The sequence below is a fragment of the Neomonachus schauinslandi genome, chromosome 6 (assembly GCF_002201575.2).
Source record: "Neomonachus schauinslandi chromosome 6, ASM220157v2, whole genome shotgun sequence".
Lineage (NCBI taxonomy): Eukaryota > Metazoa > Chordata > Mammalia > Carnivora > Phocidae > Neomonachus > Neomonachus schauinslandi.
In genome coordinates, this window is record NC_058408.1 from 99186249 (window position 1) to 99252411 (window position 66163).

The window sequence follows — 66163 nt, forward strand, 5'->3', positions numbered from 1 at the left end:
GGGGGGGGGGGGGGGGGGGGGGGGGGGGGGGGGGGGGGGGGTGTAGAAATAAAAATAAAGCTATTCTTTTCTTTTGTTTAACACTGTTTTTGAGGAAAATAGAAAACTGTCTGGGTCACATACAAGTGGCGGAGAGAACTATGGACCTACTTCTGACGGAGCGCAAAAGCCCCTACGCAGGGCAGCCTCCTAGGGCGTGAGGGCCCCTGTCCCTATAAACAACGTGAGTCAACCAAAATCATCCTGCGAGGGAGCCTTCCTGGAACCGGAACCCAACTACAGAACCCCAGGAGAACCCCACAGGCTCAAGCTCTGGGCTCCTTGGGGCATCTGGCCAAACCCACAGGCAGAGTCGATAGTAGAAGAAAGTCAGAGTGTCCCCAAGGGACTGCAGGGAAGCCTTAGCTAATTTCAAGGCCAAGTGCTCCAAATCCTGGAGACTCTTCAGCACAGGCTCCAAAGCCACACTCATACAGCTGCTGCCCCCAGCCACACATCCCTTTCCCTGCATCCCCAATTCCTCGTTCCTGGGAGTGGGCATCATAGCCTCAGGAAATGTTTAAATCCAACAAACATCTCCTGGGCACCTTCTAAAAGGGCCACACAGGGGACTAAAGTTATAGAGATGGGGCATGGGCCAGAATGAGCTTCCCTCATCTAGGAGAGACTGAGTGACAGGAGGAAGAATGAGCTAGATGCTAGTAGGGCTGTGACGCCAGGCCCAAGGAACATGTGTGCCCCCTGCACGAAGGGAAGAGAGACATGGTCTGAGCAGAGGGACCCAACGAGATGAGAGAAAGAGGGAGACAGGTAGCCAATCTGTCCCCAGACCACTGGGGCAGGAGGCCGTAGGCCCTCCCGTAACTCTGTGCTGTTTCTCTGCAGAGTGAGGCAAAGTTTTCTGAGGACAGCTGCCTAAGACCAGAGTTTGGAAAGTTACCAGGGTTTGTGAGCAGTTGGAAATGCCACCTCCCTCACTCGGTTGTTTAGAAAAGTAAATGATAAAGAACTTTTGAGAAAGGTCTTTGCCAACGTTAAGCACTTCCCACATTAACGCATTACCTGTAGGTAATTTAACAGGTAGAGACAGTAAGTTAGGATACAAGAAACTGAATGCCAGAAAAGTTGTCTTCCTTTGTGGGAGTTGGCAACAGGCCCTTCTGGATCTATGACCTAGTTTCACCGGGATACAAGGCTGGAGTTGGGGTGATTTTTGCTTAACCCCTGACTGCAGCCCCCTGCTGGCGCTCCTGTTCTCCCCAGTGACAACTCTACCTATCTGGAGCCGGGAGATCTCTGCAAAGGAGCTGCTGCGACACCCCGTCCGCACCAGCTGCTCCTATATTTAGTTACTGGTGTGGTCACTTGGGAACTTTAGAGCCTGGCAGCCGCTCCGAAGGGCAACTCGAGCCTCCTGAGCCATGTGCGCAAGCTCCCGCATCGCTGGCTCCGGCGGGTCCTAAGGGCCACGCCAGGTGGGGGAGCAGGTGGGAAGGTGAGAGGCGGAGGGCTGGATGGTATCCAAGTAGCCCCGGAAGCCTTGAGACCTGGACAGAGTTGACCCACTTTTCCACCCCAGAGAAAGCAGCCCGCTGGGGCGTGAGCGGGACGGGCTGGCGCCTGGTTTTGAGCCTCGGGGTTCGCAGCGCCGCACGAGCGCTCCGCTCCAGGCACCTAGGCATCCGCCCGCAGCGCCTCCCAGGAATGTGCTCCAGGCCAGGGTCCCCGCGCCTCGCGCAAGGGGCCCGCCTCACCCGTCTACCCCACCCCCCGGAACCCGCAGCCAATGGCTCCTCGTCGCCGGCCCTCGGCTCGCGCGGCAGGCGGGGACTGGGGAGAATGAAGCAGGGAGAAGGGCGAAAACTGGCGGTCGCAGAGGGTCCGGACTCCCGCGCTCCCAGGAGGCCGGGAGGCAGGCTCTGGGGCAGGCGTCTGCAGCTCCCAGAACGGAAGCGTATCCCGAGAGCGCTGCTTCAGGAACGAAATACACCACAGCTTCCCCCGGCCTGGGCGCCTCCCGCGGGGACGGAGGCCCGGCGCCGCTTCCCCGGGCTCCCTACTCCCTGCCGTCGCTGCGCCCACTCCCGCGGGCCAGCCGGGGTCCAGCCGCAGTTTGCAAGCAGAAGCCGGCGCGGAGCCGGGCCCCCGGGCACTGCAGAAGCCGCAGCTGATGCACCGCTGCCCTTTCCACCCGGTGACCTGGGGGAGGGGAGGGGAGGGGACGCTGCAGAACCGGGGGCACTTCTCTCCCTCTCGCCCCCAGCCCTCCAGCGCTCAGCCTCAGACTGCATTTACTTTGCGCGGCACGAAGCGTGGGGCCCCGTTCTGGGCCGCTTTCTGCTCCACTTACAGCGACAATGCCTCCTAGCGCCCTGCGCAGCGCAGTCACGCTCCCTCGGCCGCCGGCGGCGCCCCATGCAACAGAAGCGCGCGGGAGCGGGAGGGGCGGGGCGCGCGGGACCGCGGTCTCTGCGCGCACGGCCGCTCGGCCAATCGCCGCGCCAGGATAGGTGCCGGGGCGGGAGCAGGCCGCGGGCCCGGGCCGCGCGCAGCCAATCAGCGCGCCGGTCCCCACGCCGCGCACGGGAGCGGCGCGCGCGGAAAAGCGGCCCGCGCGCTCTCGTGCGCAGGGTGGATCCGCTTTGTGTGCGGCTTCTGGAGGGAAAACGCTAGGGAGGGCGGGCGCGTAGAGTCGAACGTGCTACACAGAGCCCGGGATCGGTAGGACTGAGGCTGCAGGTTCTTCTCAAGGGAATGGAGTTGAATTAGCTAGATCAGGGGTACTTTGAGAAATGTGAAGATAGGGGATAGAGAACTTTTCATGGGATGCCCTCAGGTGCCCATTCGGGTTTTTAGAGACGATAATTCTGGCTACCCTAAGTTATCTCACCTCTCTAAATCCCAACATTCTCCACTATAAAATAGGAGTTAAGGTACATAAATACTTTACAGGGGTCATTGCGAGGACTAATGTATGACATGTTTCGTGCAGTGCTGAGCATGACAGCTCAGGGAGCTTCACAGGCCTCCATTTATGGAGGACTCACCATATACCCTTTACAAGGCACTATGGAAACCACAAAAGAAGCGAGGCCCCTGACTCAGCCCGTGACAATGATCAACATGTCAAATGCTCTCGTAAACAGAAGCATGTACTAAATATGTAGAAGTCCTGAAGAAAGACCATTTAATTCTGCCTCTGGGGTTTGGGGCAGTCACATAAGGCGCACACATTCCCCTGGGTCTTGATGGATGTTTTGGGTTGAATTGTCTCCCCAAAAAGAGGTATTTTGAAGTCTTAACCCCCAGTACCTCAGAATGTGACCTTATTTGGAAATAGGGTCATTGCAGAGATTAGTTAAGGTAAGGTCATACTGGAGTAGGGTGTGTATGGTGTTCTGATGAGAAGAGAAGAGACACACACACAGGGAGAAGGGCATGTGAAGACAGAGGCAGAGATGGCAGTGATGTGCCTATAAGCCAAGGAATCCCAAGGACTGTGTGGGCAAGGACCTGAAGCTAGGAAGGGGCAAGAAAGGAAACAACTCTGAAGATACCTCGATTTTGGACTTCCAGCCTCCAGAACTATGAGAAAATACAATTGTTTTTTTGTTTTTTAAAGATTTTATTTATTTATTCATGAGAGACAGAGAGAGAGAGGCAGAGGGAGAAGTAGGCTCCCAAGGAGCAGGGAGCCCAATGCGGGACTCGATCCCAGGACCCTGGGATCATGACCTGAGCTGAAGGCAGACGCTTAACGACTGAGCCACCCAGGCATCCCGAAAATACAATTGTTTTAAGTCACATGGTTTGTGGCAATTTGTTACAACAGCCCTTAGAAACTAATACAATGGGCGAGTAGGAATACAGGGAAGGGGATGAGAAACGTCTCCAAAGAAAGTCTTTAAACCTGAATGCCTAGTGTATGCAAGGTCCTATGTCTCGGGGTATGCCAAGATCAGTGAGACACAGACCCTGCCCTCAAGGGGTTACCACTCAGGGGGATGCCTGAGCAGCCATGTGTTCTGACTCCTTCCCAGGAGGACTATCTATGGAAACCTTTCCCCAACCTCATCACCACTCTATCCCTGCCACATATATACCAGGTACTGGATATTAATAACAAATGGATCAAATCCTGTTCTGCCCAAGCCAAGATCCTTATCACTCTGGACAAAGAGGACCCTGTCACTTGTTTCACTTAAAACCACCCTTCCAGGGTGCCTGGCTGGCTCAGTCTGTAGAGCATATGACTCTTAATCTCTGGGCTGTGAGTTCTAGCCCCATGCTGGGCGTAGAGCTTACTTTAAAAAAAGGGGGCGGGGGCGCCTGGGTGGCTCAGTCGTTAAGCGTCTGCCTTCGGCTCAGGTCATGATCCCAGGGTCCTGGGATCGAGCCCCGCATCGGGCTCCCTGCTCGGCAGGAAGCCTGCTTCTCCCTCTCCCACTCCCTCTGCTTGTGTTCCCTCTCTCGCTATGTCTCTCTCTGGCAGATAAATAAATAAAATCTTTAAAAAAATAAAAAGAAGAAAGAAAAAAGAAAAAAAAGGAAAAAGAAAACAGCCTTATATCTCTGGCCAATTTCCACACATGGATGTCTTCTCTTCTCCAGGCCATACACAGACCTGAGATCGCCAGGCTCGTGCTTTTGTGCACATAGTAAGGGCTCAGTAAATCCCACGGACTGATGGCCCCCGCCTGAGGCATCCCACATTTGTTCCTTATATTCAGTCCTCTCTCCCAAGGATTTCATCCTGGACCCTCTAACTCCACAGGGAGAAGACTCCTGTCCAGCTCAAAGGCCACATCTTCTGTGGCTCATGTGTTTGCTTCTCCAGAGTACTTACTGCACCATTCCCATTACTATGCCATCTCTGCACGTGTCTTTCTCCCAAGACTCTGCCTGATTTTAGATCAACCAGAGCTTGGCACGTAGTAAGTACTTGTATCAGTCAGCACTTTCTATTCCTGCATCATAAAACACCCCAAAGTGCAGAAGTGTCTTTTTTTTGAGGGAGGGAAGAGGCAGAGGGAGAGAGAGAATCTTTTCTTTTTTTTTTTTTAAGATTTTATTTATTTATTTGACAGAGAGAGACAGAGTGAGAGAGGGAACACAAGCAGGGGGAGTGGGAGAGGGAGAAGCAGGCTTCCCGCCAAGCAGGGAGCCCAGTGCGGGGCTCCATCCCGGGACTCTGGGATCATGACCTGAGCCGAAGGCAGACACTTAACGACTGAGCCACCCAAGCGCCCCGAGAGAGAGAATCTTAAGCAGGCTCCACGCCCAGCACAGAGCCCAATGCGGGGCTCCATCTCACAACTCTGAGATCATGACCTGAACCAAAATCAAGAGACAGACTCTTAACCAAATGAACCACCCAGGCACCCCAGAAGTGTCTAAAATAATAAATATTTAGTTTACAATTTTATGGGTCAGCCTTTTAGGTTGGGCTCAGCTGGGCAGCTCTTCTGGGCCTCAGCTGGACTCCCTCATGCATTTGGGGTTGGTATCTGGGAAACCAAAGGCTTCTGCTTCTGGGAAGATGGCTTGCTGTCAACTGAGGTAACTGGGCCACACGTCTCTCATCCATCAGCAGGCTAGCCCACGTTCACAAAGAACTGTGCAGTTCTAAGAGCAAGAATGGACTCATGCAAGGTCTCGGCTCAAAACTGGCACTACATGACTTCCATAGTTGTATTGACTAAACCAAGTCACAAGTCCAACCCAGGTTCAAGGGTGGGGAAATAGGGTCCATTTTCTGATGGCAGGAGTAGCCAGGTCACATTGCAAGGAATGTGGATACAGGGATGGGTAGAGAATCAAAGCTAGTTTTGCAATCTACTGCAGTGCTTAATAAATATTCCCATGACACCCAGCACATAGTGGGTGCTCAGTCAGTATTTATCATGGTGTTAAGGATGCTAAGATTTTCTTTCTTTTTTTTTTTTTGTACTAAGATTTTCAATCGTGATGTTTACTGATCTCTTTCAACACAGTCAATTGGCAAAATGTTATCTCTCACTTGCAAGCTATTTATTGCCACTTTCAGTTCCAGAATAACAATTGGAGGATCAGGAAGACAGGGCTGTGCAAGAGAAAGCCCCACTGAGGCTTCTCAGTGAAGAAGCTCAGTGGGCCCCAAATAGGCTCCTGCTCCCAAACAGAGCATCTTTGGAGGTCTGGTCACATGAGATGGAAGCCATACAACTTCACCTATAAACAGAGAGAGGCTGGTTTGCCAGAGCTTAAACACAGCCCCTGTTGATTTCCTGAAAGCCTTATATCCTTACTAGAAATGAAAAGTAGTATCATTTGCCATAGATAGAATGTAACCTGAAAAATAAATACTGTAAGTCAATTATACCCCAATAGAACTGGAAAAACTTGTTAAATATAATTAAGTGAATAAAATGAGACATTACTGTTGCCTGCTAAAGGCCTGCACCTGAGGCTGTTCTCTTTGTTCTAAAAGGAGGCTTGCAAGTGCTAGGGAGATAGTAAAGACATGGCAGTGCCTTGGTTAACTCAAAATGCTTGGAAGAAATTTAAAAAGGGAATCACTCTCTCAAAGCAGTGGTCCTGGACCTCCAAGAATATAGGTCCCACCTTGGGAAAGACTGTCCCACAACAACAGAGAACTAGGAGTTCAGCAATACCAAGTAAAGAGTTTCAAGGGTGGGCTGCTCCCAACTGGCCCACCAACCACAGGAAAATAGACCTCTTGAAGACGTCTTCAAGGATCCGTTGAATTGTAATAGACACAGAAGACTAAGAAGGACATGAGACAGGGAAAGGAATAGGGAAGGGAAGAGTACTCCCAGAGTGGGGCTCAGCCTGAGCATAGGTTTAGAAGCCAGAAAGCATCAAGCATTCCTGGGAACACCCAAGTGCTCACCTCTGGCTGAGGTTGGGGGGATAAGGAGCCGTGGGATTGGTACACCAAGATACACCAAGTTACACTGAGCCATCATGAGGGCCTTTGCTCCCGGGATGACAAGGTGGTACTTGATTTCCTGTGTGTTTCAGTTACCTTTGCTTTGCAATACACCACCCGGAAATTTAGCAGCTTACAGCAACAAGCGTGTGTCATTTCTCACAATTCTGTAGGTCAGCTGGGCGGTTCTGGTCTGAACTGGCTGGGCTGATCTCTGCAGTCAGCTGGCACCCGGCTGGGGCCAGATGGTCTAGAACAGCCTCATTCCTGCATCTGGCAGTCAGCAGGCTGTTGGTGGAGGGGCCTCGGTGGGGACAGACCGAGGCCTCTGCTCTACATGGTCACTTACCAGGGGACCAGCCCGGTCTAAAAGGCAAGTCCATAGTGAAAGTACTTTTCAAGCCTCAGCTAGTGGCACAAACTTTCTGTTAGCTCATTAGCCAAAACATGGCCGAGCCCAGAGACAATATGGAAGGTCCACTGAGGGGGTAGATACAGGGAGGAGTAAACATATTGGTCAAGAGAGTGACCTGATTAGAGAAGCGGTCTGGAAGGAAGGAACAGAGCACAGGACGATCTGAAATAATGCCAATAATAGCAGCGATAATAGTTCATACCTAAAATGTCACTTTTTCTATCACATACTTTGTGTTATTTATTCCATCTTTACACACACACACACACACACACACCCCTGCTAGCAGCCCCATTTTAAAGATGAGGAAACAAAGGCGCACAGAAGTTAAGGAGTTTGTCAAAGGTCTACTGAGTGGTACAATTAGAATTCGACCACAGCCTGCGAGTATAGTGGCCAAACTCTAGAAGGGCCCCTGCAAGGCCCTGTGGGGAAGACAAGGACCTGACTTAAGGTAGCTGTAGAGAGAACAGACGAGGGACAGATGCAAAGAGATACTTCAAGATAGACAGGGCAGCGCTTGAAAATGATGTGGGGATGAAGGAGAAAAATGTGTGGGAGAGGGGTCAGGTGCAGGGGACTGGGCTGTGCCCTGTACAGAACAAAGGACATGCGGGTCTAGGGCTGACTAAAGAGCAGGAGGATTTAGGGTATGTTCAGAAGACCGGTAAGGGCACATCCACTGGGAGCTGTCCAACAAGTTCTCGGAAGTAGGTAGAGTCAGGAGGTCCAGAGATAGACCAGGGCTGGAGCTCAGGGGGCAGTGTCACTGGTCCCAGGCCCGGGTCGAAAGCACGTGACAGGAGAAGGCCCCCCCCCCCCCGCCTCCGAGACAAAGAGGGTGGCCACGACGAAGCTATGGCTTCTGGCAATCCCAGACTAGGGAGTGGTCCCCAAGGCTCCCAGGGGCACAACAGTTAAGGAGCCACTCACTCTCAGCTGCCAATCCCACCCTGGCACAGCCTGAAAGTTCCTCTTGAGGGCTTGCCTCGCCCTAGCCCCGCCCCTAGCTCCGGGGTCCTGGTGAGAAACAGAAAGCCAGAGACAGGCCTGTGTTGGGACTTGGAAACAAAGCACATGGAGGCAATGTCACCGTGGAGAGTATTCCCTGCCCCGCCCACCCCACCCCCCAGCATTAGAGGTCACTATGTCCGTAAGTACACATGGGACACCCCTACTCTATTCTCAGGGACTATCTCAACTAGTGGACAGGTAGGCTGCTGTAAAATAAGACCCCAAAATACTTCAACATAAATAAAAGAATGTGGGGACGCCTGGGTGGCTCAGTCGGTTGGGCAACTGCCTTCGCCTCAGGTCATGATCTCAGGGTCCTGGGATCAAGCTCCGCATCGGGCTCCCTGCTCCTTGGGAAGCCTGCTTCTCCCTCTCCCACTCCTCTCTCGCTGTCTCTCTCTCTGTCAAATAAATAAATAAAATCTTTAAATAAATAAATAAATAAATGTGTTGCCCTCTCTCCTGAGACAGGTGATCTGGGGAAGGTTGACAGCTCTGTTCCAAACAAGTCATCTAAAAACCAGGACGGCCAGTTACTGTGTCATCTTCAATATGCCCCTCCCACCTCTGGGTCCCAGGCTGCTGCTACAGTTACACCCTTTCGGAGTTGGCAGGAAGGAGAAAAGAAAGCATCCAGAGCAAGCCAGGTTGCCTTTAAGGAGATGACCCGAATTTTTTTTTTTTAAAGATTTTATTTATTTATTTGACAGAGAGAGACACAGCGAGAGAGGGAACACAAGCAGGGGGAGTGGGAGAGGGAAAAGCAGGCTCCCGGCAGAGCAGGGAGCCTGATGCGGGGCTCGATCCCAGGACCCTGGGATCATGACCTGAGCCGAAGGCAGACGCTTAACGACTGAGCCACCCAGGCGCCCCGGATGACCCGAATATTGCCAGCAACACTCTCCTTCACTCCCCATGGCCCTGACTTGGTCATGTGACCACATCTAACTTGGAGGGAGGCTGGGAATACAGTGTATGGCTGAGTGATCATGTGCTCAGTTAAAACTTGTGAATTTTATTATGAAAAAGAGGAAGGGGAAGATGGATACTAGGGAACAATTAGGATCTCTGCCAGAGGGAGGGATTTGGGGTAGGGGGTCTTACAATTCAGTAGGTGGGGGCCAAGCCAAAGAAATAAACCTTGTTTTTCATGCTCAGACTACTGGGGCCCAGAGAAACATGGCTCATAAATGTAGATCTTGTGTCAGCAGTCTACTTATGAGCTGCTCGAGGGAAAGGCAGAGATTGATGATGGAAATAACCTCTACCTGGCATGGGGCTGGAGACCTTAGGGAGTGCTTATTAACCATCTGTTTGTTTATCAATGGGCCAGGAAATTATTAATGCATCCATTCTCTTCACCCTTTCTTGTAGATCAGTTTTTCTTGTCCCCTGACTCCGCAGGATATTGGCAGATGCTATTGGTGCCCATTCCAACATCCACTGCCTTCTTTTTCCTCGTCTACAGAATCCCATTTTGTTTGGGGCAGCACCATGTCAATGAAGTCCTTGCCTTCCCTGCCTCTCTTGAAACCAGAGGAAGCCATGTGTCACGGTCTGCTCGACTGTGTCCGTTTCCTATGGCTGCCATGACAAGGTGCCATAGACTGGGTAGCTTGAACAATGGGCATTTATTGTCACACAGTTCTGCCGAGCATCACAGGACTGGTTCCTCCTGAGGACTGTGAGGGGAGGCTCTGCTCCAGGCCTCTTTCCTTGGCCTGTAGATGGCCACCTTCTTCCATTATTCCTTTACATCGCCTTCCGTCTGTGCTGGTCTCTGTCCACATTTCCCTGTTTTATATGGACACCAGTCATATGGGGTTAGAACCCAGCCTAACGACCTCTTTTTACCTTCACTGTCTCTTTCAAGATGCAATCTCCAAATAAGGTCACATTCTGAGGTCCTGGTGCTCAGGATTCCAACCAATCTTTTTTGGAAGGACACCCATCACAGCAGTGCAATAAAAACAGAAATCAGCTGGAGGTATTTGGGCAAGTGTTTGCTTTCCTGATAAAGTGAGCCCGCTTTCTTCCTGCCTTGAGTGTGACTATGATAGTTGCAGCCTCAGCTGCCATCTCTGACAGTGACAGAGGCCCTGAACCCGCTCCAGCAACCTCGGATCTCTGGACATCTTGTCACATGGCTTTGATTCAGGATTTTGAGCTGCTTCTCTTATCTGCTGCTGAAAGCATTCCTAACCAGTCCAGCATCTCCCTGGACGGTCGTTCATTCCCCTGCATCTGTTATCGGACATTCAGAACCTTGTATAAGAACATCCCCACTCATCTATCTTCCGATGTCTCATTGTTCGAGTCATGTAACTTCCAAAGCAATGGTGAGACAGGGGCACACATCCTCTACCGAAATGCCTGAGGAGGCTGGGCTTTGAAGAGATGCAATATTGGAGCTGAGTGGACCACAGAGAACTGAAGACCCCAGCCAGAAGAGTATTCGGAACAGGAAGACAAATGGGGTGGACAGGAAAGGGAAGTGGGGGATAGAGGCAAAAAGCAGACAGATCCAGTAATGCTTCTTACTGCAGAGACAAGGGAAGGGGGATTTTCTAGGATTAGTGACATGGCGGAGCCTCGAGGAAATCCCAGGGGAACCTCCTCCATTGCTAAAATACGATAGTGTAAAATCACGGGCTGGATAGAAACTGGGGAATATCTAGTTCAGGTTTAGCAAACTTAGATGCTTCCAGGGTCCAGGCAATAGCTCGAGTGAGCAAAGCCCCAAGTGGACACCATGGAGAATAGTCCACCAGATGCAGCATCTGTAAGTCAGCTCCCAGTCTTGATCCTGTGCTCTGGGCCCAGAATTGCTAATTCTAATTTTTCCAGAAAAGCTAAAAATTCATTTTCTTATGTTGAAATCTCCAGGTTTTTTTAAAAAAAATTTAAAGCAAACTGTTTTATTGATTTTTTAAAAGATTTTATTTATTTATTTGAAAAAGAGAGAGAGAGAAAGAGAGAGAGAGAAGACGAGTGGGGGGAGGGGCAGACGGAGAAGCAGACTCCCTGTGGACCAGGGAGCCTGATGCAGGGCTCGATCTAGGATCCTGGGAATCATGACCTGAGCCGAAGACAGACACTTACCCAACTGAGCCACCCAGGTGCCCCAAAATCTCCAGTTTTTTAATGTTGGAAACTCATTAAATAATTTTGAACCATATATGAACCAAATAGAATGCATCTGTGAGCTAGATGTGGTCACCTGAATGCCATCTTGGGTCCAGCCCCACATCACACCCAAAGCAGTAGACCACACTATAGTAGCCTCTCCTTGAGTGCCTCCAATGACAGAGTTCATTAAAAATCCACTAAACCCTGCACCTCCAGACAGCAATCCACTTCTCTCCTATAGCTTTAGAAAGAGCAAAAGATCATTTCCTTGGTGCATCCATTGTAGCTTTCCCTTTGCCTGTTAAAATCATGCCATACAGCAGCAACAGATACATCAGAGTCTTTCAGGCTCTCTGTATGGGACTAAGAGGCAGCAGAGATAGGAATGGATGGGTGCACATAAATATTTAGGAGGCCGAGATGGCAGGTCACTGTGACTGACTAGAGCTGAGCAGTGAGGAAAAGAGGAATGGAGGTTGACCTGTAGTCTCTGACTGGAGTGATCAGAGGATGATGATGCCATGTTCCAGGAAAGGGCATGTGGGAGGGGAGAGGACTTGGAGCTAGGGGGAGGGGGGAGGGGAACAGTAGGATTGACTTACAGGATGTACAGTTAGATGTGCCTGAGGGACATCCAGGCAGCCTCAAGGAATCTGGGCGGAAGCTATAGGTTTACGGGAGCCCTCAGTAGACGCAGGAGCAAAAGGAGTGGGACGGCTTACCGGACAGAGGTATGGGGTGAGAAAGGAAGGGGACCAAGGGCAAAACCCGGAGAACATCAACATTTCCATGAGGGGCAGTAGGGTAGCAGAGGGCAGATGAAGACACAAAGGAGATGCCAGGAAGAGACTAAGGGAAGCAGAAGAGACCAGTGTCCTGAAACTCAAAGAAGGAGGAAGGGCTGAGAAAAAGAGCAGAGTCAGATGAGGACCAAAAAGAGTCTGCTGGATGTAACACCAAAGCAGCTTCTAAGCTATTGCGGGGTGGAGGCCCAGCTAAAGGGCCTGAAGAGTGAAGCATCTGCCTTAGGCTCAGGTCATGATCCCAGGACCCTGGGAATGAGCCCCGCATTGGGCTCCCTGCTCTGCGGGAAGCCTGTTTCTCCCTCTCCTACTCCCCCTGCTTGTGTTCCCTCTCTCGCTGTGTCTCTCTCTGTCAAATAAATAAAATCTTTAAAAAAAAAATGAAGAGTGAATAAATGGAAATGAGAGCGTGCTAAACCAGCAAGTGTAGACAACGCCAGAACCTTGGCTGGAAGGTAGGGAGGAAAACATGGTCATCGCTAGGAAGGGCGTTGGGACCCAGAGAGGGATGTTTAAAGCTATAGAGACAAAAAAAAAAATCAGAAGAGAGAGGAGAAGTCCAGTTGGAGATACAGGAGAGCACAAACCTAAACTCTGAGGCTCCTCAATCTTATTTTTATAGCATAAACTGCCTCTTGGATAACCCCATGTCTTAATCTTTTCAGGCTTCCATAACAAAAATACCATAGATTGGGTGACTTAAACAACAGAAATGTATTGTCTTACAGTCCTGGAGGTTGGGAAGTTCGAGAGCAAGATGCCAGTTGATTTAGTTTCTTGTGAGGTCTCTCCTCCTGGCAGTAGACGGCTACCTTCGCACTACATCCTCACGTGGCAGAGAGAGAGAGTTCTGGCACCAGCCCTATGGATCAAAGCCTTACCCTTATGACCTCCTTTAACCTTAATTACCTCCTTACAGGTCCCATCTCCAAATACAATACTGTATCTGAGGTTAGAACTTCAACACATGGATTGGGGGAGAGCGGACACAATCCAATCCCCGGCACCATGTACTCACCTACCTATCTATTATGGGGGCAAGCTATTTGGCGTTTTGTGGAACTTCCTAGAACTGCCAAGCTGAAGTCCCCTTCACCCTACCTACCCCTCCTTTCTCCCCTTGCATTTCCCATCCTCAAAGTAGAAACTCAAAGGACGGACATTGTTAAGAGAGTTGCCTGGTGATCAAAATACAAGATGTTCTTCTGAAAGGGGAAGGAGTCTGGAGCTTCCAAGAGAAACACACTCATGTCAAGCCCTGGGGCTGGCTCAGTGGGACTGCTGTTTGGACATATTCCCACCAAGGATGTCCGCAAATACACTCATAGTTTCAGTTGTCCAGATATGTCATGATAAAAGTGAGGTTTGGGGACTATAGTACCCATTTTCTCTCAAGTCTAACTACTGAACAATCCCTGTCTCTGACTGCACTTGTCCTGACTCCTGGTAAATTATTTATTCCCCAGAGAGTTACTAAACATGCTCATGTGCCAGGCACTGTGGTAGTCCCTGGGGAAAAGCAGAGACCATGATAGGCTGTTTTCTTGGACCTTACCATCTAATGAAGGGGCAGATAGTAATTAATCACACAACTGTAACTGGACAGGTCATACAGGTGAGGCACACAGTGACACGAGAGCCTCTAACAGGAGACTGGGCCCTGGCAGAGAGGGAAGGGAAGGCTGCCCTGAGAAAATGCATCTGAGTGGGATGGGGAGGATAAGGAATGAGTAGAAGTCAACTAGGTGAATATTAGAGAATATATTGGTTTTCTATGCTGCACATAGAAAATAGTAACACACTTACACAGCTTTCTTTTTTTAAACAAAAAAAAGTTTAGTGACTTAAAACAATACATTTATTTTCTCACAGTTTCTGTGGGTCAGGAGTCCTGGCATAGCAGGGCTGGATCCTCTGCAAAGCTGCAATCAGGTGTGATGCAGGGCTGCATTCTCACATGGAGGCTTGACTGTGGAAGGTTCCACTTCCGAGCTCATTCAGGCTTTGGCGGAACTCGTTTTCTTGTGGCAGCAGGATTCATGGCAGCTTGCCTCTTCAAAGCCAGTGAGAGCAAGAGTAAGAGAGGTGAGGGTTGGAGGGGGGGAATTTAAAGTGAGTCCGCTAGCAAGATGGAGTCTTATATAACTTAACATAATCACAGCAGTGACATTCCATCGCCTTTGCCACATTCTCTTGGTTAGAAACAAGTCACAGGTCCCCGCACACTCAAGGGTGTGAATGCCAGGAGGTGAGCATCATGGTGGTCACCTTAAAATCTGTTCACCACAGAGAACAACCAGGCAAAGGGAAGGGCACATGCAAAGGCCCTGTGATGGGAGGGAGTGTGGTCTATGTGAGGAACAGGAGCACAGAAAACGAGAGGGAGAAATGTAGGGGCTGAGGCCAGACCATGCAGGGCCTTCCTCAAGATTCCAAGAATAATGGGAAGCCATGGAAGAGAGGGTGGTGACGTAATCCAATGTGCACTTCCAGTCAGTGCTACCCCAGGGCTTCTGAGCTGAATTCAGAGTGGATGAATAACCCCATCTGAATCCAGCCAGAAGACCCGGATACAAGGAGTTGTCACCAAGGCAGGTAAGTCCCATACCTAGATGGAAGCTCCATGAGGTCTGTTCTTGTTCACCCCTGAACCCAGAGTTGGGGCCATATCAGCATCTGAGCAGATATTTCTGAATGAATTAGTTGATGGAGAGATGGAAGCCAGGTATCTTGTTCAGAACCTGCATGGAGAATCAGATCCCTGGAGTCAAAGTCTTTCACCCTGAATCTGACAGCACCTACTTAGTCATCATAATTCCCATTGAGTCCTGGATGGCTCAAATCAGTTGAGTGTCCGACTCTCCGTTTCCCCTCAGGTCATGATCTTGAGGTTGTGGGAACAAGTCCCACATAGGGCTCCGTGCCCAGTGGGAAGTCTGCTTCGTATTCTCTCTCTCAAATAAATAAATAAAATCTTTTAAAAAGAGAAAAGAGGGCGCCTGGGTGGCTCAGTTGGTTAAGTGACTGCCTTATGCTCAGGTCATGATCCTGGGGTCCCGGGATCGAGTCCCGCATCGGGCTCCCTGCTCGGCAAGCAGTCTGCTTCTCCCTCTGACCCTCCTCCCTCTCATGTTCTCTGTCTCTCATTCTCTCTCTCTCAAATAAATAATCTTTAAAATAAATAAATAAATAAATAAATAAATAAATAAATAAATAAATAAATAAGAGAAAAGAAAAAAAAAAGAAAACCCTGGGCTCTACCCAAAAGAGAGCAGAAGCTCCCTGGGGCAGAGCACCTCTTGCTTCAACATGGCAAGCACCCACTCTTGGCTCCCGGCTCTCAGGCTCCATACACTGTGTGCTTTGCCTTTGGGCGGTGGCTGGCCCCGGGCATGGCACATCATTCACTGTTTGGATGACAGTACATTTCCATGTCAAAAGTGCTCTCTCTCGTTGCAGCGCTCGAGCTATCAGAACCAGAGCATACCACTGGATGTGGTGTGGCATTAAGCACACTGCCCGCTTCTCCCTGAAGGCCTGGGGTAATACAGGGAGGACTGTACCATGAAGAATCTTCTATTTAATATTGGGATGAAGAGGGAGAAAGACAGGCACGACAGGTGTTGAATTGTAGTAAACAGGCAGGTAATAAACTGGCTGCGATGGAGGACTTTCTTATGCCGAGGTAACCTTGAACAAACCGAACCTCATTTTCTGAAGTCTACGGCTACAGACTTCTGTTGGCATCAGCCGACAAAACCTCCCCAAGAGGAAATGCTGAGGCACAGCCCCTCTGGCATAGCCAATGGTCACCATGCTGCTACACCACCTGCACCCCTTCTCCCAGCCTCATGGCCCTCGCACCTTCTCGGCTCTGGACTCGTGCCTAATCGCCATGCTCGTTGGCCAAACCTTGGCTGGGCCCGACATGTAGTCCTTAGAAGAGCACTCCAGGTATGAGGGGTTCGCCCTCCCATTTTTCAGAGGACAGAAGAGCTTCGAAGCTCACGGTCATACAACAAGCAGGTGGGAAAGCCGGCACTGGAACCAAGGCACGTCAAAGCCTATGCACGGTAGACTGTTCCCAACCACAGCAAGAGGCTAGAGAATTTCTAGAGATACAGCAGGTGACCTTGGGCAAGCTAGCTTCACTAAGGCTGCTCCCCCGTCTGTAAAACGCGCATAATAATACCTACCTTGTCTGGCAGTGGGAATAGAGAGATAAAAGCTCTAGAAGGCCTAGTATAGCACCCGACTCAGCCTGGATGCCTATAAAGGTTATCTATGATTGTTATCACCTTTTTTTTTTTTTTAAGATTTTAATTTATTTATCTGACAGAGAGAGACAGTGAGAGAGGGAACACAAGCAGGGGGAGTGGGAGAGGGAGAAGCAGGCTTCCCGCGGAGCAGGGAGCCTGATGCGGGGCTCAATCCCAAGACCGTGGGAACATGACCTGAGCCGAAGGCAGATGCTTAATGACTGAGCCACCCAGGCGCCCCTTGTTATCACCTTCTGAACACGGTCTCTTATATTTCAAGAGCTCAGGAAATGGATGCTGTTCATTGCCCAGTGCATTCAGAAATGTGATGATAAAGAATGGGTAGCCAAGGGGCACCTTCCCCCAAGGTGAAGGAGCAGATGCACAGGATGGCCAGCCAGAAGCAGGAACACTCGTCCTAGATGCATGGGTCTTGGCTGCATGGCTTCAGTGAAGTCATAACCTCTTTGAGCCTCAGTCTCTTTATCTGTAAAATGTAGGATAATAATAAGAAGAAGAAGAAGAAGAAGAAGAATAAGCAGCCTGTCTCCATCATAAGGCTGTGGCTCAGCTTACATGAGGTGATGGTCCGAAAGTGCTTTGTAAAGTGAAAAGTGTTATCCAAAGGTAAGGGGTGATTATCCTTATGATGATACAGATCTTGAGTGGATGGCCTCATTACAGAGGGTGGGGCCAGCCTTCCTCGGCCCCCAGGGAAGACAGAACCAGAGGGAACACAGTCACCAGATAAATGCAGGGAGAAGGAATGAGTTTTGGAAAGCCTGGGTGGCTAACCATTGAAATAATAGACTCTAGGAAGGACATCCCTGGGTCGGGGATATCCAGGCCACTTTCGTTTTTTGCAAGTCCAATTATATCAATACATATTAAGCATTCCAAGAAAGGGCTGCCCATATGTGGTGTATTTTGCATGTTCAATCAATAATTTGCATGTTCAATGGCAGGACTTCAGGTATGGATCTCGGGGTACTCTGTCTGTGGGGGTCACAATTGCCCTGGCAGCTTCTCAATCCCCAACTATCTAGATAACCTCATTCTGAGATAATACCCAACTAGTATATTTGAGGCCACATGAGACCCTCCTAGTCCCCCATGGTAGGCTCTAGGGGAGGAGGCAGAGATATCTTTAAATTCTCATCTGACAGGGGCACCTGGGTGGCTCAGTCGTTAAGCGTCTGCCTTCGGCTCAGGTCATGATCCCAGGGTCCTGGGATGGAGCCTTGCGTCGGGCTCCCTGCTCAGCAGGAAGCCTGCTTCTCCCTCTCCCACTCCCCTTGCTTGTGTTCCCTCTCTCACTGTGTCTCTATCAAATAACTAAAATCTTTAAAAAAAATAAATTCTCATCTGACAAATAGACTGCGGTATATCCATAAGAGGACTACTACTCAGTCATAAAAAGGAATGGACTACTCATACAAGCAAAACGTTATGCTGCATGAAGAAGTGACATCTTAAACAATACATATGGTATGATTCCGTTTATACAAAGTTTTAGAACAGACAAAGTGAATCAGTTGTGATAGGAAGCAAATCAGTGATTCTTGCATGGGGTTTGGGCTTTGATGCGGGGGGGGGGTTGATTGAAAAAAGGCTAAGGGGGACTTCTGGGTGTGATGAAATGTTCTATATCTTGACTGTGGTGCTGTTTACAAGAATGGAAACATTTGTCAAAACTCAGAGGCAAGCACACCTGAGAGGGGTGCATGTCAATTACACCATCACCCAAACGAGAAACAAAAATTCTCACCTCAGTAGGGAGAGCCACACCAGACCAATCTGCCCACAACCGCATCTCCTGTTTATATCTCAGCTTCCACAAAAGCTTTTTAAAGTCAGATCAGTACGTACAGACCACAGGCTGGTTCTGAGCCAGGCCCCAGGGGATGTGAGGCAAGGAAGTCCTTGTCCTTGTAGAGTTAGAAGTCCTGCAGGGGACCAGATGCAGAAGCCAACAGAGCTCCTGCACGAGGTGGGTACAAGTGATCTCAGGGTGCACAGGGCACTGCGGGAGCTCAGAGGGAGGGAACCGACCCTGCCTGGGGAGAGGGAAGTCAAGGAAGGTCAACCTAAATGGAGTATTGAATAAGAGTGTGGGCTAAGCGGGGAAGGGGAAGGGGAAGGGGAGGAGACCATCACTCCAGGCAGGATGTTCATTCACTCCATGGGACCTGGGGCGCCTCTGTCTTGTTTACTGCTATATTCCCTCCCCCCAGAAAGTACCCAACACATAGTAGGTGCTCATTAAGGATTTGCTAAAGGACAGTATGAGCAAATATGGGAGTCTGCAAACTGTGGCCCATGGGCCAAATCCAGCTGGCTGCCTGCTTCTGTTAAGGAAGTCTTACTGGACCCACACTCAGTTGTTCACACATGGTCTCTGGCTACCCTCTTGCTACAATGATAAAGTTGAATACTTGTGACAAAGACCATCTAGCCTGCAAATCCTAAAATATTTACTCTCTGGCCTCTTATTGAAAAAGTTTGTTAATCTCTGACCAAAGGCAAGAGGGGATGCCTCTGGAGTTTAACCTCTAATTAAAGGCTAGGAGGAAGGAAATTAGGTGAAGTGAGAAGAACAGTGGGAATGAATCCGAGTGTCCAGTTATAAAGCATTTACACACATTTCCTTACCCTTCATGGAGGATAGGCAGATTGGTGCACTCAAAGCCTGTTCTGACTTCCTTCTGCTGTGCCTTCTCACAATGCAGAGGGTGCAGTTAAAAAAAATGGCATTTTCATGTTCCCTCGAAGCAAGACCCCCAGATGTGTGTTTCAGGGATCGGGGTTATACCAGCAGATGCCTTCACACAAGACTTGAATTCAGAACTGAGTTAAGTGGGGGGAGCAGCGTTGTTGGCCCAGGCTTCCATTATCTGGATGGATCTAGAGGGTGTGGTGTGGCTTGGAAACCACCAGCAGCTCCGTGATCCCTGATGGTGACTGTGGTGGGGCTGGCGGCTGGGCCAGTAGCTGCTTACTCCATAGCTTCCTGACTCTGGTCCGGGTAGCGGCTCTCCTGGAGGGTCGGTTCTGCAGGGTTCTGAGGGTCATTCCTGGAAGCCCAGCCTGGAGCCCATTCCTCGAGCGCACCCAGTTTGTTTCAAGCACCCACTTCTCTGAATAAACCTCTTCTGTTACTGCAACTGACTCCTGACAGGCTATTTAAAAACATGTATTGCAGGGGCGCCTGGGTGGCTCAGTCGTTAAGCATCTGCCTTCGGCTCAGGTCATGATCCCAGGGTCCTGGGATCGAGCCCCGCATCGGGCTCCCTGCTCAGCGGGAAGCCTGCTTCTCCCTCTCCCACTCCCCCTGCTTGTGTTCCCTCTCTCACTGTGTCTCTCTCTGTCAAATAAATAAAATCTTAAAAAAAAAAATGTATTGCATTCTTTAAATGAAACCAGGTAAACATACACGTTTAGCTATTTATGTGTTTTCCCATTAGACACCCCCTAAAGTGAGAGCAGAGGAATTTTTTTTTTTAAAAGCATAAACCCATAAGGACTAAGAAGTCAGGACAGGATACGTATGGCAGAGGACCAGTGAGAGCAACAACATTCTGGAAGCTGGAAAGCAGAGAGCCCGTGGTGAGTGACTCTACAGGGTGGGGAAAAGTGGGGGCGGAGCAGCTAACAAGGAAAAGGCCAGTTTTTATCAGCGCTCCGGGAAGGCTCATGGATTGGAGGCTCCAGGTACCTCTGTGGTCAGGGGTTCGAGGTGTGGTTGGAGAGAGAAAGACTGGCTTAAAGTCTTTATTTTTTATTTATTTATTTATTTTTAAAGATTTTATTTATGTATTTGACAGAGAGAGACACAGCGAGAGAGGGAACACAAGCAGAGGGAGTGGGAGAGGGAGAAGCAGGCTTCCCGTGGAACAGGGAGCCCGATGTGGGGCTCGATCCCAAGACCCTGGGATCACGACCTGAGCCGAAGGCAGACGCCAAACGACTGAGCCACCCAGGTGCCTCTGGCTTAAAGTCTTTAAATGGAACAGCTGGAACCCCCAAATCTCTTCCACTATCCTGCCCAGCCAAGCACCTTTCCCTCTGGCACACCCACAGGTGATACAAGGTTTACCTTTGAGAGAAGTTGAGCAAGAGATACAGCAGGTCTTGGGGACACCTGGGGCTTCAGAGACACACTCCAGGTGGCCCTGGGAAGGTGCTGTACTGAAAGTGAAAGTCTGCATTCTGAATGGAGAGAGTCCCTACTCCCTGCCTGGCCCCAGCTTGGCTTTCAGAACCCACGTCCAGACTTCCACACCCCAGGCAGGAAAATGCTTTTTGGGGAACACTGACCAGCAGAAGATAAAACATCTACAGATACTGACATTTGGGGGACCCCCAGTGAAATAGCTGGTCTGGATCTGATGACCGCACAGAGAATCTCACCCTGAAACAAGCCTCCCCTCTACCTCAGAGTGTCCTTTTAAGTGTTTTAGCCCCTCATGAATGGACAGCCAAAGATCATCGGGCATGTGAGGAATGCTTCTAACATGAAAAAAGGGGTTTAAAAACAGGTAGAGAAAGTAAACCCAAGGAAACAGAGACAACGCAAGTTGGAAAAGACAACTCCAAAAAGACTCCAATATTTCAGGGAGATAAAAGGTAGTGCATTGTGCTAGACTGTTACATTGGCGGCCCCCAGTGAACTCTAACTCCTGGGCTCCTGTCCTCTTCTCCATTGCTTCTGGGCTTGGCCATGTGACGTGCTTTAGCCAAAGGGACATTAACAAGTGTGGTGCAAGCAGGGATTTATGAGTGCTTGCACACTGGGCTTCTGTTAAAACACTTGTAATCAGGGCATCTGGGTGGCTCAGATGATTAAGCATCTGCCTTTGGCTCAGGTCATGATCTCAGGGTCCTGGGATTGAGCCCTGTGTCAAGCTCCCTGCTCAGTGGGGAGTCTGCTTCTCCCTCTCCCTCTGCCTGCCCCCTCTGCTCATGCTTTCTCTCTCTCTCTGGAATGAATAAATACAAATTTCCAACCCCCCCCCCCCGAAAATAAATTAAAAAAAAAAAACCACTTATAATCTTTGGGCAAGTGTGGTGGTTTTAAAATATGTCCACAAATCCTTGGATATGTCTCCCTTCAAAAGGTGGAGCCTAATTCCCTCCCCAGAGAATGTTGGCCTTACTTAGTGACTCGATTCTAATGAACAGAATGTGGCAGAAGTAATGACATGATAGGTGATTTCCAAGGCCAGGTCATAAGATTCACTGTAGCTCATTCTGTGTTCCCTCTTGCAGTGCAGTCACTCAGGAAGAAGCCAGCTGCCATGTCACAAGGACACTCAAGCGGCTCTGGAGAGGTCCACATGATGAAGAACTGAGGCCTCCTATCCCCTGCCATGTGAATGAGCTTGGAAGCAAATCCTCTGACCCCAGTCAAGCCTTCAGATAAGTACATACCTGGCAAACATCCTCACTGCAACCTCATGAGAGAGGTTATAAATTCTATAAATTCTATAAATTCTATAAATTCTATAAATAAATAAAGGCTATAAATAAATAAAGAGGTTCACATTCCTGACCCTCAAAGACTGAGAGATAGCAAATATGTATTCTTTTAAGCCACAAGGTCTGGAGTAATTTGTTACACAAGTTATTCAACTTCCTTGAGCCTCAGTTCACCATCTGTAAAATGGTTATAATAACGGAGGCTACTCTATAGGGTTGTTGTCAGGAATATATGAAGCAGTGGTATACATAAATTAGAGTGGTATACATAAAAAAGAGTGAGACACTGGACGTTAGTTGCTGTCACAGTTATTGCTCAGTTGCTTCTAAAAGTACTCTGCCAACCTACAATGGTCCCACCTTCTTGAGTTCCTCATCTGGGAGTACATATCCCCAGAGAATGTCAGTTTAAGAAGCAAGTTTTTGCCAAGGCAATTCAATGGGGAAAGAATAGCCTTTTCAACAAATGGTACCAGGTGGACTGGTTATCCACATGCAAAAGAATGAAGTTGAACCCCTATCTCACTCCATATACAAAAATTAACTTAAAATGGAGCAAAGACCTAAAAGTAAGAGCTAAAATTATAAACCTCTAGAAAGAAACACAGGCATAAATTTTTGTGATCTTGGATTAAATAATGGTTTCTTAGCTATGGCACCAAAAGCACAAGCAACCAAAGGAAAAAAAACTGATAAATAAGATACTATTGAAATTAAAAACTTTTGTGCTTCAAAGGTTACCATCCAAAAAGTGAAAGGATATCCCAAAAGAATGAGAGAAATTATTTGCAAGTCATATATCTGATGAGGTTCCAGTTTTTGGAATATTTATAAAGAACACTTAAAACTCAATAAAAGACAAATAACCCAATTTTAATATGGGCAAATTATTTGAATAGACATTTCTCCAAAGAAGATATATTCTGGAACACCAAGAGGTACATGAAAAGATGCTCGATACCATTAGTTATCGGGGAAGTGCAAATCAAAACCACAATGAGATACCTCTTCACACCCACTAGGATGGCTATAATCACGTACACAGATAATAACGAGTATTGGCAAAGATGTGGAGAAATTGGAACCTGTATACACTGTTGGTGGGAACGTGAAATGGTGCAGCCACTCTGAAAAACAGCCTTGGAGTTCTCCAAATGGTTAAGTCTACAGTTAAAATTCCATTCCTAGGTGTACACCCAAGAGAACTGAAAACATATACTTACACAACACTAGTACACAAATGTTTATAGCAGTACAATTTGTAATAGCCATTAAAAGGAACAAAGTACTGATATGTGCTACCCATAGTTGAACTTCGAAAACGTGCTAAATGGAAGAAACCAGTCGCAAAATAGGGAAACCTATATAAACAAAGATTAGTGGTTGCCTAGGGCTGAGGAGGTTGGAGGTAAATGTGAGTGACTGCTAATGCATACTGGGTATCTTTTCAGGGTGAAAAAGATGTTCTGAAAGTAGATAGTGGTGATGATAGTTGAATGCCTTTGTGAATATACTAAAAACCACTGAATTGTATATTTTAAACAGCTGAAGTTTATGGTAAATTATTATATCTCAATAAAGCTGTTACACAAGAAAAGAGCAAGTTTTTAGAAAGGGTATGAAAAAATTAGTTGAGTGGGGTTTTTTTTTAGGATATTCTAGAGGTGATGAAATCCATCCATACGTGTACATACACACACAACCATGTGTACATGCGTGTGTGTGTACGTGCATGTGCCCGTGAGTGCGCACACACACACACAATTTAATTTCAAATCAGAAACCAGAAGAGGTGACTATGATACCTTCTATTTGGGGAAAGAAGACACCAGAGCTCCTCAGAAGAAAATTCTAGACCTCCATTAATTTCAGTATGACCTTCCTAGGACACAATCGTTTGTTAAAACACTTTATACGCTTAACTCACAGGAGTACTCAGTGAGGTAACAGTGTTATCTCCGTAATATAGATGCGGCTCAGAGAGTGTAAGTACCTTGCCTGGGGTCACAGAGCTGTTAATCGGAGAGCTTCTTTCTGTACTCCAGGCTGCCTGTCAAAATGAATTAGAAAACAGATGATACTTCCCTGTCTCTGCAATTTCAAAATTATGCCCTGGTGTCAACCTTATTTACTTCATTTCATTCCATATTCCAACCCAGTCTCTGGCCAGAAAGAGCTCCCTGCTCTTCCCAGAACACCCCAATATCTATAATCAAAGAGAGATCAAGGCGGAGTGCATGTTGTAATCACACAGTTTGTAAGCTTTACACAGATGTAAACTAGTATCTTACCTTTTCCTTCCTCTAGAAAGTGCCTCCTTCTCTCTCTCTCCTTTTTAAAAGATTTATTTATTTATGTAATCTCTACACCCAACGTGGGGCTGGAACTTACAACTCTGAGATCAAGAGTCCCAAGCTCCACTACCTACTGAGCCAGCCAGGAGCCTTGTCCTTGTTTTGACATATGCAAAACCACAGAACCATGGAATCTTTCAAGGTTGAGCTCAGTCCCCTCCAACTCTGGGGACCTCCATGCTGCGGGGCAGGCAGGGGGTTCTTCTTCCTGAATTTTTGGACACTCACCACAAAATCAGTTCCATGTCATGCTTTGGCCCAACGTGACCACCAATCACAATATTTGCTTCACTGTGTAAGTTCTTTTGTTTGTGTCTTTACTAATTGTTTGGCGCTCTCAGTGGTGAGGTAGTTGCTGTTTTCCTTGGGCGAAACACTCAATATCTCTTAGCTTCAATTTCCTCATTTGCAAAATGGGAATGACACTAGCTGTGTTGGTGGTACCCATGAGTCTCTTGCCAATTCCATTCTGGGTATGTTGTGGGCAGAGCCAATGCTGCCTAGAGCAGCGGTTCTCCAAATGTGGTCTGGAAGTCCCTGCGGGGGGCGGTCCCTGAGGCCCTTTCCAAGATTCTGTGAGGTTTCCTCTTTTCATCTACTTACCTGTGTGAATCTAGGTTTCCTTCACATACTTGAACCAAAATAACACATCACAACAGATCGAGTGCAGAAACAGACGTGAGGCTGCAACTGCTTTTGACCCTGCAATTCCCCTCTAGGAATGCACTTCACCAGAGTGCAAGGCTATAGGTTCAGAAATGACCTCTGAGGGGTGCCTGGGTGGCTCAGTCGTTGGGCGTCTGCCTTCGGCTCAGGTCGTGATCCCAGGGTCCTGGGATCGAGCCCCACGTCGGGCTCCCTGCTCGGCGGGAAGCCTGCTTCTCCCTCTCCCACTCCCCCTGCTTGTGTTCCCTCTCTTGCTATGTCTCTCTCTGTCAAATAAATAAAATCTTAAAAAAAAAAATGTTTGCCAAAATGTAAAACAATGCCACTATTCTCAGTAATTTCTTTTTGTTTTGGAAAATAGAATTTTTAACATAAAGATATGTTGACATGTAATGACATTAACTTTATAAGTTAATGAACACTTTTTAAAATCTGTTTTAATTTCTAATACAGTGATTATCAACTAGATAAAACCACACAAAGAGAAGCTCTTTGGGATCCTCAGTAATTCTTGGGAATGTAAACTTTGAGACTGAGAAGTTTGAGAACCCCTAGAGGAAAGAAGAGCGTTCCAAATCAAGATTTTTCAGGTACCTCGTGTTCTTAACCTTACCCTGTGTTCCAGTTCCCTTCTAACACAGTACTCATCCTGGCGACACGGGTAGCTATTAATCTCTTTGTTTTCTTAATGTTTATATGTTGCATTATGTGTGTATATAGGGACTGTCTCTGGAGGGATACACGAGTATACAGGGGCACCAGTGGTCTCCCCGGGAAAGGGGAACTGGGAAACTGGGAGACAGTGGTTTACAACCTTTCAGCTCTGATTTTTTTTTCTAACACATGGCGCATGCATCGCCTATACTTAATATGGAGCAATAAAAAGTAAAATTACACTTTTGTTTAGATGGCTAGAGAACGGAAGTTGGCTCAAGTAAAGTGGTGTTGACCTGCAATCGGAAAAAAAGCCCACCTAAGTTTTCCGCACCTACCTTCGCGCGGCCCACAAACACTCCGCGTATACTCCCTCGGACTCGCGGCCGGCCCGCCAGACTTCAGTCCCTCCCCGCCCGCGGCCCCGCCCCCTCGCCTTCGCCCCGCCCCCGCCCCCCGCCCCGCCCCCTTTACGTCACCTCCGCCGACCCGTCTCCCCGAACTCCCTCTGGCTCCCGCCTTCGCCCGCTTCCGGTCGTCGTCGTCGCCGCTGCTGCCGCTGGTGCTGCTGCTGCTACTGGGGCTGCTGGCGGAGGCCGGAGGATCGGGCGGCGGCGGCGGCGGCGGCTGAGAGGGCGGCGGCGGGAGCGGAGCGGGACGAGGGAGCGAGAGGAAGCGAGCGAGGAGCGAGCGGAGCGCGCCCAGCCCCGCCCGCCCTTCCGCCCGCGGGAGCAGCCGGAGCAGCCCGGGCCCCCAGCCGCCGCCGCCACCGCCGCCGCCGCCGCCGCCCCCCGCCTACCCGCCCGCCGGACAAAGCCCGAGAGCCCGCGCGCAGAGCCATGTCCTCGTCCGCCGGCAGCGGCCACCAGCCCAGCCAGAGCCGCGCCATCCCCACCCGCACCGTGCCCATCAGCGACGCCACGCAGCTACCTCATGACTATTGCACCACGCCCGGGGGGACGCTCTTCTCCACCACGCCGGGAGGTGAGCGCCGGCCGCCCCGCCGCGGCCCGGAGCCTGCAGCCCGTTTCCTCCGCCGCGTCCTCGCCGGCCTCCCGCCGCGGGCCTTTAACTCAGGGCGTGTCCAAGCGTGGCCGCCTCCGCAAGCGCAGCTCCGCCAAAGCCCCCCAACCCCGCCCCCCAGCTTCTCCAAAGCCCCCGTGAGACTGCTTTCGGGAGCCTTAACTTTGCATTCTCTCTTGGCTGCAACTCGATTCAGCGCGCGCCCACTCTGGGAACGGGGCTCTCCCGTCGCTGGGCGGGGGGGGGGGGGGGGGCCCTTTTTCCCCCTTGGGGGCAGCTTTCCCCGCCCGACCCAGTTTTCCCCCCTCTGCCTCCTCCTGGGCCGATTCGTCTACACTTGGCCTGGCTCTCGTTCTGCGTTGCCTCTGCCTCTTGCCTGTCGTGCATTTGTGCACATTAATGCTTGATTTTGGAGCTCTGTCCCGGGCCTTTTTAGAAAGAACAGGCAGAGTATTTCGCTCTTGGGACTCTGCGATGACTTGTTTTGCTGCTTTTAGAACGGCAGGAGGAGGCTGGAATGCAGAGTTTGGACGCCTCGCCCAGCGTTATCCTGCTTTGACAGCATTGTTTACTTGCTGGACGAGGCCCCACGAGAGGGGGGCGGGGAGTCCCCAGGCCCAGGCTATGGGAGAGAATGATAAAATAATACTCAAGAAATAGCCAAGAGAAAGGACGTGGGGGTAGTAGAACGCTGGCAGCCCTGACGATAGGTTTTTGGCGGTGACGCTTTGGGGGATAGATGAGGAGGGCATTGGCAAGAAGGGCACCCGGGTCGGTGGGATTGCTTGGTTCTGGGGAAGGGCAGCGCAGGGAGAGTTTTCCGAGCATTGCTTTTCGAAGTATGACCAGGAACTGTTTACAAGGAAGAACACTGGGGTGGAGGTGAACCACGTTGAATTTGTCACGGGAAAAGGGAGCTCAAAGGTTGTGTGTTCCCTGACTGGGCTGTTCTCCAGGGGGAGGGGACTAGAGAGCAATCTTGTGGGACCTTATTGAAGGGATGGCGCTTCATTTTAACTTCGGAACTTTGCCTTCTTTTGGTGTTGGGGTGGCCTCTCTAGAGGGTTGAACTTTGCTGGCAGCCTCTGCCGGAGGAGATGGCTAGCTTCGTTCCTGTGGGCTGGGCTCACCAGTTGTACTACAACCAATCCGGTGCAGTTAGGCCCGGGTGATCCTTGAATTGGTTGCACAATAGCAAGGCCCACAGAGTAGGAAGACTTTTTTGCCAACAACAAGGGATAAAAATCGAGGAGAGAGCTCTACAGAGGAATCCATCCAGGCCACTCTAGGGGACAGGTGGCTGCCTTGGAAGACTTTAAAATGACCCAAGCAGGAGGAGTTCATCAATGTTTTTGGATAGCTGGGCTTAGAGAGGCTTCAACTTTGCAGGACAGTGGGATGACTCCGTGAGGAGAACCCTCCCTCGTGACCTGATCTGTTCAAGGCCAGCCCCTGAGCATGCTTCAATCCTGCTTTTTGATCGTGAAAGATTTTGGCAGACCAGTATCTGCTCCAGATAGAGTTGTCCTGAACTTGAGTTGACAGCTTTTAAGAAATGGGTACTGTTTTCCAAGGTGATAGGAAGGGATTTATAACTTCTTGCAAAATTCTTTGTGGTACTGGTCAGTAAATGCCCGCGCTTCCAGCCGTTGAGAACATGTCGTGGTTAACAACTGCACTCAGCTATTATTTATGCGGGGAAGGAACTGAACTTTTAGCTATATATTAATCATTATTCCCCTGATGGAAGAGCCACAGAGGGGGTACCTTTCGGGCATATTTCAAACAGCCAAGCTACCTTGCTTTTAAAATAAGGACATAGTCTTTAAGCATTGCTTTAAAGATAGAAGCCTGTTTCATAGTCTGGATTAGTTCCTTAAGTGCTTGGAAAGATTCTGCCAGAAATACTGATTCATTTACCCTTCCTTCCAACTTACAGTCACTACTGCTTTCTCAAATATCACTTAACCTGTCTCCCGATAGTTTCTGTACACAGTTTTTTGTTTCAGATTTAAATACTTGTCATCTTAGCTCATCTATTACATTGAACTTGTATTTATTGGTAGAGCAGGTTGTAATCTTTGGATTTTTAGCACGAAGACTTAACATAAAGCGTTTATAGGATATAGCACTGTTGGGATTGGATTTAATCACTCTTAACTAAGTGCTGTTTAGATGTGCAGTAGTTACTGATTTAATATTTCCCCCTTTGGAAACTTTCCCCTCCTCTGGTGGTTTGCTCATCTCTCTTGTACATTCCTCTCTCTCCCACCATATAATTGAGCCAGGGGAAGATAGTTTTGTTATTTGGTTTCCTCCAGGCACCTGAATTAATGTGATTAGGTATTTTAAATGAGTTTTGTGGGCCTAGTGCAGTGCTTTGCACAAAAGAGCACCACAAACCAAAGTAGGAAAATGCAGTCCTTGCTCTCAGTGATCTTAAAATCTTGAAGGGGGTTGGGGACTGATAAGATTTTTTGTTTTAGAACAAAAAAAAAAAAAACGTATAGAATCCAGTGCTAACATACATTTCAGGTGTGAAAACATTTAGAAAAATGATAGTAAGCTTGCATGGGAAATCTCTCTTTAGTGGGAAGGAAGGGGATTAGCATGTCCTGTCTTCAACTTCTGGAAACCTTCTGGAGTGTCATACACGTGTTGGCAGTATTCCAGGATAACAGTTGATGTGCTGAATGCCCTAAATGATCAGACTGGGCAGGGACATTCACAACATAGTGAACTTATGATTTCTTCTCCTTTGAGAGTCCTTTATTTTTTGGGGATCAGAGGTTACAGCCTACCCCTTGGGAAGGTTTCTCAAAACTGCCTTCTCATGGTTTAGGAAATGAGAGGTGGGTGGAAACGGACTTGCTCTGACCTTTGGATTTCTCAAACTGCTAGAAGAGTACCTACCTGTTTTCATTGTTGAGGAGGAACATTTTTGTTGAGTAAATTCAAGGCAAAAAAAAAAAATGCCCTTGGATTTTATTTTACTTTGTTTTATCTGCCTGTGGAGGAGTGAGGATGCTATTTGGCTCTTCCTTTGAGAAGCTACATCTAGCCTCAATGGAAGGGAAAGTTACTGTAGTTGTCTTCACTTTTATAACACTTTGGTTAGCTGGAAGGCACCTGATGCTTTCGTAAGTTCTGAACTTTCTCCTTCTAGGAGTGTTGTGCTCTGGGAAACGAACAGAAACAGAGAGAACTCTTTTAGCCTTCTTTCTGCCTTTCTTTTCCTGCATAACATCCTCATCAGCTGTGGAAAAGTGCTGTTGCCATAACAAGAGCGCCAGCGGGGAACTAACTGTGATGGTCTAAAATCTTGTTCGGGCTGCTGTTTCCTCGGCCAGCTGGAGAGTTGCTGTGATGGGTTCGCTGGGTCAGAATTACCTGAAGGCCATTGCAAGGGTCTGGAAATAAAGAAGGTAGGAAGAAGGGAAAATAATCCTCTTGGAGTGAGCTATAGTAAAATAAGAGTATTTGAGAGGAGTCCAAAGTTTTGGCCTGGTTCCCTTCCTGGGAGATGAATAGAGCTCTATGTAGATCTGGGGAAGGAAGGTCAGTTTCTGACTGTTGTGAAATTTCTAACTCCATGACCTTGGGTTGAGTTTATTCTAGGCCAAAACCTTCTGAACCAACAAATGTACTTACTTGGCTCCCTAGCTTCGTTATTAACCAAAGGACTTCCTTATGACGTGGGAGAAGTACATGAAAAGCATAATGAAAGGTGTTCAGTCCCTCTGCCTTGTGTTTGAGGAAGATTGCATTTACTTATCTCAGAGTAACCCAAATTATTAACATGTTTGTCATTCTGTGGGAGATTCAGCTGAGGTCTCATATTCATCAGCTGCCAAAGTATATATTAAAGAAGATGTACTTCAGTTTTTATGTTGGGTGCATTTTTTGCTCACAGAGGATTGAATTCTGGGGCGCCTGGGTGGCTCAGTCAGTTAAGCGTCTGCCTTTGGCTCAGGTCATGATCCCGGGGTCCTGGGATCGAGCCCCGCATCGAGCTCCCTGCTCGGCGGGGAGCCTGCTTCTCCCTCTCCCACTCCCCCTGCTTGTGTTCCCTCTCTCGCTGGTCTTTCTCTGTCAAATAAATAAATAAAATCTTAAAAAAAAAAAGGATTGAATTCTGAGCCTGGGGGAGGCAGCAGTCTACGTCCTCAAAACATATAGCAATGCACTGTTTGAAAGCCTCTGCCTGTCCTCAGTCAGATGCAGTCTGACCATGGAAGACAGCTCTTACAAATCGATAGTGTAGCCATGTATGAAGGCCCTGTGCACAGCTCCTTCAGCTCGCTGAGGCCTGTTGTGGGCAATAGGAAGAGCGAAAAGTGATGAGTCTGTAACCTGACACTAGCAGGGTTACTCAGGAAAGACTTAGGACTGGAGTCTTAACAACAATTTTCTAAGAGGGGTCTTGCAAAGGGGTCCCTGGATGGCTCAGTAGGTAGAGCACACGACTCTTAATGTCAGGGTCTTGAGTTCAAGCCCCCTGTTGGCTGTGGAACCTACTTAAAAAAAAAGAGGAGTCTTACGTGGTTTGGCTGCACTGTAGGCTTGATTATGTGTGTGTGTAAAAATGTGCAGATCAGATAGGGTACAGTTAATGTGGAGTAAGCTAGTTCATCTGGTTGGAGAAGAATACAGCCTGAGCAGGAGAATGGTTTGTTGGTGAGCGGCAGAACTTTTTTTTGGCTTCCAGGTCTTTTTAGGAACGATGTAATATTTAAACGGTTTTTGTTACTCCATGTATAAATAATAGAACAAAAGTCAGTTGAGAATTGGAGTCATTCACCTTACTGAATAGGCAAGGCCTAGACTCCCATTTTCAAATTTGTTCATCGTGGAACTTGGTTTTGCGAAGGCCCCTTAGAACCCGTGTTTTAACAGGCAGCCGCTGTGCATCCTATGGGTGGCTAGTTTTTAAAGGTCCCCTGCACCCGTTCTTGGGCCATTGCTTGAAGCCAAAAGCTCAGAAATCCCTGAGTGTTTACATCTAAGTAAATCTTTCAGATCTTCAGGATGAATGCCCTGGCAAACAGAAGCTGTTCAATTCATTGAGTGGTTTAAGAAAGTAAAAACTTTAACAAGCAAGGAGAAATGAACTGGAGAATGCAATTCAATTCGTGTAGATTCCATGGGATTTTTAGTAGACAAGAGCATGTCGTCTGTAAATAGTGATAGTTTTATGTCTCCATGGTTTATCTGAGTGCCTTTTATTTTTTTGTGTCTAATTGCTCTGGCTAGAACTTTCGGTACAGTGTTGAACAGAAGTGTCAAGATAGTGTGAACAGATGCCCTTGACTTGTTCTCAGTGTTAGAGAGAAAACATCTAGTCTTTCACCATTAGGTAAGATGTTAGCTGTGGGTTTTTCATAGATACCCTTTATCAGATTGAGGAAGTTCCCTTTTCTTCCTAGTCTGTTGAGTGTTTCTATCATGAAAGGGGGTTGGATTTTGTCAAATGCATTTTTTTTTTTACTTAAATTGAGTTGATTGTGTGATTTTTGTTTTTTATCCTGTTGACATGACATATTGTGTCAGTTGATTTTTGGATGTTGAACCAGCCTTGTATTCTTGGGATAAATCCCACTTGGTCATGGTATATAATCATTTTTATGCGTTGCTAAATTTGTTGTGCTAATACTTGGTTGAGGATTTTTACATCTCTATTCAGAAGGGGTATTAGTCTGTATTTTTCTTGTGATGTCTTTGGTTTTAGAATCAAGGTAATACTGGCCTCATTCAATTCTGATTATTTTAGAAATGGCCTGCTGCTTCTAGCAGAAATGCTGACTATTTACTGGTGAAGGTAGACCATTGTTGTCTAGGTCTCTTAAGAGACACTTTTCAGAAAGCGTGAGAGGCTTGTGATTCTTCATCTTAAGATGTCGTAATTAATTGTTTGGGCCTCAGAGGAGCCCGTGTCACCCCGAGAGACTGTTTATGTTAGAGTCAGGCTGCTTTTAGGTTGAAATGAAACTGTTCTCTGGTCAGGTAAGTTCCTAGAATCACGAATAGGCAGTAGATAAAAACAGTGACCTAGACCAGGGCTCTCTAGCCGACTCTTGCCTCTCACAGACTTGGTTGGTAGACTTCAAGCTCCTTACTTGAAAAGTAAGCGAAAAGTGGAAGATGTTCATAGATAGGCATTATTTTTATTTTTTAAATAAGTGCCCAAGAGGAGGGAACTTTGGAAGAAAGCAGACCGTTGGAATGAAAGCCAAGTTTGAACCTGAATGTTTTCCCCATACCAATAGCAGTGATCCTTCATTAATTATTAGTATTACAGACAGAGGCTGAACCACATCTGTGAAATCTAATCCAAAGAACTGATCCAGGACACAGTCAGCAACCTGGCAGATCCAGTCAGCATTTTCCTGGAATCAGAGTGAGGCATTTTTGTAGAGATGATTTATTTTGGGATGAATGTTCAAGCCCACACAGAAGTGGATGTATTTGAGGGGCGCCTGGGTGGCTCAGTCGGTTAAGCATCTGCCTTGGGCTCAGGTCATGAACTCAGAGTCCTGGGATTGAGCCCCGTGTCTGGGTCCCTGCTCAGCGGGGAGTCTGCTTGTCCCTCTCTTTCCCCCTCCCTCTCAAATAAATAAATAAAATATTTTTAAAAAATAGAAATGGACGTACTAGATGTACTTTATTATCACCCAGATCTTCTGACAGTCAGGGCTAGACAGACTTAAAATAATTTTGACATTTACTTAATATTAGTTTGTGGTTTGTATACCATTTTGGACCTGGTACTAGCTAAAAAGATAATCTTTTCAACTGATGTTGCAGCTGAGACTCGAGAAAACCAGATTTGCTTAACGTACCTAGTTTATTTGTGTTGCTCTCCTGACTCCTGGGTCACTATGTGTCCTTTCACAAATACTTTTAACTTCTCTGGATATTAGTTGCTTCATGTCTAAAATGACAGGCTTTTGCCAGATGTTCTCTAAGCCTCTCCTAACACTAGACCTTCAGTGTAGGAACACAGTCATTATCAACTTCCCTTTCAGCCTAGGCGTGTGTTCTGTGATGACTGTGTCCTAAGTGACAGGGCCAGGAGCCATCCCTTGACAATATCTTGGAAGTCGTTGCTCCCAGTTATTGAAACTTAGAGTTAAACAAAGGACAGTAGGATTGGCTTTTCACAAACCTTAGACGTCTCCCATTTGCCATAGTACTTTGGTCATACTAAGCTATAAGATCCTGAGGCTCCAGTTGTACCTTCTGTTGATGTAAAAAATTGTCCCTCTCTTGATTTTATTAGCACTTTAGGGATTTGATGGTGGCCCACACTGAATGTGTTTTGGCCACCATCAACCTCCCTGGAGGGGGCTGGCTTAGGCAGCTTTTAGTTTCCTCTGGGTTATCTGGCATAGAGCTTTTTAGGAGTCTGTCTTTTTATCCAGAGTCTCCATGAAGAATAGATGTTTAAGCAGACATTTTTTTTTTAAGTGGCAGTGTGCCAAGCCCCAGGATATGCACCATGGCTACCAGTCATGGCTTCCCCCAGTGTCTGGTCTGTTGTGCATCTGACCCAGTTCTGGCCAAATGAGATGTAGGGGAAAGTCTGCTAAGGGTTTGCTGAGAAAGATTTTCTCTTGGATGGAGAGAGTCCCCTGAGGGAAGCCCTGTTTAATTCCACACTCCCCCTTCCTCCTTGAACACTGTTGTGTGGGGGTGAAGGTCCATCTTAGCCTTTGGAGGAATTTTGTCACCAGCTTACTCAAGCTATGCAATTTGGGCAAGTTACTTGATGTTTCTTGTTCTGAGCTGTCATTTTGCATGCATAGATGCTTGCTTCTAATATAGGAAGCAGCCATAGTTAAACAGAACTTTATGCTGGGGACCCTGTGAAAGTATAGTAATGACTACCCTGTTCAGTTAACCACATTACAGTGGGCTTTCTCTAGGTGGTTTAATTTGAAGTTAATACAATTTCTTGAAAGTATATAGCATAATCCCTGGATTAATTATTTAAACTAAGCTACTTGGTCTTGAAAGAGACCCTTAGGCTTGAATGACCTCGTTTACGTACCTAACCATCTTGGTAAGCGTAAGTTTGGGCCTCTTTCATTGGTCTTCTTGGTCCTTGCCATTTTGAAAATTACTAGTTTTTAGATCAAAGGGTAGAAGCTTTTTTCCCCCTCCTTTCTGTTCTCCACTAAAGGAACTTTGTTTTTACTGTTTTCCTGGTAATGTCAGCATCTAGAAAGCAATGGGGTCAAGGTATTAGATTTATCTTAGGATCTGGTCGTTAAGGGATGAAGAAAATTTATAAATGTCTAATGTTAAAAGATTTTAAAGTTCTTATTTGTTCTGAAGTCCAAACATGTAGACTGAAGTAATATATGCACATTTAAAAAATAAGATGGAAAGGGGCGCCTGGGTGGCTTAGTTGGTTAAGTGGCTGCCTTCGACTTGGGTCATAATTCCAGGGTCCTGGAATTGAGCCCTGGACTGGGCTCTCTGCTCAGCGGGGAGTGAGCTTCTCCCTCCCCTTCTGCCCCTGTTCCTGCTCTCTCTCTCTCTCCTAACAAACAAATAAAATCCTTAAAAAGAAAAAAAAAAAAAGAAAGAAAAACAGAAGCACCTAAAATGCAAAGTAAAATGCCAGTAGACAACCGCTTTTAACGGTTTTTGTTTCTAGTGCTTTTATTGGTTACCGCTGTTGCTGTACATACATGTGCACCACAATTTCTTGGCTTGTTAATGTTAGATAATACCATTGATTCCCTGTCATGGAAGATGAGTAATCTGGAACACTTTCATTATTTTCTCCCTCTCATTTCCGCTCCCTTCTCCATTTATCAGTTTTTGTAAATTGTATTATCGGTTCTGGTTCTTCTGATAGTTACCTTTAAAATGTAAAATAATAGAGTCAAAACCTCCCAGTCACAATCTGTCAATTTAGCTCTCTGTTATATAAAGTTGTACCATCCATCCCGTCTCTACTTCCCTGGTAGTTCAGCTTCTCCATTATTTTGACAGTATCAGGGCCTGCAACATTTACATACTCTCCTATAAGTATTCTTCTTTGCTTTTATTATAGTTTGATCACAAATTGTGAGATCTGGTATATAGCATATATGATATTTTGGTTCTTAACTTTTCATGGCGGTCATGATCTCAGAGTCCTGGGATTGAGTCCCATGTCTGGTTCAATCCAAGGGGCATGATTATCTTTATAGAAAACGAAATGGAAAACTCATTGGAAGGAAAAGCGTCCATTGTCAAGGTGAAATAGAGAATTTTTTTTTTTTTTAACACTCCCATCAAATGATCAAAATCACGGCGCCCTCCCTTTTTTTTTTTTTTTTTTAAAGATTTTACTTATTTCTAGAGAGAGTACACACCCGGGGGAGGGGCAAAGGGCGAGAGAGAATCTCAAGCAGACTCCCTGCTGAGCATAGAGTCCCACTCGGGGCTCGATCTCACGACCCTGAGATCATGACCTGGGCCAAAATCAAGCTGTCTAACGCTTAACTGACTGAGCCATCCAGGCGCCCCGTGGGCCATTTTAATGTTATATTCAAGGTATGTCTTGTATGGTCTTTTGTTTTCCTTTTTCAGGAATTTAGGATTAACTGACTTCTAGTTACTTGTGGCTGCATTGGTTGACATGAAACGGGCCTGACATAAATGTGGCGGGCTCTTTGGATGAAACGTGGATTACCAGCAAGTTCTTACTTTAGAAAATAGATGTCTGTGCATGCATATGTATAAGAGACCTTGAGTATTGTAGGTTTTTTAGTTTTTGTCTTGGAATAAATATAATCTCATGGTAAACACAATATATAACAAAGGAAACAAAGGTTTTTTTCTTGCCATTTTGTTCATAGTCGAATCTTAATGTTTTTCTTTGAATAGTTTTGATTTTTTTGAATGGTCAGGTGCTTTTGAATCACACCATAGATCCTTAGTCACTGACAGGCTGATTCCCCACTTTTGCTCTCTATCTGCTACAGTGAAACTTTTTTAGCTTGCAGCGATCTAAAATTCAAACACCTAAAATGCTGTCCTTTGTGCTCCTGTTTTCCCTGGCCATATTTGAGAACATTAGTGGCAACCCTTAAGATTCCAGTTCTTCAGGGTGTCTTCTCTTCTGAATTAATTTGCTTTGTTTGCATTCACAACCAAATGTATTTTAGGAATCCACTAAAAAACTACTAGAATTAATTGAGTTTAGCAAGGTTGCAGGATACAAGACTGGTATACAAAAACCAATTGTATTTCTATACACTTTCAATGGACAATGCAAAAAAAGGAAACAGTTCCATTTCTAACAACATGAAAATAATAAAATATATAGGAATAAATTTAATGAAAGGAGCACAAAACTTATACTGTGGAAACTACAAAACATTGTTGAAAGAAATTGGAGAAGACCTAAATAGATGGAAGGGCATTCCACATTCATAGATTGGAAGACGGCATTCTTTTTTTTTTTTTTTTTTAAGATTTTATTTATGTATTTGGCAGAGAGAGACACAGCCAGAGAGGGAACACAAGCAGGGAGAGGGGCAGAGGCAGAGGGAGAAGCAGACTCCCCACCAAGCAGGGAGCCCAGTGTGGGGCTCAATCCCAGGACCATGGGATCACAACCTGAGCTGAAGGCAGACGCCTAACCAACTGAGCCACCCAGGCACCCAGGAAGACGGCATTCTTAAGATGACTGTATTTCCCAGATCTACACGTTCAACACAGTCCCGTCAAAATTCCAGCTGGCTTCTTTGCATAAGTTGACAAGCTGACCCTAAAATTCATACGGAATTTTAAGAGACCTAAAATAGCCCAATTTCAATAATTATTACAAATCAAGACAGTATGGTACTGCCATAAGGATAATCATAGATCAATGGAATAGAATTGAGAGTCTAGAAATAAACCCATACAGTTACGGCTATTTGATCTATGACAAGGATGCCAAGACAATTAAATGGGGGGAAATAGTCTTTCCAACAAATGATACTGGTACAACTGGATATCCACACACAAAAACTGAAGTTGGACCCCATGACTCAAAGACCTAAATGTAAAAGCTTAAAACTATAAAGCCTTTAGGAAAAAACATAGGCACAAATCTTTATGACCTTGGTTAGCAAATAGGTTCTTGAGTATGGCACCAAAAGCACAAGCAACAAAAGAAAAAGACATAAATTGGACTTTGTCAAAATTAAAAACTTTTGTGCTTCAAAGAATACCAATAAGGGAAAAAGCAACCTACAGAATAGGGGAAAATATTTGCAAATCATGTGTGAGTAAGGGACATGTATTCATAAATATAAAGAACTCTTAAAACTCAAAAGTAAACAGACAACCCACTAGAAAATGGGCAAAGGATCTGAATAGACATTTTTCCAAAGAAGATGTCCATTGGGATGGCCAGTAGGCATATGAAAAGATGTTCAAACCATTATCCATCAGGGAAGTGCAAATTAAATCAAACCACAGTGAAATTTAAGAAACAAAACAAACGAGCAAAGGGGAAAAAGGGAGGGAGAGGCAAACCAAGAAACCAACTCTTCACTATAGAGAACAAACTGATGGTTACCAGAGGGGAGATGGGTGGGGGGAGGGGTGAAATAGGTGATGGGGATTAAGAAGTATACCTGTTGTGATAAGCACCAGGTGTTGTATAAAAGTGTTGAGTCACTATATTGTACACCTGACACTAATATTACACTTTGTGTTAACTAACTGGAATTTAAATAAAAACTTTAAAAAAATCAAACCACAATGAGATACCACTTCACACCCATAAGATAGCTATAATAAAAAACATAGCAAGTGTGGGCTGCCATGTGTATACCCTCACATACTGCTGGTGGGAATGCAAAATGGTGCAGCCACCTTGGAAAACAGTCTGGTGGTTGCTCAAAAGATTTAACACAGAGTTTACCAAAGAGAAATGAAAACATATGTCCACACAAAGATAGGTACATGAATGTTTATAGCAGCATTACTCAGAGTGGAAATAACCCAGATGTCCATCAACTGATTACTTGATAAAATGTGATATATACGTGTAATGGAATATTTGACAATAAAAAGAATGAAGTACTGAGAAATACTAAACATGGATGAACCTTGAAAACATGCAAGTATAAGAAGCAGTCACAAAAGATCACATATTGTATGATTCCATTTATATGAAATGTCCAGAATAGGCAAATCTGTAGAGACAGAAAATAGTGGTTTCCTAGGGCTGCCGGGGTGGAGGGGGACTGCTCGATATGTATGGGTTATCTTTTGGGGGATGGTTGCAGTGTTCTAAAATTGATCACGGTGATGGTTGCACAATTCTGTGAATCTGCTAAAAACTGTTGAATTACACACTTTGAACTATATGTGAATTACATCTCAGGAAAGTTGTAAAAAAATGGATTTTATCGCCTCTGCAACGTCATAGAAGTTCTTCAAAGTTTCCTTTATATATCACACATTTAGGTAGACTCTGTACTGCTTATTTCCTAGTTGGTCAAGTTACAGTTCTTTAATGCATATGCTATTGCTAATATATAATTTAGAAATAGAAAGCTTGCTTTCATCCTGTGCATTGTTTTTCACCACCTCATCCCCAGAGTTCCAAGCTTGGCATACTGCAGAAGTAAGAATAATCTTGTTCTGACTTGCAAGTTGAATGTTAGTTTAAGAATATCTGACAGTGAAACCTCACTCTTTTGAAACCTAGGCATGAACAAAAGTGGAGGTGATACAGCAAATATGCAAAGTGCATCCACTAAGGCTCCTTTTATTCACTGGAAAGCCATCAGGCCCCCTCCCAGCCCGTTTGCTCTTTATTTTACATAGTGTTCTAATAAGCGAATCGCTGATTGCAAAGTCCCTACAAGGATAGAAGAAGCATCGGGTTAGGATAGGTGAATTGTGCGTCCCCCACCCCTCTTCCCCAAGTTCGTAAGTTGAAGCCCTAACCCTCAGTGTGATGATCTTTGCAGCTGGGGCCTTGGGATGTAATTAGGTTTAGATGAGGTCATGAGGCCCTCATGATGGATTAGTGCCCCTAGAAGAAGAGGCACTAGGGAGCTTGCTACCCCCTCCCTCCCCCCTCCCCACCCCACCTAAGGACACATTGAAAATGTGGTGGTCTGCATATGCAGAAGAGAGCTCTCACTCAGCGGAAGCAGACCATGCTGGCATCTCCATCTTGGGATTCTCAAGAACTGAGAAAATAGATTTGTTTAAGCTGTGGTATTTTTTTTTTTTAAGATTTTTATTTATTTATTTAACAGAGATAGAGAGAGAGCATAAGTAGGCAGAGCGGCAGACAGAGGGAGAGGGAGAAGCAGGCTCTCCACTGAGCAGGGAGCCTGATGCAGGGCTCAATCCCAGGACCCTGGGATCATGACCTGAGCCGAAGGCAGCCGCTTAACCGACTGAGCCACCCAGGCGCCCCTAAGCCGTGGTATTTTGTTGTGGCAGCCCGAGCTGACTGAGACTTGGGGAGAAAGGGGGTGTTCTCAAGCCTAACAGGGAGGAAACAATGAGGAAAGGGGCACTTGCAGGCTATTTGAATTCTGTACAGTGGAAGGAAAATAAAGCGCCTAGGCTCCCAGAGTTCGTAGGCCACAGCATAGTTTATGAAGTGATCTTCAGAATGGTGACCCCCGTTCATCAAGCAAGGGTCAGATTGTTTTCTGTTTAAGGTGGTAAAAAGTTTTAAATCTGTACAAGAAAAACTTCCATCCAAAATAATTTGCATTATTCACTTTTTGAAAGTTAAACTGTTTTCTGCTATCCAATATGACTCGTGCCTCATAATTTCCAGATGCCTTTTTAAGTTGTTACTACAGTTCTTATTTTTCAAAGCAAAGAGGGTGAAGGTAGATTTTTTACTTTCCTTGTCCTAAAATTGTATTTGAGACAGGATATAAGACCTGTGTCTCCTTTCCACTGGGGACGAATGATTTCCAACTTTTCCAAGTGTTCTCCGGGGGTTGGAGGGAGGCATGCAGAGGTGCTCTGCTAAGGTTAGGTTTATGGTGTGAGGCCTGTCATAAATGAGCTGTGGGCCTTTGCCTCTCAGTTATTCTAAAAGTAAACATAGGAAGATAATTCTAGCCCACTCTAGGACTCGGAGACTTCCCCTGTGAAGTTTTCAGCCTTTGCCTGCCTCATTTAGCCTTCAAAATGAAAGAGCTGACAGGTAACAGTAATTAGAGCTGTTGACCTGGTTTGTGCCATGCTGTCCTTCAGAGATGATCCTCTCTAGCATCCCCTTTTACTACCAGCGAGGCCCCCTTTACTATTCTGAAATGAACTTGGATTATAGGACCTGCCTGCTCGCGTAATCTTTAAAACTGCGTATTTCTGTTCTGTAAGCAAAAATAAGCAGATTACCTAATTTCTAAAATACATAAGTACCTGGGCCTTGGCAAACTTAGAAAACTGAAAAACAGAAACCGCTTCTACCAGTGTCTGTCGCCCTCCCGAGGGGGCAGTAACAGCCCTGCCATCCTGCTGCGTGCCTCTGGAGAAGCCGCACTCGGGGGACCAGTGGGGCGGCCCATCCGCTGCTCACCCCAGTGTTCATACGTAAGTGGCAGTTACCGTCTGATTCCTTTCACTTCCAACCCTGTGGCCCTACTCTGGGCGTCCCGGGCAAAGAGGCAGAGTGCAGAGCAGGCTGTGCTGGGAGTCCGCACACCAGGGGCTCGGTTCCAGTGTTGCCTCTCGTTTGCTCGGTGAGCTCCATCAAGTCACTTTCTGGGTGTCCACTTCATCTGTCAAAGTGACCCCCCTAGCCCCTTCCGTCATCCTCTTCTCTTACTATTTCTTTCATATTTCGTCTATTCTCAGATCACTGTTACTAGGCTTTTGGTAGAAGATTGAAGTCAGGTTCTTTTTTTTTTAGGATTTTATTTTTAAGTCGTCTTTACACCCAGTGCAGGGCTGGAAATCACAACCCCTCGACCAAGAGTCACACGCTCCACCCACCAAGCCAGCCAGGCGGTCCCAAAGTTGGGTTCCTCACTTTAATGAACAGGAGAATGCCCGAGGAACTTAAAGATAGGGATTTCCAGGTTCGAAGCCCCAGGGATTCTGATTCAGGTAGAATATTTTTAAACAAGCTTTCCAGAGGATTCTGATGCAGATACCTGCAAAAATATACTGTCCTAATAGGTGCCAAATATGGCACGGCATTTGTCTTAGTACTTTATCATGGAGAGCCTGAGAGCCAGATAGTTTATTTTCACCTCTTATAAATCGTAAATATGATTGTGTATGCAGTGTAGTTGTAACAGAACTAGGTAGTAAGAAAAAATTGATCTCCTTTGGAGTTGGTTTGAAAGCCTTAAAGGTTTTGTTTTGAGATGCCTACATGTGCTAATGGATGCCCATCTGAGAACATTGCTTCCATTCTGAGACACTGAGTCATTCTTTCCTGTGACAGATTTTGTAGTACCAAGAGGAGAATGTGTTTAGCACTTGATTCTGGTTGTAAAAGCAAGGATGCGGGGGGCGGGGGGGCAAATTGGAGGGTAGGAGTCTCTCTTGGCCATTTTCTCACCTAGAAACCACTAGTTTGACTCTTATTTTCCATCTAGTTGGAAAGAAATGACTTACTAGCATTTGCATGAAACTGTCATGGTACTACTGTGATATGGATCACGAGAAAACCAGAGTTTGTAATCCATTTTCCAGCTACTTAGCATGATGTCGGTATCATCTCTTTAGCGTAAATGTTCATCTCCTTCCTTCTCTGGGAAGACTCCAGAATTTCCATTCTTCTTGCAGTAGATGCCTTGCTTTTTTCCACCCGCTTCCTCACATTTCAGGTAGATTGGTTAGCTGTTTTGTTTTTCTGTTTCCGGAGATGTAGCTGTCACATGTTATTTGAGGAAATCTGCCTGAACCAGACTCTCCTTATGACAGGAGTGCTTTCACTTGAGGATCTGTAAGCATTGACCAGCAGGCAGGAGTATTTAGATTCTCCCTCTTTAAGTGGGTAACTTCGTGCACAATCTAATTTTCATATACTACGACTTTTAACTTACATGCCTGAACCTTTTCCTTCTCTGGATTTAATCTTAGTGTGAGCAAGATGCCTCAATCTGACCACATCCCTTTGTTCTGTAGACAGGGGTGCTGGGTGGCTATTCCCCCTTTCTCCCCTCCTTCAGCAGACATCACTGAATAGTGGCCATATCCTCGACCACTGAGCCAGCTGTGCTCCTAGGGTCTGGAGCAGAGCCCCAGGCGTCCGCTACACTAAGCCATCGTCAAGCATCTCTAAATTGTCGCTTAGTTTTAGATCTTGTTTATAGCCATTTGTACCTTGGGCTGACCATGACAGAAGAAATAGAAGCAGTAGATTTTCTTAACTATTCGTCAGGTCAAATGCAGTCTTCAGAAGGATTGTTGTAAAACACTCTGGTAGCACTTACTGGGATGCAGATTGTTTCGTAAAATAGAGAAGGGTCCAGCTTCTACCACAGCTCTGTCTGGGAAGAATGTTGGTCTCAGTGCCTTTGGAAAGCCTTCAACTTAAAGGCAGCGATCTATCTATTGGTGATTTTTTCACTTGTTTATTATTTCATTTAAAACTTTCTAAATGGTAGAACCAAGGTCACATAGAACTAAGACCTGGCATAAGGAAGTCACAGGCTTTAGAGAGGCAAATCGATAAACAGGTGACCTATAATAGGTGATATGTATGGAGTAAGATGCGGGAAAGAATTTTTTTTTTTTTAAAGGTTTTCCGTAAAGGAAGTGATGTTGGGGCTGAGCCTTAAAGATGAGCGGAAGAGGAGGAAAAGGCGCTCCTCCAGCAGAGGGGCCTGGTCCCAGGCAGGGAACAGAAAGCTTATCCTTTTTGCTTGAACTGTGAACCCTCAAGGGTTAGGTTTAGATGGAATTTAAAATAAATTCCCAGTAATATTATATGGTTTTTTTTTTTTTTTTAAGATTTTATTTCTTTATTTGACAGAGAGAGACACAATGAGAGAGGGAACACAAGCAGGGGGAGTGGGAGAGGGAGAAGCAGGCTTCCCGCGGAGCAGGGAGCCCAATGTGGGGCTCGATCCCAGGACCCTGGGATCACGACCTGAGCCAAAGGCAGACGCCCAACGACTGAGCCACCCAGGCGCCCCCCCTCAACCTTTTTTAAAGATTTTATTATATGTTGATAGCCCCTTAATTTGTTTCAGACTCTTGAACCCTGTTTTCCAGGAACCCGAATCATTTATGATCGAAAGTTTCTGTTGGATCGTCGCAATTCTCCTATGGCTCAGACCCCGCCCTGCCATCTGCCCAATATCCCAGGGGTCACCAGCCCTGGCACCTTAATCGAAGATTCCAAAGTAGAAGTAAACAATTTGAACAACTTGAACAATCATGACAGGAAGCATGCAGTTGGTAAGAGAACGCCAGTTTGGGGGGCCGAGTGGGTAGCCCTGGGAATTCAAATGTCAGTCGGCTACAGGTTGAAAAATTGATGCCTCAGTTACAACCGACATTCGTTTATAGGTCTCTAAGGTTCCCAGCTCCCAACACCCAAGGCTTACTGAACTGTTCTGGAAATCCTAGGTTCTAAATCATAAGTGAATCTAATCCGGGAGCGGGGAGAAATCCAAACTCAGGGCATAGGAAATCCTTAGATGAGTCCTTGAGCCAGGCCTCCAAGTCCTGCCTTGCCTGGGCTGTACTGGACTAGGAGTAACACATAGAATAGAACTGAACAGGCCCCATTTCCATTGCCTTTCAGAAATAGATCTATTTCCTACAAGAAGAATGTCATTTTTGTGGTGCAGGGGGAAATAGGGTTTGTTTCCCGCATTTTCCAGGACTGCCTATGATACCTAGACACACAGACACACACACACGCACGCACGCACGCACACGCGCGCGCGCGCTGAGTAAGGAGTCCACTCTGTCTCTGTGGAAGCAGAAGAGGGAGTAGAAATGGCCAGCTCCTGAGGTTCACCTCGGGTTGTACTCCCCGACCTCTGTGCGGGAGCCAGCATTCTGCCTCCTCAAATTCCAAATGAGCTTTTTCTGGACAATGTGTTGATTGAGAGCAGGGCCAAAGTTCAGAGCCTCCAGAAGAGTTTGCCGACATGATAGATGGCAAGGAGCTCCCGCTGGGGCCGCCTGTAGCCAGAGGGATGCTAGGCAAGTTTTCACTTGGATCTTCTTCCCCAGATCCAACTCCTTGTGGGTTGTTTGAGTGCCATTCTTTTTTTTTTTTTCCAGATTAAAAAGACCAGCCAAAGCAAACAATTACTTGTTTTAAGGCCGCAGAGAATGGGAGAGTTTGGATTCTTTTTTGACCCTCATGCAGAGGAATGACAGAGCTGCTTGGCTTTTCCTTTTGGGCTAAACTTGTCTTGATTCTTCCTAGGGGATGATGCTCAGTTTGAGATGGACATCTGACCGTCCCGCAGGAGCAGCAGGAAAGCAGCAGTGCTGAGGCTGTATACACCGGATTGGGCCCATCGGATCAACAGTGAACGGACAGAGGGGCAGCCAGCAGTCCCATTGCAGCCCCCGAGACCTCCTCTTCCTTCCTCTGGGTGCCAAATGATGCGAAGATGAGCTTCATCTGACCATTTCCCCTCCCTGTTTCCTGTCCCCCTTCCCAGTTACACAGAGTTGATCCAAGATCCTTGGCATATTTCCGTAGACCTAAGCAGCCCACAGAGGAAAGCAGTTAAACTCTGGCTTCCGTAGTCATTTTACAGTTGAGAAAAACCTGTCCTCCCCCACCCCCCATTTTTTAAAAATCCCAAATCAAATATCAACCTGCCAACAATTGCCTGGCTGGGAAGTCTGGGGAAGTGACACAGAGGTGTGGTGGGTTCAGCATTGTCCGTGTCCTGACCCTCTGTCTGCCCTCCCTGTCTCCCACCCGTGGTTCAGAGCTGTAAGAGTCTGGATGTCGGGTCTTCACAGCCATCAGAGGGCAATGGTAATGGAGAGGAGAGCCACTCTCCCTCGTACCCTGAGCTGTTTGTCCTTCAGGCCAGAGTGCAGTTTGTACAGCTCTGCTAGCATCACCCTGCAACGTTTCTGAGGTCCACTTCCCCTCCTTCCTCTGGCAGGGGTGTCTTCTGTCTTTGATATTCAAGCGCCGCTTCCCAGTCCTTCACTTAGCACATCTGTGCAGAAAGGTGGGAGCCCCACCTGAGGGGGGAGTCCTTGGGAAGCAGCAGGGCTCTCCTCTCCTCCTTCCTCCCTGCTAGTGCCCTGTTGCCCGCCATCCCCTTGTATCTGAGCCACCAGGGTGATTCTGCCGCTCCCCGCTCCCGCAACAGGCCTACCCAAGCGACAGGCACTTGGGGGGAGGCCTGGTTCATAGCGTTCTGCCGGGTGACCCCGAAGAATGACCTGGGGAGCGTGCTGAACCAGGTGGGTACTCAGACTCAGTAGTCCTTGCTTTCTAGTCCACCGAGCTTTGGGATAATCATTGTCTCTGATTGCAGTGTCTTATAGTTTGAGTTTAAAAGGTGACTTTCAGAATGCTCTTAGAAAAGAACCAAACTTTTTTCCTTTGTAGACCTGCTGAGGCTCCTGGGATAGATAAGCATGGGCTCGAAAGTGGGTTCTCCCCATTGTCTTGCCTTCCCCATCGTACTCGTTGTCCCTCTCCCTCCCTCCCTCCCTCCCACCTCTCTCTCTGCCAGGCCATTTTTCAAATACACATCAAAGATACCTCAAGTGTTGGTATCTGGTAATATCTCACTCCTCTTATCTGAGGAGTGATCTTTTATTTTTAAGATGACTACAGACCTATTTTTAGATATGTTTTCAATACGATTTTGAACAGCAACTTTTTAATTACACATCTTCCGGTGTTAGGAAGGTGAGAAATGTCCATGGGCGAGTCTGCTGCTCCCTGTCACCATCCTTTGTCTCCCTGAGTCCCTGACGAGCTCTTTGCTTCTCCCTCTAGTTTTGGGTGTGCATGTTTGCAGTTTGTAGTGGGTGGTGTGTCAAACTGGACCATTCTGCCTTGCCATGGCTTGTTTACGAGCGCCTCGTTCTTTCCCTCCCTGTTTGCTTTTTCATGCGCCCCCTCACCCTCCCGACTATTGACTGGCACAATAATCCCGGGAGAGTGACCACCTTGTAGAAAGACTAACACCTCTGTCCTCATAGAACGACAAGTAAAGTAGCCGCTGGTGTCCTGGGAATTTCTGGTCGCATTTGGTGCCCTGAACCCTCTCATTAAGAGACCACATCCCAGGGTGAGAGTAACAGGCCAACTGGCTAGGAAAGAAAGCTGTTTGTTTTTCTTTTGAACTATGAAAAGGCCCTGTTTATGAACACATTTTAGACAGAAGAGAGGAAGGCTGTCCAAGGAACTTTGTTCTGTTTTCTACTACAAAATGTGAATAGTACAAAGAGTGAACCTTCTGTGATGGTTGATGTTTCTCAGGAATAAGCTGGATCTCCAAAATTTGGGGGATGCTTTCAGTCTCAAAAATTGATGATCAAAAAAAATATTTCCTTGTTTGTTTGTGTAATGTATCCCTGTTCTGATTTTAATTAAACTCCCAAATTTCGCTTTCCATACTCTTGGAAAAAGTTCAGTTGCACCGTCATTTACATGAGAAGCTTGCTCAGGACCCCTTTGTTCCCTGGGAGCTTGATTCTTTGGGCATGAGACTTCTCGTTCTTTATAGCTGGTTTTGGCATTCATGGAACCTGGTTCCAACTCCAGGTAGTCGAGCAGTGAGCAGAAGAGCGCCTCTTCTTGATCTTTGTTGCTGCACTTGAAAATCTGGCCTCGCTGAACAGCGGGGAATGGATTTAAAACATGCCAGCTTGAGTGATGTCAAGGCGCCATTTTCCCCTTTTCTGCCATCTTGGGAAATCTCTGCACACGGTTCCCTAATTGGAGGCCATTTTTCTAGTTTTTGCAGGGAGTGTCAGCCGTATGATACAGCAGCAGCCTGCTCCTTCAGTCTTCTCTGCAAGGCCCTCCTTACTGGTTGGTGTCCTTTCCTGGAGGCCACTGCTATGAGAGATACTTTGACCTCCATGAACCTGCATTTTAAAGATCGTTTCACAAGGCAACAGATTAACTTGTAACAGATGACACCTTTGTGCCATGCCTCAAGAATGATTTTTTCAGGGCGAGCCAGATCCAGAAGAATGAATAATCTCTCCTGGCTTTCTCTTGGGGAGGGAGAACCCTTAGGGGACCATCTGAGTGAGATGGTTCTTAAAATCTTAGTGATCATTTGCTCTTTTTATGAGGAAACCATGTTTCTGAACCTCTGAGGACAATCCATCTTGGTTGAAATGACCTCGTTCCTCCAAATTCCAGCAGGAGACACGCGTTGTCTTGGTCTGTCTGTACAGTATGGTTTGCTGAGACCACCACGTCTTCATATTCTGTTTAAATAGCTGAACGTCCTCAGGAGCACCCTGTCAAGCAGCTGGCTTCTTGGTATTGGGCTGTCAAGCCCGGAATTCTGTCATCCCACCTGTATTAGTTATCTTCTGCTGTGTGACAGATTACCCCCAAACTTGAAATCTTGAAAGAGCAAATGTTTTCTGTCAGCTTCTGGAGGTTAGGAATCGGGAAGCAGCTTAGCATGATGGTTCTGGCACAGGGTCACCGGAAGTTGCCATCAAGATGTCGGCAGGGTCTGCAGTCATCTAGCTAGGGCTGGAGAACCCACTTCTACGTGCGCTGTGGCTTGTTGGTGCGTTCTCTGCATACGGGTCTCTGTGTAGAGCAGCACGAGCGTCCTCATACCAGAACAGCTGGCTCCCCCCCTGAGCAGGTGACCCCAGGGAGAGGGCAAGAAGGAGTCTGCAGTGCCTTCCATGACGGCCTCTGAAAGCACACACCATCACCTCTTCCCTATTGTGTCCCTTAGAAGCAAGCTCCTAAGCCCGGCCGACACAGGGGAGGGCAGTGACACCCACCTGTGAGGGGAGCAGTATCAAAGAATGTGAGGATCTATCTTAAAATCACCTCACCCCCAACAGAGGACAAAGTCAGTCCAACAGGGGGGTAGGTTAAACTAGATAACACAAAGAGATGTTGCTACTGCATCTCCAAACTGAATAGAAGACAGACACTTTTCTCTTTCCCCAAAGTCAGCTGCTGGTTTGGAGAGTGGTGGCGAGAAATGACGATTCCCAAGAGAATAAAAAGAGCTCTACGTTTGCCTGGCTACCAGCAGTGCAAGGATGCTTCGGGGCGAGTCCTAGGCTTTGTGTCTCTCAGACTCCGCACCACATCTTTGCATCTCCGTGAGCCAGGAACTGAAAGGGAATTGGATCCTTCTAACTCAGCCACTAAAGCGGACCTAATTGGAGTCAGTGTTGTTAAGGCAAAGGAAGAAATGTGAATGAGATGTTGGGTTACCGGGCTGAATGAAAGCTTCACGGTTCGGATTCAGGGTGAAGTAGATGATTGCATCTGGAAGCCAGGCCCCTGTCAGAGTCCAGGTGTTGGTACCTGGTCTCTGCAGCCATATGAGCTGAAACAGATTTGGGTCGGGTGGCTCACCCAAGAAGCCACTTCTCAGTTCAGTAGGGGACGTCTGGGAATTAGAAATGTCTGTCGGTGCTTGATTGCACCTCTGAATCCAGTGTGTGTCTTACCTGGGTGCCCGCCTCAGGCCGGGCTTCCTGATAGAGATGTATTCTTAAAGAGAGCCGGTCAGTCGAACACATTCCTAGGGAACATCTCCTGGGCGTCTGGCGCCCATGCCCAGCCATGTTTTAGAGACTCGAGACATCTTCAAGATGCACGTTCCTGTCTGGCTTTATGCTCTGCCTCTTCTCTGGCCCTGCTTGGTGGAGCGTGCACTTGACTAAGAAGCATTGCTGCTGAGGCAGCCATAAGAACAAGGGCACTTCCTCCACAAGTAAGGACTCCTCTTCACAGCACTTTCCCATGACTTGTCTTTTTCCTTCTGCTTTTGAGACAGAGTCACAATAGATGGTCTTTCGTTTTGCGTTTGGGCCCCCAGCTCTTTGGGACCGTCTGACCTTGGTGTGGACAGCTGCGGCAGCACGAAGCCTGCTGCCTGGGTGGCTTGTCCCCAGAGCCTGCCGTTCAGCCGGCGCACGACCCGTGTGCCATCGAGGCAGCTGGTAGGAGGGGCTCGCTGTGCTGCAGCAGGACCCCAGAAACGGGCTTTTACTCTTTCTCCCCTTCTTGGATATTCGATGGCGTGTCAAGCATCTTGGCTGCTTGAAGCCAGGGCCCCGGGCCCTTTGAGTTCTCCCGCAGAGAGGCGGTCCACTGCCTCTCCATCTGGGCCGGAACTTGCTGGTCGAGGCATGTTTCTGGACTACAGGCAGAGCAGCTGTCTATTAATCTGCGAAACCCAATCACTTACCCACCCATGACATCTGGGACCGGGTAATCATTTTAAAGAAGCACGGTTTCTTTGGGAGGGCAATTTCTGTCTGGACTTGGAAAGGGGTGTGGTTAACCGCACCCCCCCCCATTCCTGTGTCCTAACCTCTCAGCTTTTAATAAAGGATGAAATCAGATCTTGAGGCAACTGGGTCACAATTCTTTTGAATGCTTATTCCCCAGGGGCATTTCCTGTTCTAGTAAGGATTTTCCAGTTTAGCACTGAGGTTTCCTTGAGGCTAGCTCAGGAATTTCTTACAAAAGACTAAGGAGATGGATACAAACTTATTTTTTCAAGCAATCATTCATGTCTCCTTTCCCACCCTCTGGAATTTAAATTTCATTCTCTGGGCTGGTCCTAGAAGTGAATACCTTGTGGCAAAACTAGATTTAAGAGGTCTCTTGAGTTCCTATTCAGATGGTCTGTGGTTTCTCTTTGCTTAACAACTCTGCCTGCAGCCTGGGCCAACCACACGGTATGGATGGCCGGGGGAAATGTTGCCGAGGTGAAACACAGTTCCCTGGGTATTTAAATTCTTACTCTGCCACCTTTCTAAGTGTAGGGGGCTAACCGATGTTGCAATGCTTGATAATCATGTGGCCACGCTGAAATTTCCAAAGGGAGCTCTCGCCGGTGCTTACCCCTCAAATTCCTGGACACTTCTAACAGAGAGAGTTCCATGAATCTAGCCCAGAATAGCCAGTCTTGCCCCCGGTGTATCCCCTTCCTCTCCATCTTAATCTTTAAAAACAAAAAACCAAGCCCAGGCCAAGGGTAATTTTTACTTGAAACCAGGAGGGTGGGGAGGAACACGAGCTAAGGACGAGTTGTCCGAGTAAGCCATCCTGCTCCTGGTGGCTGTGGCCAAACCACTGAGTCCCATGAGCCAGTGCCTTTCCCTCCCCCAAAGAGGGAGCCCGCCTCTTCCCACCTGGGTACCCCAGGGGCAAGTCTCAAAGGAGGCATCTTGGAGAGCCCAGAGGACACTCACATGCCTAGGGGTCCATTTTAAGCATCTTTAAGATATTTTCTGTATAAAACAAATGCCCTTCCCTGTCTTCGTGCCGCCAGTGGCCCAGTTCCATCCACTGAACGGAAAAGTGGAGACTGCCGTTACTTCTTTGGTCTTCCCTTCGTCCCCTTAGACATGGTCGCCCCCCGCCCCTCCCGTCCATTTCAGCGTTGTGGATGGAGAGCGGAGGACACCATGCGGTCTTGAGGCAGTCCCGTGTGAATCCGTGATCACTTTTGTTGGTGTTTTTTTTTTGTTTTTTTTTTTTTTGGTAACTGTCCTAAACCAGCAGGTGTTTGGAAATTAGGGAAAAATTAAATTCTCACCAATGGTTGCTGTTACAGTTAAATCAATAAAGATCTTGAGTATCAACTTGTGTTCTGATTTGTTTACATTTTGGGGGAAACCCTGTGGATTTCACATGTGGAGGGTCTCGACCAGTGAGGTAAATGGGCAGAGATGGTGAGCCACCTCGTGGGGCGGTTCTCAGCATTGGCAGAGCACGGGCTTTGTCTGGCCCAGAGATTCAGCGAGATGCCCTGTCCCTTCCCTCAGAAGCGTGGTGGTGAACAGATGCATGCGGGGGCCGGACACACCAGGTAGGCAGGCTCCTCTCTCCTCGGACCAGCTTCATGGAAGCGCAGACAGCGGCTTTCCCTTTTTCCGAAGAGGGCTGCCTGTGCCCCGAGGGGCACCTGTCAGAAATGCATCCCCTCGGAGGTCCTAAACTAGGCTGTGCTGCAGGAGCATCCAATTCCTTGCTATTATTAATCCAGTGAGTCCCACGTATCAATACTGCGAACAAGAATTCTGTCTTGTTGGAGATGTGAACAGAGGTCGGCAGAGTAAAAGTGGACTTGAGGAAACATTTTCCCGTCCAGACAACGGCATGGTTTAGTTCTGAGGCTTCAGACTGAGCCAGCCTTGAAGTCTAGCCGAGCTGCTTAGAGGCCGTGTTCCTTCCGCCAGGATTCTCTCAGGTAGGCGAGGGTTAAGAACTACCCCTTCCTGGGTGGCTGTGAGGCTCAAGGAAGGCGCTTAGCCTAGGGCCTGGTACATGAAGAGTTCGGGAAAGGGCTGGAGCACAGCCCAGTCAGCGTGGCGACCAGAGGTCAGCCAGCTGGGCCTCCTTTGCCTCGGGAATGAGTGAATTTGGGCGTGGAGCAGGCCTGTGGGCTGCACCCACCACCCAGCCCTGGGACCTCTGGAAGGACTCCTTAGGGGAAGATGGGGCCAAACCCTTCTGCTAACACTTCATACATCCTTTCCTCTGCACAGAGGCAGGTAGGATGCTAACTTCCAAGGCCACTTAGGAATGCGGGGGCGGGGGGAGAAGGGGAGACGAGGTGGAGGCAAACACCCCACAGTGGTGCTACTGGAGTCTTGACAACCGCCTCCCGGGTAGCCCCCGTTTCTGCTTCTCTCCTTCCAGTCTTTCCTTTTCTTCACTCCTACGTACCGCTAGGCCCACCCCCTGCCCTGGTCAAGGACAGTAAGGCGTCCAATTGCCCCCACTCAGCTACCGGCCTGGCACGGCTCTAAGTACAGTAGACCTTTGCCTTGAGAGCACGTTAAAATAACCATTCTGTGAGAGCCCCATCTGGCTCCCAGGTTAGGGCAGGACTCCGTTCTCGGGGGCAATCTTCCCTCCACACATGGGGCCCAGGGCATGAAGCCCTGTTGCTAGGCTTGGCCCCAAACGCCTCTGGCCCGGCGGCAGGATGACCCACTGCCGACAGGCCCGGCACGGAGCTCTCAGCAGGGCTCAGCAAAACGATGTTCCACTCCTCGGTGCCTGCCGGCCTCGTCAGTGAGGTTTTGTTCTGAGTCAGTGGAGCTGCTGACCGTGAACTCTCCCACAGCTGTGGCCACAAGTAGCTTGGACTTTCGCTTTCCTGGCCCTCGCCATAGAAGAAATGTTGGGGACCTATTTAGTAAGGAAGATGCTCTCAAGCCCCAGGGTTGGGATTTTCACTTCCCAGAACCTCGGTGTGGTAGTGGGATTGGGTCCAAATGTTTGGTTCCAGAGGCTAGGCCTTGACCCCAAAGTAGGGGAGCAATTAAGCTGCTATTCAGGACAGTGCCCCTGGGGCTCCAGAGACCAGAGCCGAGTTCTTGACCCCGCCCCTCCTAGCTGTGTGGTCAGGCCCTGGGCCTCCGGATGGGATAAAAAGCTGGCCTCACAGGGGTTCTGAATAGTCAGCTGCAGAACCCTATTGTGATTCGGGACTGCGGTGCCAGCAGGTCTATTTCCACCCCAGGAAAGGAGAAGCTAGAGCGGCTTGGTTGCTGAATCAGGGCATTAAGGTTTCTCAAGCCCAGGCCTGGCTCTAGCCTCGCCAACCTCGGCCTAGGCCAGGATTACTACCTTGACTCAGCCATCACTGCAATCGAGTCAGGAGGGGTTCCCACACGATGGGGCTCATTCTCGTAAGCCTGGAGCAGAAGTTGACCGGCTTCCTGGGGAAGCAGGGGTAGAACTACCATAGACTCGCATTCCCGCTAGATTGGCCCCCTCACCCCTGCCAGAAACAGCCCCTGTTCTGGCAATGCTTAATGAGGTCAGCTAAAAGAGAAACAGGATTGCTGCCTTTGGGGTCTTTTCATCCAAAAGGCAAAGCTGTGCTCAGGTGCTTTGGGTAGAGCTTCCCACAAGAAAGCTGGGGTTCCTTCTGCTGGGTAGAACCCGAAATCAAGCCCGACTGCGAAGCCTGAGCACAGAAGAGCTAGTAAAGGTTAGAGAGAGAGGGTACGGCAGGCCTGGGGCTCAGCAGGCTTCGTAAGCTGTAGAGGGAGATGGAGAGATGGGGATAAGGCCCAGAGGACAGTCCATGATGGAGGACCTGCTAACAGACATGTTAGCACTTTACAGGAGGAGGCTGAGCAAGGAATTAGTCACCTGAGGCCACACAGCTTCTCAGCGGCCCGGGTGTGACCATAACCCAGGTCTCAGGCCACCGTCGCCCCTGCTGGACGGGAAGCTCAGGGGCCTCATTAACAGCACACAATGAGACACCGAGGTGAACTGTCACCAACTTTAATAGACTCGGATTGTGTGTGCCCACGCAAGCTGGCTGGGGGGTGCTTGAGGGCTCCACTCCTGGAGTCCAGCGTGGCCAGCTCTCTGGAGGAGTTTCTGCCTCTCCCTTCAAAGGCACCAGCTGGCCTAGGAGGACTTCACAATGGCTGTATTGTTTGTGCAACTCATTAGCAGAGACCCACTCTGGGGAGCCTCCGGACAAGGCCAGCGGATCGCCACTGGCCGGCCCGAAGCAGGTGGGGGCTTCCCTAAACCAGCCAGAGGCAACGAGAGCCAACTGTTTCTCCTTTAACACAGTGAACTTCATCTTGGCAGGGGGCGGGGGTGGTCAAAGACCACCTTTGAGAATACATAGAAGTTATCGGTAACCTGTCCCACCTCAAAGATAAATGCACGTACGCCCCAACTTTTGCGTATCATTTCTGAGGGTTCATAGGTTAAGAAGTCAAGTAGAGAACCCTTGCCCTAGTGCTTTTAGTCACCACTGTCTCTTCAGGAAAGAGAACAGCCGACCAGCCTGCCGCCCAGGCTTGCTCCTCTCTCTCTCCCGACAGACAGCAGCCTCTGTGTGAGCTGGACCCCACAGAGCCTTCCTTTACAGGGCAGGCAGCTCTTCCCCGTCTGGCAAACAGAGCAACCTTCCCCCCTCTGTGTCTCCTCATTGCGTTAGATGGTTCTCGTGTCTCTTCTAGGACCTTCCCAACTTCCCAGGGAACAGGCAAATCCGGGCCCCGCCAGGATCCCCTCAAAGGCACCCACATTCTTCCACAATCATGTCTTTATGATGGTCTAGGAGGACTCTGCCGTTGTCCACGTACAGCATGCTCAGCGGCTTGGTCTTCACGGGGGCACAGCAGGTAGAAGGGACTCGGTGGGGCTGGTATCGCTTCAGCAGACTCTGGGGGAGAAAAGTCAGTTAAAATCAGTTTCTGAGTACAAAAGCAGAAGAAAATCATTCTCATAAAGGATTCAGCCTGCCAATATACATCATCAACTCCTAACATGTAAAGTAACTTTACAGGCTGTTTAAAAAAAAAAAAAAAAGAGCTAAACAGAAGATTCTAAAGGCTGTATCTGGGTAAAGCAGTAGCAAACAGACATGTCCTCCTATTGTTCTAGTCTAGAGTGCATGCCAATTCCAAGAAACTCCTGGTTTCCTTCCAGAAACATGAAGCAGAAGAGAGTCATGAGGAAATTCTTGTGGGATTTGCTTTGTTGCCCAGAGAAGGGCAAATAGAGTCAGTAGGAGAAAAGGTAACAATCCCTTGGCACTCTGGAACCGGGCCCCATCCCTGTGGTCCAGCGAGGTCTTTCTTTTTGGATCTGAGTGTCAGAGTTGCTCTTGGGACTCTCTGGGTCACTGGGGGTCCCCCTGATCATGCAGCAGGGAGGTTCATGGAGCAAAGTCCCAGGAGAGGCTCAGGCCTTTGCCTAGGAAAGGTCCTGCAGGGCTCTGGCCCCACCGAGTTCAGCTCACATGCTCCCCAGAGCCTCTGAACCCCAATATCAGGGCCACCATGTTAGGCTCTATTCTCTGCTCCCTCCCTCTCATTGTCCTTTTGCTCTCCTCCACCACCTTCTAGACCTTAGGCTGATTAGTGGCACGTGGTGGTAGTCTTGGGCCCTCCCTACCGCAAAACGGTGTCCAACTCCTGTTTTAGGTGGCAAAAGTACAGTGGCTAGAACAGGAGGACCCCAACCATGGCCCCACAAATGCGGCCCCCATTCCATCGGTTAATCACAGACTTCTAGTAGTGATGATACATCATCCAACGTGCCGGTCACCAGCCAGCAGATATACATGCGGGAAACATCTCATCTCATTTAACCCTACAACATGGCTATGAACTATGGCATTGCCATCCCCCTTTCACAGACGGGAAAGGTCAGGCTCAGACAGAGTAAGCAGCTTGATCAGTATCACACAGCTAATATGTAGGAATCAGAGCCGTGTTTATTCCCAGAGTCCAGATTCTGAACTTCCTTTCCTAGAAGAGTCAGAGCTGAGGAGAAGCGGAAGTCTTCTAGTCTACACCCTCCACCCCTAATTTTATGAAAAACGAGGAAGAAGGCCTAAGGAAGCAAGGTGTTCGAGGTTACCCAAGGGGGCGTGGCCGCATGTAGGCCCTCTGAGGATCGTGTCACAGGCCATCAGTCTCTCCCAGGATAGGAGCCGGCACACTGTTGGTGCCCGAATAACAGTGAATGAATGAACAGCAATTTACAAGCAAAGCCGGAGTCCTGTCCGCTCCCCCACCCCCGATCGGGCAGTATGGCCCCCTCTCCCCCACAGCCCCCTGCCTCCCCTCCCCTTGGCAGGGTTCTGCACCTGGATGTATGCGTGGTTGGTCGGATGGAACTCCTCCCCCACGGGGTTAGGACACTCGCCCTCGCAGCGATAGGCATTGTACTGCTTGGGGTAGATGATCCAGGAGCCCCATCCAATGAGGTTGAAATCCACTTGGAACTTGACCTTCCGACACAGCTGGCTTTTGTCCGGCAAGTGGTGTCGACGGCGCCGCCTGCCCCTCTCCTGGGACAGCTGTCCCTCCCGGGCCCGCCAGGAACTCTCGGCCTCCCACAGCAAGGTGGAGCCGCCCAGCTGCCTCCGCTCTGGGGACAGGTTGGAGTAGAGCATGAGGAGCGCGCTGGCGACGGGCGGCGTGGGAGGCCGCGGCTGACACTCTCCAACCAAACTGGACATCTGCTCCTCCAGCTGCCCAGGGTGCTTCAGCCACTTGGAGAGTGGCCTGGTCACCTCCAGGACCATGCCGCCTGAGGAAAAGGTGACCTGGGACAGAGGGACAGTGAACAGGTCCATCCGAAGACGCTCCCGGCAGTCAGCTGGGTCCTGCTCCGCATCCGGCTTTAGCTGGTGGAGAATCTCGACGGAGAGTGGCAGGCCAGGGGGCAGATCCACAGGGCTGGACAGCTGCAGCCGGAGCTCAGCCCACACCAGATCCTCCACTTGGCTCAGGAAGGAGAAGTCAAAAGCAAACGTCCAGTTCTGCCCATCCACCTCCACATCTGGGTGGGGAAAAACCGGGAAGGAAGCAGAGTGAGTGGGGGCCCCCTGCAGCCTCATCGCTGTAACAACCACCAGAGCTCATGTTGGAGCCTTAACCTGATAGGAATCCTCTCCATGCTCAGCCCAACCCCTAGGCGTTGGGAACGTGGAGTCCACTTTGGTCCGATTCAAATTGCGGCTCTGAGAGGTTAAATCACCCACACAAGGCGGCAGAGCTAAGAATGAACCTGGATTTGCCCAACCGCAAAGCCCAAACTCCAAATCACATCACCGTTCTGCGGCTCCCTCCAAGACACTCGAGAGCTGGAGAACAACTGGTAGAAACTGGATGAGTTCTCCCTGCTCTCTGGCCAAACCCTGAGCTTTCTGACCTAAACCCTGAGCCTCCACCCGCCCTGTGACCCTGAGCAAGTCACTTTCCCAGACTCCGCCTTCTCATTGGAAAGGGTGGCCTATCTCATGGGCACATTGAGGTTGATACGTGTATCATGGAAAGGCAAGGCTCGGTGGGCTCAGGGGGACACAGGCAGCAGAAGCCCAATGCCCCGCCCATTCCTAACGGCAGAGGCAGAAACTTCAGGAGTTCTTGACAACCTGATGCATAGGCTTCTACAGGCATTCTAAGCATGACTTTGCGCTGACCTGGCAGTTTTCCACCCCGTGGGCTTTCTCATCTACCTGCAGGGTGCTTATCACCTCCCCCACCCCCTGAGGGACATTCCCACACCTGGGGCAGACACGGTAGCACACACACAGCCCCTGGCCCTGTTCTACCCCCGCTCCCCGAGACAACTCAACCCAAACCGGACGACAAGGAACGGGGAAGCACATTCCATTCATTTTAGTCCTGGACTAATTTGGTCCGATGTCTGGGAATAGCATGTTTTTGTGGATTTTCAGGTCACCTAAAAGTGACCTTTAACTTTTTTCAAGCCCAGTTTCCTTTTCTTTGCAATGGGAACGGTCATGCCCTACCCATCCCTGCATCCTCATCAGCCCTCATGGAAATAAAGAGGTTTGAAGGCTTGTCGCTAAATCAAAGTCAGGGATCATCCCTCAGAAAAAAACACTAACCCTTTCGTGAATCGAGCTCAAGGGTGGTGATGGTCTCCGATTTAGGTCCACTCTGGGCAGACCACTAACAGTTTCCGTTTTTTTTTTTTTTTTTTTAAGGGTCTCATAGAGCATCTTTGGTCAGATGGTAAGTGAATTTCTTTGAGAAATCCAAACTGCATTACAAGGAGGCCGTCCCAGCTTCAGCCTCCTGGCAGCTTCTCCCAACCCACCTTCAGCTGCTCTTCTTCATTTCCCCTTCCCTCCTCATTAGCACCTGCAGGGGGCAATAACCGGGCCCTGGCTAGCAACTCTCCCCGGAGGTGTGGGGAGGAGGCAGGCATTCCCCCTTGCCCACCACAGCACCCCTAGCTACCTGGGGATTAGGTGGGACCTGCAGCAACTCCTGGCCACCTGCACCAGGAGTTAAAGACTTTTTATCTCAAGTACCCACAAATGGCCTTTTAGAAGAAGACATTCCAGCCCAGCAGGTTAAGAGCAGAACGCTCCGGTGCGTTCTGCGAGGCTTCAAATTCTGCCGCTCGCTGTTGAACATTGGGTAGATTACTTTCCTTCTCTGGGCCTCAGCTTCCCTCTTGGTAAAAGGAAGATAGTGACAGTATCCACCTCGTGGGAGTTTTAGGATTTACTGAGCTAACGTGCGTACAGCGTTTCGCCCAGCACAGCCAAGGTACAGCAAATGTTGGCTGTCATCAACCACTTCCTTACTATTGCCGATGGCCAAGGTTAGAAAATGAAGGTTCCAGATCGGTAGTGAGGGACCTGGACATAGAAGCAAAGTCATCTGTTCCCAGAATGGACAATGTGTATGGAGTGCTCCTGCCCAGGGTGAGGAAGAGTCTTTGACCCACCCCCAGCCAAGGGCTCCCTGGGAAACAGTGCTGATAGGTTCTCTTAGAGCTGGCTCTGGTTCTTGTTAGGAGAGGGGTGCCTAATTTTGGGGGGGTCACTGATGCCTGACACAAGCTAAGAATGCTCCCACCTGTACAACAAATGTGACTTGGGGTAAGTATCTGGAGAGGGTTCGTGGACCCTGAAACTGATCCAAGCACTGGACAGAGTTGGCCCACAGGCCCCAGTGTGATCTTGACCCACGTCTAGTTCTAAAGAAGAAAGTGGGGGCTCCTGGGTGGCTCAGTCGGTTGAGCATCTGCCTTCAGCTCGTGTCATGATCCCAGCGTCCTGAGGTTGAGTCCCACGTGGGGCTCCCTGCCCAGCGGGGAGTCTGGTCTCCCTCTCCCTCTGCTCATGCTCTCTCTCACTCTTTCTCTCTCAAATGAATAAATAAAATCTTTAAAAAAAGAAAGAAAGAAGAAAGTGGTTGGGCCCATGCCCTTGGGTTCTCTCCCCTCAGACAGAGTGCTGAGGCTGAGTTAGGACTTGGGGCTCTGGAGGAAAGGAGGGTGTAGGTATGACATTAAGCGTCCACTCTGCATTATTATAAACTCTGAGGATAATTGCCACTATCTGCTTCCCAAGCAGAGCCTGGTCTCCTTCAATCCTCACCACTATTACAGGTGAGAAACCTGAGGGTGTTTCAACAGGGACAGAGGCAGATGCAAACCCACTTTGGTTAGACGCTAACAGCCACTTCCCTCTTTCCTGGGGAGGCCTACAGATAAGCCCGAGGGAAAAGAGTGTTTAGAAGATTCCTTCTCCATCAGTGTCCCTCCAAGCAGGCTCTTCTTGCTGCTTTTAAAAAAATGAAGCCAATTCACAACACTGAATGTACTTAATGTCACCGTACACTTAAAAAGAGGTAAAATGTTAGATTTTGTCGTGTATATTTTACCTTGTACACACCAATGAGGCAGAAAGCCAGTCCCCTGCTTTACAGCAGGGGAAACTAGAGAACTCAACAGATATGCAAGGGACCCACCCGGAATTGGGAAGCAGGCTTTGAGGGACCAGGACTCAGTGTTCCAGTCTCCCAGGCTGTCAAACCCCCACAAACCTTCTGGAACTCTCCAGAAGGACAAGTGAACTGAAAAAGGGCACCCAGCACCCCTTTGCCCAGCCTCCTCCCAGCACCCAGCTTTCTGGTAGAGGGACTGAGCAGAGCACTCCAGTCATTTCCAAGCCAGCTCACCCCTCCAGTGTCCCTAGTCTGTCTGGTCTTCAGATGACCCTTCAGGAGAGGGTCATCAGCTGTCTGACCCCAGACGTGGCCGGCCAGGGAGCTAGGAGCCCCCACCCCCAGACCACAAGTTGCTGGCGGGTGGCCAATTAGATCAGATTATCGGATGTGGATTGTGCCCCAGCGTGGGGGAGGGCCGTCTGGCCCCAGCTGGGGAGGGAGGCGCAGGCCGGAGCAGGGCGGCAGGGGTCTGCCCCCGACCCCAGGCGTCAGGATGTGGATTGCAAGGGGCAAGGGGACGCCGCGGGAGCGCTCCCTCTGCTCCGCACCCACCTGCCGGTCGCGCCGGACGCCCAGAACGCCCTGCGCTGTTTCCGAGGGTGATCCTCCCCAATCACCATGGTCCTGAGTGCTTCCCCCCATCCATGTCTAGGCTCCGAACCCGAGTCACTCGGGACGCTGACCCCTTCCCAGCCTGCACTCGAGTTCCCAAGCCTGCCTCAGTTCCCAACTGCGGGGCACCCCATCTCTAGTCCCGGATCTCTGAACTCTAATCCCTGAGGTTACATGCACCGTGCTGGGTTTCGAAGCTTGCAGTCAGCGCCAGGCTCCGGCACCCATTCACTCTCACGCGGGAAAAGAAAAAAAATCCACAAAATGTATGTAGCAATACTAACGACCATTTATTTCTATGCCCGGTTTCGTGCTAAGCGTCGAACGTGCTTTGTCACCTAGCTCTCGCCACCGTCTTCTAAGGGAGGTACTGCTGTCCCCATTGCAGGGAAGCGCACACCGAGGCGCCGCGAGCTTAGGTAATTTAACAAGCCGGCGCGGTCCAGTGGCGCAGTCGGCCTCCCACCCTCCGGCACCGCGCGCTCTCCACCCTGCAGCAAGACGCGGGACGCAAAGGTCTCCGCCCGGGGCCCCCTCCCGATGCCACCATCCCCTCCACCCGCCGACCCCGCGCGCCCAGCCGGTGCCGACCCCGAGCCACCCCAGACCCGGACCCCGGACGCGCGCTCCCAGCCCGGGGCGCCCTCAGCCGCGGCGTCCCCAGCCCCGGGCCGCCCGCCCGCAGCCCACCCCGGCGCCCTTCCCGAGTCCCGAGGTGCCCCGGCTGGGAGCCTACCTTGCGCCTGCAGGCTGCGAATGATGTCCGCCCGGGGCAGCGGGTCCCGGTAGAGGCTCAGCATGTACGCGAGAGGGGACGGCGACGAGGGCTGCCCCCGCGTTCGGAGCGGCACCGGGGCCACCGTGGCGGCGCCCGCCTGGCGCAGGACCCACCAGGCGTGCAGGAGGAACAAGGGCAGCCGGGGGGCGTGCATGGTGGGCTGGCTGGCCCTGCGAGCGGCGCCTCCGCCCCTTATATCCTGGGCCTTCGCTGCCGCCCCGCCTCTTTCCTCCTTCCCTGGGGAAAGCCTTGAGCTCCTATACCTGCCCCCACCCTAGGGGGTGGGTGGAGGTGGCCCCCAGAGGGACCACCTGCTGGGACGGGCCAGCCCCGAGCCTGGTAGGGAGGAGACCCGCCAAGCTGGCTGCGCTGTTAGGTCGGGGACCGTCCTGTTGGCCGGGTCCGGGCACCCTGGCACGTGGCTACTCTAGATAGGAAGGGCCTTGTTTCTGAGGCACAGCAAGTGTGTCATCGGCAGCTCTGGGGTCAGAACTGTGGCTTCCTTGCCCTGCCCTACCTCGGATCCCTGCCCCTTCCTGTGGCTCCAGGCTCCAAATGGATGTCTGGCTCAACAGGACCAGGTAGGGAGCGGTGGTGGGCCCTGGAGGCTGGCCCCACACTGGCCTGCGAGGCCCCCACCCAGTCCGGCCAGGTGCAGCCTTCCAGGACACCGCCCGGATGGCCTCCGGGAGCACTCCTGGCTGTATCCGGCAAGGCCTGTCCGAGGGCTAGCCTCTGGGGAACTACTGGGCACTGGGAGTTGCTGGCTCAAGGAGGGTGAGCTCCAGAGGAAGGCCCACGGGGACCCGCTTCAGACGGGGACGGAAGGGCTCTCCCGGAGAAGACAATGGGCAGGAGCGACCAGGGCGGACCAGGGCAAAGGACAGACTTCTCCATCACAAAAGGGAGGTGTTGGGCAGAAGCTGGAGCCTGGGGCATAGCTAACAGGGGGACCCCGGTCGGTGAAGCAGGTGTGGTGGCATCAGGTGCTTCCCTTCGCAGGCACCCATCCACCCTCCCCCCCCCCCGGGGGATTTCAGGAGAAGGGGGTCGCCTGTGGTGTCTGTGCCCGGCAGGAAAGCTGGGTGTCAGCTTAGCCCTCTCTCTTTTCCCTTTCTCGGAGCCCTGCACGGAACTGAGCCTTGTCTGGCCTCCCTGCGCGGTGCAGCCAGGTCAGAGCTGGAATTACCTTTAAAGAAATAGAAATCCCTGCCCCTTCTCAGGCCCCATCTGTTTTCCCTCCACCCAGAAGGGCTCCTCCTCCCCGTTTCCTTTCTTGCTTTGCCAGGCACGCGAGCTGCTGGTTGGCATTTACTGAAATGCTGCGTGCCAGGCCCGCCTCAGCAACTTCCACAGGGTGCCCCAGCTCCACAGGACCACAGACTCAGCCCAGAGCAGGTGGAGACTGTGGGAGGAGGCCCAACAGGCTCAGTCAGGAGCTCCGACTTGGTCGGAGGGGAGGGGGGGAGGGGGAGTGGAGACGGCCCACACCCAGCCCACACCCTGCAGGAAGGGGCCTCGCCTAGGAGAGACCTGGGCTGCAGTTGGCCATGGGACCTGGACAATCTGCTCAGCTGGCAGATGGTTAGTTCCTTAAAATGGGGATTGCCTTGTTCATCGTGTTTTCCCCACAGTACACATTTGAGTTTGGACCCAAAAAATCTTAGCTAAGTGAATAAATCAGTGAATGGCACTATGTCCGGACTTGCTGGGAGATTAAGTATCGCCTTGGGTGTTTGTTAAACGATTGATTCCTGAGTCCCAATCCAGACCTCTAGACTTAGAATTTGGAGAGAGGGTTTGGTTATCTACATATTTAACAAGCACCCTGTGGTCCTTACCAGACAACCTTGAGAACCTGGGTGGGGCTGGGGTTCTAGTCGCAGTTTGGAACCCACCCCTCTGCATTCAGTTTCCTCATCGGAGATCCCTCCTTCCATACAGAATAAATGAAGCAAATGGTAAAGTGCTTCGCAAGCTCTAAAACCTGGTGTATATGTAAAGCTTTATGCACATGGATATTGTGGGTGCTCCGTAGTTGTCATTCAGCTTCCCCAGCCTGGGGGCTTGCTGGTTCAGGATGGTCAGCCCCAGCCCTCTGCATCAGACCCTTCCCCAGGGCACCCTCACCCAGGTTACGAATATATAAATAAAAACCTGACAGGTTGCGGTTAGTGCAGTGGGAGCCCTGACAAGGACATGGGAACCAAGAATGGCAACACGGGAGGGGCATATAGCTAGACAGAGGTACAGGAATCAGTCTCCCCCAAACCCGGATCTCCCCAAGTCCCACATGACCTAGAATCCCGGTGGTCCCCGTGGAAACAGGGACATTCAGCACAGAGCAGTCTTACCCACCAAGATGGGGAAAGGAACAACAAAGAAGATATACCTACTTCTCCTAGTGGACCAGAAGCTTCTTGAAATTAAGGATAAAATTTTATTCATCCTGTGTCCCTTGCACTATGACACCTAGAAGGTGCTTCATCAATGTTTTAGCTAACATGAGTGGTTATGCCAATAGCTAACATTTCTTGAGTCCTTCATGCAGTTGGCGCTCTGCTAATCATTGCAGTGATTTTATCATCATGCCCACTTCAGAGATGAGAAAACAGAGGCTCAGAAGAAACAAGGTGATTTGCTCAGGGCCACAGATTTACAGGTGGGAACAGCCAGTATGTGTTGGGCAGGTGTGCTTGTGACCCAAAGCAGTGCTTTGAGCTCTGTTGCTTCCCCACAGATGAGAGGGTGAACGTGTGCCTTGTACTAAGACTTAGAAACTCTCAAAGTCTTGCCTCTCCCAGGGTCTGGGAGCTTCAGACAGAGCTCATTTCTGATGTGTATTGGTCCAGAACCATGTAGGGGCCTGGAAGTACTCTCCAACCAGCAAGAGCGACTGTCAAAGCCCATCCATCACTGACCTTTCTGCAGCTCCGGCACCTAGAAGAAATGGAATCCCTGTCACCTCTGCAGGACAAAGGCTCATTGTCCTCCTGCTCGTTTTTTAAGGGTATTTGTTCGCCCAGGATCTGTTTCCTGCAAGAAGGACCATAATTTTCCTCTTCTCAGGTGGGGAATGACACCTTCTCGCTTCCCCTGTCCCAGACGGACTGACCAACAGATTACCTGACCTGGGAGATAACCTTTCAAGGCCATCCCAGCTGGCTGGAGGGTGGGGAGCAAAGTCCCTCAAAGTTCTTGAATGCTTCCCATCAGACCGTCCCAGACCCTCCCTTGACACGAGCCATGGCATGTGGCATGGTTGAATGCTGGAGCCGTGAGGCCAGGATGCCAAGAGGTAGGGTCAGCGTCCTTCTCTGTCACTACCTGGGTACATTACACCAGCCACTTACCATCTTGAAGCTTCTGCTTCCTCAGCTGTAAAATGGAGAGAAAGGATAGTATCTCTGTGACAGCAATGTTGTAAGTAGGAAGTGTGTGTAAAGCGCACAGTGCACGTGGCATCTGGCCAGCTGTGTATTCACTCATTGAACAGACCTGCTTTTCTAGTGCGTCTACAGCAGGTTAATGGCAAGAGCTAGATTCTCTTGGGGGCAAGGCAGGAAGGCAGCTCAGTTCAGCACATATTTAATGAGCATCTCCTATATGCCAGTGTGACCTAGGTTGTCTTCACTTTCCCAGCGTGCCTCTGTGCTCCTTCTCCTGCGGGCGTGTTTCCATTGTATCCCCCCACCCCGCCCCGGGAACTCCTACTCAACTATCGAGACACAGCTTAAAAGACCTATCACCAGCTCCCCAACAATTTGTAAGTACAACATGATAGAGATGCCGTCCAAAACTGTCTTCAGTGGCCACCACTGGACTGTGAGCTCCCAAGAAGCAGGGATGGCTCCTGATTCAGTTTTCCTGAAGCCCCAGGAGTTCATAACTGCTGGTTATGACTGACTGGTTCATACTGGTTCATACTGACTATTGCTTCAACTTAGATGAATGAATCCAGTCCTAGAAATGGCAGAGGGGCGCCTGGGTGGCTCAGTCGGTGAAACAGCTGCCTTTGGCTCAGGTCTTGATCCCAGGGTCCTGGGATCGAGCCCCACATCAGGCTCCCTGCTCAGTGGGGAGTCTGCTTCTCCCTCCCCCTGGCTTGTGCTCTCTCATGCTCTCTCTCAAATGAATAAATAAAATCATTAAAAAAAAGAAAGAAAGAAAGAAATGGCAGAGGCAACTCTAAGCACAGGCTTCTGGCTTCTGCCTTCAGTATTTGTCCCCCTTGCTGTTACCAGGCCCTGCTGATCTTGGAGGCCAGCACCCAGAGCTGAGAGGTACCACCCAGGCACCTGTGCCAGGCCCATGTGGCTCCCTGTGATCTGGAGAGAGAGACCCAGCCCTCCCCGCTGCAAAGCCCTTATACTCCAAATGTCCTCCAGCCCCATGGAAACACCTGTGCTTCCCCCAAAGTTCAAAGCCATTCTTCCTCTGTCCAGGATAATTCTGCCCCCTCTGCATTCACACAAGACACTCCTATTTATTCCTGGGTCCAGCTGGAGAGAGTTCCAAGCCCTCTGCTGAGCACTCAGAAGAATGCAGAGAAAGGCGGGTGGCAGGCTCGCTGGTGGAAACCTCCTGAGGGCTTGAGGACCTCAACCCTCAACAAAGGGTGACTTGGTCTCTCTCCCCGTGTAGACTCTGAACCAAGCCACTCTTTGTTGAG

At 49.0% G+C, this 66163-nt stretch overlaps 3 protein-coding genes across 3 annotated transcripts in view; 1 reads left to right on the plus strand and 2 right to left on the minus strand.

The window, feature by feature from the left end:
- LRRC20 (leucine rich repeat containing 20) overlaps nucleotides 1–2409 on the minus strand; it is an 84301-nt gene extending 81892 nt beyond the window's left edge. Inside the window, exon 1 of the mRNA XM_021700019.1 lies at nucleotides 2351–2409. The gene's annotated coding sequence lies outside the window, so the exon portion shown is untranslated. The remainder of the gene's footprint in view (nucleotides 1–2350) is intronic.
- Nucleotides 2410–26466: 24057 nt separating this feature from the next.
- Nucleotides 26467–47272, plus strand: EIF4EBP2 (eukaryotic translation initiation factor 4E binding protein 2). Its single transcript, XM_021699645.1, has 3 exons — nucleotides 26467–26687; nucleotides 43932–44117; nucleotides 45103–47272. Exons 1-3 carry the CDS (start codon nucleotides 26543–26545, stop codon nucleotides 45132–45134), a joined length of 363 nt encoding a protein of 120 aa, XP_021555320.1. The 5' UTR covers nucleotides 26467–26542; the 3' UTR covers nucleotides 45135–47272.
- Nucleotides 47273–54886: 7614 nt separating this feature from the next.
- Nucleotides 54887–61645, minus strand: NODAL (nodal growth differentiation factor). Its single transcript, XM_021700163.1, has 3 exons — nucleotides 61450–61645; nucleotides 56471–57168; nucleotides 54887–55039 (listed from the first exon to the last, which is right to left on the minus strand). The coding sequence occupies exons 1-3, from the start codon at nucleotides 61643–61645 to the stop codon at nucleotides 54887–54889; spliced, it is 1047 nt and encodes a 348-aa protein (XP_021555838.1).
- Nucleotides 61646–66163: the final 4518 nt, after the last annotated feature.

What these genes read in the sequence shown, in the direction of transcription:
- NODAL (XM_021700163.1), bottom strand. Translation starts at nt 61,645, where the DNA reads ATGCACGCCCCCCGGCTGCCCTTGTTCCTCCTGCACGCCTGGTGGGTC. An exon ending in TCGCAGCCTGCAGGCGCAAG is followed by an intron (nt 57,169 to 61,449) that starts GTAGGCTCCCAG and finishes TTCCCCACCCAG; the next exon opens with ATGTGGAGGTGGATGGGCAG. An exon ending in CCAACCACGCATACATCCAG is followed by an intron (nt 55,040 to 56,470) that starts GTGCAGAACCCT and finishes TTTCTCCCCCAG; the next exon opens with AGTCTGCTGAAGCGATACCA.
- EIF4EBP2 (XM_021699645.1), top strand. Translation starts at nt 26,543, where the DNA reads ATGTCCTCGTCCGCCGGCAGCGGCCACCAGCCCAGCCAGAGCCGCGCC. An exon ending in CTTCTCCACCACGCCGGGAG is followed by an intron (nt 26,688 to 43,931) that starts GTGAGCGCCGGC and finishes CCTGTTTTCCAG; the next exon opens with GAACCCGAATCATTTATGAT. An exon ending in TGACAGGAAGCATGCAGTTG is followed by an intron (nt 44,118 to 45,102) that starts GTAAGAGAACGC and finishes GATTCTTCCTAG; the next exon opens with GGGATGATGCTCAGTTTGAG.